General features: G+C 35.0%; 3 protein-coding genes across 8 annotated transcripts in view; 2 read left to right on the top strand and 1 right to left on the bottom strand.

Annotated features, from left to right (window-relative positions):
- Nucleotides 1–1,488, top strand: part of LOC110826166 (tRNA synthetase beta subunit family protein) — a 15,313-nt gene extending 13,825 nt beyond the window's left edge. Inside the window, exons 19-21 of one of the 6 annotated variants that reach the window (XM_088209010.1) lie at nucleotides 656–776; nucleotides 913–993; nucleotides 1,249–1,488. In XM_088209010.1, the coding sequence (XP_088065136.1) occupies nucleotides 656–724 (69 nt within the window). In that variant the 3' untranslated portion in view covers nucleotides 725–776; nucleotides 913–993; nucleotides 1,249–1,488. Of the gene's footprint in view, nucleotides 1–655; nucleotides 777–906; nucleotides 1,174–1,194 lie in introns of those variants that run through there. The other 5 variants (XM_088209009.1, XM_088209007.1, XM_088209006.1 and 2 more) reach the window with 5 other exon arrangements.
- A 12,963-nt stretch (nucleotides 1,489–14,451) lies between these two features.
- LOC110826167 (Major facilitator superfamily protein) lies at nucleotides 14,452–18,437 on the top strand. The gene is made up of 5 exons (XM_022056766.2): nucleotides 14,452–14,647; nucleotides 14,827–15,044; nucleotides 15,754–16,005; nucleotides 16,604–16,851; nucleotides 17,492–18,437. Exons 1-5 carry the CDS (start codon nucleotides 14,497–14,499, stop codon nucleotides 18,363–18,365), a joined length of 1,743 nt encoding a protein of 580 aa, XP_021912458.1. The 5' UTR covers nucleotides 14,452–14,496; the 3' UTR covers nucleotides 18,366–18,437.
- Nucleotides 18,438–20,410: 1,973 nt separating this feature from the next.
- On the bottom strand, nucleotides 20,411–61,423 carry NRPD1B (nuclear RNA polymerase D1B). The gene is made up of 19 exons (XM_088210292.1): nucleotides 61,208–61,423; nucleotides 60,857–60,905; nucleotides 59,399–59,496; nucleotides 58,892–59,018; nucleotides 58,418–58,530; nucleotides 50,492–50,545; nucleotides 49,531–49,698; nucleotides 47,482–47,640; nucleotides 45,509–47,386; nucleotides 45,220–45,395; nucleotides 44,514–44,589; nucleotides 42,347–42,471; nucleotides 34,567–34,724; nucleotides 27,785–28,059; nucleotides 23,710–23,883; nucleotides 23,464–23,604; nucleotides 21,953–23,355; nucleotides 21,622–21,736; nucleotides 20,411–20,798 (listed from the first exon to the last, which is right to left on the bottom strand). The coding sequence occupies exons 3-19, from the start codon at nucleotides 59,477–59,479 to the stop codon at nucleotides 20,577–20,579; spliced, it is 5,445 nt and encodes a 1,814-aa protein (XP_088066418.1). The 5' UTR covers nucleotides 59,480–59,496; nucleotides 60,857–60,905; nucleotides 61,208–61,423; the 3' UTR covers nucleotides 20,411–20,576.
- Nucleotides 61,424–72,089: the final 10,666 nt, after the last annotated feature.

Below are 72,089 nucleotides of genomic sequence, written 5' to 3'. Positions count from 1 at the left end.
TTAAAATCCACGCAATGCACGTTTAAATTAACAGTGTTAATTATCTTACTAGCTTTCCAACCATGAGTACTGAAAATGTTAAAAATAATCCATATGTATTTGAAAAACCCCAAACAGTATGTATCAAAATGTCCTTTGCCCTAATTTTTAAATATCAGGCATGATGGCATGCATCAATTGGGCCTTTATATATGAAGACTGATATCTATTTATTATGTAGTCCTGAAACGATACAAACCTTGATTGTGTTATCTATTGATGAATTTCCCAAGCTTATTTCAAAGAAGAAGAAGGAACTTTGAATTCTATAACTGGACTTCCAAAGTTGGAAAACTTCATTTCTGTTTTTATATTTTTTTTTTGAAAAATCCTTACTGGTAAATGTCAGTTGATGCCATGTGGGGTTTGTTCTTCTTTTTGGGTTAAACTTATACACCCAATGACAATTGTACTTGGACAAGCACTCACTTGGTGCTCTTGCCAATATTTTTATTTTTGGAGTCTGAAGAACTTTACATGCCTTCAATCGATATAAATGGAATAAAGTACTTTTAATAGTAGGGACATGCACTGGCTCATAACATGAACATCTTTGTCAGTTCTGACGTTTTTGTTGTGGAGCACCTTGGTGGTTTACTATTGATCTGGCTTTCAGGTTTTGAATAACTTCGACATACCTGATCCGTGCTCTTTTATGGAAATCGACATCGAGAGTTTCCTGTAGCTATTAATTCCAGGAAATCGACAAGTTTCTTGTAGCTCTTAATTCCAACACAGTGCGTTTTTTTTTTCCTTTTTGATATTTCCTTGTAAATTTTACTTCTTTTGCCCTAGAGGGTCTACATCTTTATGATTGCAGCAATTGTGACTAATTATCATTTGTCCCAACTTGTCTTGGACCTGAAGGTGCAGTTCTATTGGCTATTCATGATGGTGTTTTGAAGTTGGGATTTTGGGAACTGAAAGCCATTGGCCAACTGGAGGAGTGGAAAGGTTTGATTGATATAGCTTCCTTACTTCATCAAAACATTGTTTTGAACTATGTTATTTTAGGTTAACCCTTCAAAATATGCTATGTTCTCAGCATCTTTACTCAGGTCGGAATGCGTCAGGATTTCTGAATCTATGATTTATGATGTTTGCTAATTCAATGACTATTTGATGTTGAAATCATTATAATTATTATGAAATCAGAAATCGAGATACGCGTGTCAATTTTAATTCTCTTTCCATCTGAATGCGAGGAAGATTTCTCGTTCAAAATTGCTGGTTAACACAAGAGACTTAGTCGGTCAACCTTTTTTCCGTCTCCTTGAAACTTCCATATCGGCATGTTCAAAGTAGCTGAACTCTTCTTTCTTTCATTCACTTCTACTTTCTGCAAGTATGGGATTTGAGAATTCTGATGATGTTTTAATGATGCTCGGATGGACTCGAGACCTTGTTGATTATGGAACTTGTAATTATAAGTTTCCATGGCTTTTCAAATATTTCTCTTGGGTTTATTTTCCTTATATTTTCCCAATAACCAAACAGAAATTACTCTCGGTTATTTCTCCCAACTGACTACAAAACGAGCCATTAGTTCTTGCAGTATTAATCTATTGAGGCCAGTAACAAGGATTTGACACCAAACAAAGAAAACTATTCAAAACCAGAACCAGCACCAAACTTAAACTTCAGCAAATGGTAGCAAAGCATGATTCTACCCAAACAATAAAGAAGATAAAAAGAGCAAATTTTCAAAAGAAATAGTAAATTTGTAAGCATATTATTTCATTAAATAAAACTACTTTTATAAGTATACTTCATATTTAGAGAGAAATTAATATATTATACATAATTAATGTATAATATATAAAAAAAATCAACCAATAAAGCAAGTTTATATTATTATTAAATTATATAAATATCATTTTAAAAGTTTATTGGTCAATTTTTTGATTCTAAAATTTCAAATGAAAAATCAATTAGTGATATTATTCATTGTAAGTAAAATATTGGGTTCGAACCAATTAACGAAACTATTTTAAATAGTTGATTTAGTTGGATCGATTCATTCTCAACCTCATATTTTAGCTCGGTTTAAATTCTAATTTTTTTTTTTAAAAAAAAATTTAATAATTATGGCTCAAATTCATTGTTGGATTATGAATAAGACCTTTTGTGATAATCCATTTTCATAATCTTTTCTGTAGAAAAAAGTAGAAATTTTGGTCAAAATGCAAGATCCTGCGGCGCACATTCATAAATTTTGGTTGAGAAATGGAAAGAATATATGAATAATGTAGGGAACACAGCACAATATTATATATATATATATATATATGTATGTGTGTGTGATTGGTGGAATGGAAAATTCAAGAAAGTAAATAAAAAGTTGAAGAAGAAGAAGAAGAATATTGTGGGTGTGGGGGAAGACGATGATAGTGAAAGAGTGAAAAATATATGATGGGTGTAAAAGTTAGTGCAGTCAGTTCAAAACACATTATCAAGAGACACACCACCTGAGATGCTGCAACTTGTGGTCCTTCCCATCACTGTTTCCTCAGATACACAAGTTTCCACTCTACTTTGACTTGTGCTTTCATTTATATATGTATATATATACACACACACACACACATACACTTTACTTTTACCCCAAATTTTAATGACCCATTTCTGGTTTGATGAATTTTCATTATGGGTTTTTTTTATATATACATATAAGTTACTATTTTACTATTAAAATATTAGTCAAAATTAAATAATAACAATAAATAATGTACTAAATTGAAAATATTTATTAACTAATTTAATTAATATTTAAACTACGAGAAAAAGAAACACAAGCTTTTAAATTTAAAATTTTTGTTTTTTTTTTTTTGAATTTGAATTTTTTATTTTTTAATTTTTTATGAAGACTAAGTAGGAGATATGGCTTCTCCACCTTTGAATTTGATTATTCATATTATTCACTGAACTTCTTTTGCCACTACCAATTTCACATGCACCATTTGTGTGTGTGTGTATGTATACATATACATATATTTGCTTTTTTCTTCTTCCTACAATATATTATTATGTAGGTGATGACATAACATGCTATACAAAATTTAAATTTATCTTTATTTGAATGTCTCTCCACTTATTTCTGATTATATAATCTAATTCTCTGGTTCAATTCAATGGACCAACTAAATTAATGATGAATTTTACAAGATTAGACATTATTTAGTTTAATTAATCAAGAATTCTAATTTTATTTTATTAATTTCTTCTAAATCTTAAATGGGTTTTTTTTAGACTAACTAAACCCTAAAAGGGTAATAATTCTTGTGAATTCGGATTATTGAACTCCATTATCAGAGATACCGTCGTGGCTCGATTAGTTCGATTTTTTTTTTAATTTAAAGATAATTAACGTAAATTAATTTAAAAATAATTTTAAAATTTTAAGAAAATATAGAACCGAATAGTACAAATATAATTAGATAATTTAAACTCGAAATAATTTTGTATTCAGACCCGAAATAACTGAACGTAAAAAAAGTTAACCTTATTTGTATATGAAATGTAGAGACAATTCTGATGTCGTTGTGGTTCGAATAGTTCGTTTTTTTTTTTTTAACTTAAAGATAAATAAAATAGATTAATTTGAAAATAATTTTAAAATTTAAAGAAATGTAAACCCGAATAGTTCAAATATCATTAGATAATTAAAACTCGAAATAATCTTATATCCAAACCCGAAACAATTGAACATAAAAACAACTTAAACAGGTTTGGATATGAAATTTAGAGATGATTCTGATGTTCTCCAGCACTTAATTAATCTTAACTAACCTGATAATTCTTCAATGGTTTGTAACAATATCTACATACACATATGTATATATATATATATAGATTATAATTCAAGTATGAATTTAGTTGAAAGAGATGAAAATGAATTTCAGGCAGGCAAAGATGGCGAGTAACTTTAAGGGAGAAAAGTCAAGGCTTTAATGATTTCTTTCTTGGTGATCCTCAAGAGTAAATCCACCATGAGAGCAGGTAGTCCCAAATTTGGGTTCTGGCGGGGATTTTATATTATTTGTTTGTTGACTTGGAAAATTTTATTATTATTACTTTTATGATTATTATTATTTTGAATGGAAATGGTCATTTACATATATATATATATACATTTTTATTTATATATGATGTTAATGGGAATGTCATGTATACATATATATTATATATAATTTAGCTAGTTCTACTAATGGTGATATTTTATACTCACTTCACTAATAATGCATATTCTCAAGAGATATTCTCTTCAATTTGATTATTTAATTTTTTTTAGTAGTATTTTAAATAGAATGAATTAATCTCACTTCTAATTTTGATCAAATCACTTGCCAAGTGTAACGACTCCGGGAATCTTAAAATGAAATGTGTATTAAAAATATCAAATGCGGAAACGAAGTTAAAAATTCGATTAACATCCCTTACACTAAAACCAAAAGCGTGCTCATAAAATATAAAAGATCAAACTACCTAAAGGAGAAACTCGAAAGTAAAAGCTACGAATATGACTATGGAGTCTTTAGGCGTCCCCTTCGTCGTCCTCCTGCGGAACGGGCTCGGGAACAATGTCTTCATGATCTGAAATGGTTAAATAAGGAATGAGCTACACTAACCCAGTAAGGACATCACGATATCTCACCGTCACGGAAGTAAAGGTGGGTAAAAAATACAAAAGACCAATGGAGCATAATTTACAACAAATTCTTTTATCAATAATAAATCATTCACCATCCACTTACCTCGGTGAAATTCATAAAACAGTATACGAAAGCAATAACATTATCATCATCATGAAATCATATATAAACTGTATAACATAATACTTATCACGCCTTTTGTAATTCAATCATTACACAAACATATTTTCCTTATTTATCAGCCCACTAGTATCCATGGGGATCCATAGGGGTCCCGCTACCCGTTAACCCTTAACACTTAAAATCAGATTCCAGGGCCGTCCCCATACCCCGTCCGATATGGGCGCCAAAACCATAAACCCCATTACCCCATCCGGTATGAGGGTGAAATGGGCCGTCACCATACCCCGTCCGGTATGGGCGCCAAAACATATAAGGTCTTCATACCCCGTCCGGTATGAGAGACCACAATCCCGATAGTGTTCCCTACGGACCCGGTCCGTCCACCATCTCCCAGGATATCTAGTCAGGCTGACCACATTATACAATTACCAATTTACATAATCTTTCATTCTCTTTTTCCTCAGTCAGCATCATCAATTCACATACAAACAAGCAAAACAGTAATTTATGCCAAACAGACAACATACAGCATCAATATCCCAGTCATTCAATCCATAATCAATAAAACAGTAAAATATGCACACGAAACTATAAAATGAGAACATCAAACCTCATACTGCATTTAAAACTGTAAAACATGCTAAATAACAGTTAACCGACAAACACACTAGACTCGGGCTCTATTAGCGACCTTAAGCAATTTCACACATTCGTTGATTCAAGAAATACCGTTTTATCAGTATTGAACTTTAATACCGTGATAGGAAATAGGGTGGGGGGTCCTTACTCGTTTCGGGGTCCGAACACGGCTTCACAGTGCGCCTACAGGCTGTCCCTAATTTTCCCTGAATTTTTCTCGGGGAACTGAAACGCACTACTGGTACCTGCACATGTTCCAAAAAATTCCAAATTAGGCCCAGGGCCCCTTTTTGGCCAATATCGCAATTCCGGCACAGCGGCTCCGCCGTGCTCCGGCGACGGCGCCGCCGCTGATTCGCCTCGGCTTGGCTGTTTTCGGCCGTTTCTGGTCGAATTCGGCCACACTTGTATCGGTCCTTGTGATGAAACAACCTTAGGGCCCTCGGGGGGCAAAAAAATTACGAAAAACCGAAGCTTACCGGCAACGGTGCTCTCGGGTACGGCGGCTCTCCGGTGAGGTTCGTGTTTTGGTGATTCGGCTCCGATCAACCTGTAGAGAAAAGAATGGTGATCATGGTGATATAAAAATTGCATCAAACGGAGGCCGGGAAGGGCCTCATCGGAGGGGCGCGGCGGCGCCGCTGGGTTTCGGCCGTGTTTTCCAACCATTTGGCCGGGATTTTGGCTCCGATTTGGCCACAGGAGAAATCAGCGTGGAAAAACGAGTCGGGGGTATGAAATTTACCTCGATCGGCGGTCGGAAATCTCCCCGGTGCGGTAGCGGGTGACGGCGGCCGGCGTCTCCGGCGTCCGGTTCGTCTTCTTCGGCGAGGGCAGGCGGCTAGGGTTTTTGTGGTCAGGTGTGGGGGTTCTATTTATACCCTTTTGCCTTTTGATCTCACCCGTCCATTTTGATTTAATCTGGACCGTCCGTTTTTGATTGAATCTGGGCCGTCCGTGCGATTGCATCTGGGCCATCCGTGCGCACGCTTGATCTGGGCCGTCAGATCGAGCGTACGCGGATCGCCAACGTGGCCCGTCCCCGGTCGACGTGGTTTTGCCACGTGGCAGGTCCTGGTTGGCCAGGACTGCTGACTGGGTCTGCTGACGTGGCTGCTGACGTGGCATTTGTTTTTTGTTTTTTTTTTTAATATTTAAAATAATATAATCAATTTTTTTTTTTATATTTTCTGGGCGTTACACCAAGACATTCTAATTTTTGTTTAAATCAAGGGCCAAAAGCATAAATTAGGAAATAAGTTTTTTTTATAAACTCGAGAGCATATATTATGATACTCGAATTCTTAATTTTTTTAAAACGAGATAAAGAAATATACTACTCGGGTTTAAAAGTCAAGTGTGTGAAAAAATAACACTTTAAAATTGTATAATTAACCCTCAAGCGAAATATATATAGGGTTTTTTTGGCACACTCAAGTTGTGTGTGTATAATATATATTTTTCATGTTTAATAAAAATATACAGTTAAAGCTAATATAACAGGACTCGAGTTTAGGGACCTATGACATATCTCAATAAATCTTGGGTATCTAAGCATTAGTCACTCTCAGTCTTTTTCGAAAGAAAAAAGACTTGCAAAATGATAAAGTCTACATCCTTAATAAATTTTTAAACTCATGATATTTGAACAAACTGAAAAGATCGTAACCACTAGATCATTATGTTGATGATCGTTAATCTCTATTAGATATGAAAATAGTTACTTGATCTAAAATATGCTATTGAAAATAAACATAACATATAAGAGAACACCATTTTAATTTAACGACTAAAAACTGAAGCTTTAAATACCTGTTAGAACAAAAGATTTATAAAATAAGACAAACAAAATATATAGTCTAGCTTTTTGGATACTACATTGAGATTATCTATGAGAACGAGAAAAATAACTATTGACCCAAATATTTGTACTAATCTAAGTAGGGAGTGAATTGTCCAAAATTTTGATTACTTAATGAAAATATAAGTACTCAAGAACAAATTGATTACACAAATAAAAAATTGATACGTAACTTAAAATTTATACAATGTAAAAATATGAGTGAATTGAAATAAGAAAATATAAAAATTGAGTAAAGTAATTAAATTGATTCAAACTAAAACAGTTAAGGAGATGGTTCAATCGAACCATTTAGGAACGAAACACAAAAATCAATTTTCTAACAAGTTCAGTCTCGATTCTAAGTATGTAAGGTAAAATAGATTAATTAACCGATCGATAATTTTTTTACCCTCTTCATGGATATAAATTCACATCTTTAGTAGCCAAATGGGTACCAATGATGAACATATATGCATGTATAAATTATGTAAATTATCTCTAAGTGTGATACTTACATGTATAAATATAGGGCATTAGGTAAAATCTAGAAAATTATTTATTTTTTTTTTGAAGCATAAAGTACTAAAATTATAACCAAAATTACTTAGTGCAAGTGTATGACGTGGAGGATTTTCATACAATAATATTTTATGGTGTTTGTTTGATTTGATGAAATCTTGAGTTGACAAATTAAATGCGGCTTTCAATATATTAACCATTTTCCCAATTGTTGGAGTGGAAAACAATAAATTAATTAATTATTTATTTATTTGAGAAAACTTTTTATTCAAACACTTTCAAAATAAGTGGTATTAACTTAATATAATATATATATATATATATATAACCTAGTGCTTGCATCATAGAATATTAACTAAAATTAATGTAGAATTGATTCCCATGTTGGTATTAGCTTAATTACAATATATATATATATATATGTATGTATGTATATATGTATATTGGTATATATAACATAGTGCTTGCGCCACAGCATATTAACTAAAATTAACGTAAAATAAATTCTCATATTGGTTGTATAAATTCTCATAATTTTTGCTCTAAGTGCCATGCACATTAATACATACTAAACCAATTAACTTCTGCCTTCCCTTACACTAATAAATATATGTAACTTTTTACCTACACCCATTGATCAAAATAATAGTATATAGGAAAAGAATATATATATATATGTGTGTGTGTGTGTGTGAGATAAATGGTATAACTAAGTCGTGAATTCATAAAATAAATGGGTCATGATCAAAATCTTTTTATACATCAATATTCCACAAGGGTGATAGTGGAATGGTACATATCTCATGAAATATGAGGAATATATTATCAAACAGCTAAAATCTTGGAGTCAGAGCAAGTTGATGCCTAGGCAATGTGTATTTGTGTGTTTATAATATATATATATATATATATATGTTTTATATGCCATCTTTCTGTAGACTAGAGGGGAGGCGGGGTCCAACGCTATTTTAGTGCAGTTTTAAGATTCATAGGTAGAGAGATTGATGAGATAGATTATGTGTATTTTTCTTTGTTGATGGTAGATTTGGAGCCACAGCAAATAAGTAGTTCATGTGATTGATAGCAACGAAGAATTTTAGAATGCACTATCAAAAAGAGGAATGGAGCATATATGTATATATACATATGTACATTCATATTCCCGACATTGTAATTATTCTTATATGAAATAGATTTCATGGATCCTAAATCTAGCTCTAATTGAGGAGAAAATCGCTCTCGTTTTATGATAAGTAGAGAGACAAAGTTCTTTTTCTGTTTTATATAAAAGCACTTTTTATATGATGCCATGACATCACTTAATAGGAACCACCAATAATACGTATGTTAATAAGTCTTAATTCAATATAGTACAAGTCAACTTAAAAGGTATACGATATAATTAAAATATTATTAATGAATTACTTGAAATTATTTCTCAAAGTACTTAAAAAATTATTTGATGATAAAGAGCGTGTTAGGAATTCGTATACCAATGACCCTCTATTTAATTGTCTATAATAGTTCTCGAGGTTCCTTGAAAAGGGTAATAAGGAGAAACCTTTTGTAAAATACAACATCTATTACTCTTCGAAACTTCATGATTCATTTAACTTACGACCACACCATACTGATCTATTTACAAAAGTTTAAATTTTAATAGCCACATCAACTCCCATCAAGCTTTTAAATACGAGGTATTCACCTTTATATTTAAGTTCGTATAAATCATCCTTAAATAGCTTTCCCTCGACCTTGTTTAAGCGGGTTTCTATACCAATTGTTACATCTATTCTAACAGACTTTGCTCTCTCTTAAAGGGGATAACAAATTTGTTATCTATCTCTCCATATCTTTATAACTTCTTTATATACCCAAAGATGTTTTTTTAAGCCCTAGGATTTTCAACTGGGGAGTCACTTATTGACTTTTACTATGGATGACATGTTCTTAGTAATCCTTAATTTACTACTATATCTAGAGGTTGTTCCTCTTTTTTCTAAAAGTTTCTCTCTTATTGGTTGAAGAAAGATTACACCAATTTCTTTCAATTTACTAGCTGTTGCAGCATCATTCATTCCTTTAATAACTAAAGTTAGCTTGTCACATTGTTGTTGGGGTATTACATTATGATATATTAGGTCTCTTTAGGACTATTCTTCTATATTAGTGCATACTTCTCTTAGTCATTTGAATGTTCTTTACTTTTTATAAATGATGCCAATTGATGAGGTTGATTTTGAATAGGAGGCTGACTCGGTGAAATAAACTGAGTTTGAAGTTAAAAGAACTCTATGAATTTACTTAAACTTGACCCACGCTTGATTTTAACTAAGTCCTACAAGTTTTGGACTATAATGAGATTGAGTAAGTCTTACGATTAATAAACTTATGCTATAACTATTTATTGATATGAACAAATGGACCCTTATATTTTTTTAGGGGAAAAAACTTTCCTACTTGAATAAATAAAGAGTGAATGGGAAGTAGAACGAAAATAGAAGGTGAGAGACAAAATCTTATAAATTTTATTGATAAAGGCAACATTTATAAGCCGTCATTTTAGGACTAGTTTTTCATTAAGTTATTGCACTAAGTGTGACTAATTAATTACAGTCTAAATTGTACCTAATGAAAAAGAAAAAGTCTCATCTTTTATGTCATTTAGATTATCACAATAATATGTAATTAATGGTAAGAAAAATAATTTCCTCTGTAAATTTCATTGTCTTGACTATTAACTTTACCTTCTTACTTTGTCTATGTAAGTTGTTGCCTTATCATAAGTTCAATTGTTGCCATATATAACCTTTCCAACATTGTAGATATGTTTTAGTTTATCATATGTTTCCTAATTCTTTATTATATTTTGATTTTTTTAACTAAAAACTTGAGATTTTTTAGTTATTATGTCTAATTTGGGGGGACAAATAATACTTCTTAGAAAGAACTTTATCTAAGTCCCTCTAAGAGACTTTACTATTATATGTGTGTGTGTATATATATATATACATATATTTAATAGTGGACCTCGATCTATATGATGGACTTCAAAACCATTTGTCCGCCAAAATGATAGACTACTATACCATAATTCAACTTAAACTGTATGGCTTCATAATCTTGTTTTTTAATGAGCGATTCTTTAAAAAAAAATACCACAATATTTAAAGAAAATTACGACAAAATTTAAAAAACATATCAGAAGCAAGAGCTAGAACACAACCCCAATAAAATTCTCCATAGCCCTTAGGTTTACCATACGCACTATGTCTAGTTGCACAATCTAACAAGCAATTTAAATACTACAAACTCTTTTTCTTTTTACAAAAATTAACCATAATTTTGCTTGGGTACACAAATTAAAAGTTCCATTGTAGCTTTTTATTTGTTTTTTAACACCTTGGTTCTTGAAATTTCTTACTTCACCTTGGTATTTATAAAGGTGAAGAAGGTTCTTGAAAATGGAAAGAGCAAAGGAAAGTCTTAAAAATCTTCACCTCGATGATTTAAACCTTGTTACTAAAACAGAGAATCACGTTGACGTTAGCTTATCATTCATTAGAAAGTTATTACTACTATTAACTGTCTTAAAAATATTGCATGATAGTCCTCAAGCAAATGTTCGAGAGGTTTTCATTGCAAAAGTTTGCAAGAAATTGAGAAAGGGAAAATGATGACAAAAATGAATTTGATTTATCATTTAATATTAATTAAACCATATTATTTCATCTACCAATATTAGCTATTCTGAAATATGTTATAAACATCAACGTTCTAAGGTTTCGACACAGAGAAAGTTTAGATAATTTACTAAATAATTTCACATTATTTATTTAGTTTACCAAATAAAAATTGATTCTTTATTACACACTTTTTAATTCTATTTCGATAATATTTTTTTTATTTATAAAAATTTTTTTAAAAATATTATCTTTACACTCGTAATTACGTTTGTCGTAAGAAGTAACTGAATGATAATTTTTAGAAAGTAAATCATAAACTTTTCAAATATAACGGGTCACAAATAGATTATTTTCGTATAGATTTGTAATGAAAACCAATAATCAACTAATTAAATTGAATTCTTGCATTAACTTTATTTTTTTTTATAATAGAGAAAATTTGAGAATTGCGGCCTTTGTTCTAAAAGAGAAGTATAATGGAATTATGAGTTAACATTTATAAATAATATTGATGACATTGCACCGTGTGTATATATACATATATATATATATATATGTATGTATGTATATACATAGATGAGTTGATAGACACAATTATTCGCCATATATATGTTCTTCATGCTTTTTTCAAAAGTCCAACCTTTTGGTATACCTTAAGTGGATATGTACTCCTTGACTTTAAAGTCCATGGCCTTCTTCTCTTCGCCAAATCGTCAAGGGAAAAAGAATGATTTTGACCCATAAAGAATAAAGAAATTGAAATATATATATGTATATGTATATATATATATATGTATCTAGATATGTACATATTTGTAGTACAGAACTTTCTCAGTTCATCGCAAAATCTATTGAAGATAATGTGGTATAAGTCCAAAAAGAAGAGTTAGAGATTTCTTTACCAACAGAATGAGAAAACTGGCTCACAAGCTTGCTTTTAGGCTGAGTAGTACTCTACTTATTCTCAGAAAATAATTACATATATATATATATGTATGTATGGATCTTATCGAGGATCAAAGGTTTACATATACATATATATATATGTCTAGAATGTATATATATATATATAGATTACAGCATGACTATATATTGGTGAATAGTAAACTAAGTCGTCTTGAAGCTAATTTAATTAAAATTAATACAATCAAATAAGATAACTATAACTAATATTTAGCTATGCTAATATATAATTAAAACATATATATATATATGTCAAGAATATATATATAGATTACAGCATGGCTTATTGTGAAAAATAATTTATTTAAGTATTTTTAAAATAGTAAACAATCAAATATTCTTACGCGAGAAATAATTAATTTTTATTTAGGTAAATAAATCTAGAGATTATTGAATTCTTGATTCTAAAATCTTATTCTGATTGATTCAAGCTCAATACAGATGAGCTTGAACATGGAGATTAGACCTGTTTACTATTAGGGTTATTATTACATATGTCCATTTTAACTGTATGTAGAGGTTCATGTGTATTATTGTCTATCAATGGAGCTATTTGAACTTCAAAGTATGTTAAAATACCTCACCCTTGCTTGGGATATTGACATAAAAAAAACTTATTGTCGAAGTTAATTCACTTTATCTCAAGCATATTCCACACAACATCGGAGGCACGATGAACCTTTTAAAAATATCGATTCGCTTATATAGAAATATAATGATATTCAAATTTTATATATTTACTGGTGATGGTAACTGTTATGTAAATTATTCAACTTATTGTTTCATAGTAAGCCTATGAAATATGTCGAGCTGACTCATTCCTTCGAAGACCTTCAGATCTTTCTCAATTTAGACCAATAGGATATTTGCTGAAACCTGTTAATTGAACATTAGTTTTCTTTGTCATTTCAGTGTTCTCTTTTTTTTTTAACACTCTGTTTGGATCGTAATAAATGATAGGATTTTAATGTATGATATTTCAGTAGTGTGAGAAAATCATGTTTGTTTTAACTTCCAATTATAATAAATGATATCTGACTGGTAAATTTGTAATAAATTTTAAAACCACCGAATCGGTGGTATGTGAATGTCAGGTTATTTTTTTTTTCTTTTAATATACTTAATTTTATTTTTATTCTCATAATTTATTAAATATAAAAATTTAATTTATAATAATTATTTATTTAAATACAAATGTAACTATATTGATAAACAATTTAATTTTTTTTATTATATATTTTTTATATACCACTTACTATTAAATAAAAAGGTAAAAAAAAATTAATAATCTGATTAAAAATACAATCATACCATTATATAATCTAAACAAAAATATATCATTAATATACATCAATATACAATCATCAAAATATAAAAAAAAAATTTGTGATCTCCATCCTATGTCATTATTATTTAATTACTGTCATTACCATACATTAATTAACTATCATCAAAATTTATTCAAACAGAGTATTACAAAAAAAAAAAAAAAAAAGAAAGGGAGGGTTGATTGTTGGGGAAATTTTAGTAGCTTAAGTATATATATATATATATATTCCTTAACTATAGGAAAAAAGAAAAAAAAAATGAGGGTTGATTGTTGGGGAAGTTTTAGGAGCTTTAAGTATACAAATATATATATATATAATTATATATATATTCCTCTACTAATTAAATACACACACACACACAACTATTTCTTGTGTGTTGAAAGTACCAAATGTAAATTCTACTAATTTATATTGATGATTTCATGTTATAATATTATCTACAATTAGATATACCCATGTGTAATGAAAACTAAATCAGCTAGCTGGTTCCTTTCCAGATTGACTCATCTACTCTTATCTGTTAGGAACAAAGTGTAAGTCTTTTTAAAATTATATCACCTTTTTATCTACACTATATTTTCCCCCTTATGAGGATAGCGAAATTACCAAAATACCCTGGTTGAATTCTGCAGGCAGCTCGTGTATAAAAAAGCAGTTGATGTAGAGCATGATGTATCTCTAGTGTTAATCAATAATAAACAATGTCCCGTTTCATGCGCAGAGCTTCCATGACTGATAGCTCATCTGTGGCCGCTGTCATGACGGACAGTGATCATGGAGATCCAGAGAAAGCCATCTCCGCCGATCAAAAACCTTCCAAAGGTGGCTGGAATGCCGCCATTTTCATCATCTGTAAGTCTGAGACTTTCCCTTCGAATTCCTTTTCAATATTTCTGTGTTACTTTCCAGATATTTATGTACATGCGAAAGTTTTGGTTGTTAGTCGGAAATGGGTATTTTCCGATTGATTTAAATATTGGTTCGTCTCTCCTTGCATGAATATAATATATTCATGTGTGTATGGTTTGTAGTTGTGGAGATGGCAGAGAGATTTGCTTTCTACGGGCTGGCGGGCAATCTGATCACATACCTAACAACTGATCTGGGAGAAGGTGTTGCAGAAGCAGCCAAAAATATCAATACCTGGATTGGTCTCTCTGCTCTCTTCCCATTTTTCGGAGGCTTCCTCGCCGACTCTTTTCTGGGTCGATTCAAGACCATCCTCTTCTCCTCCTTCGTATACCTCACAGTAAGTTTACTTTCCTCTTCTGTCTTTTCATAATCCACTAAATTTCTTCAATAGTTTCTAACATAATATGACACCAATATAGTAATTTATTGGTTTACATAAAGAGTCCCAAGTTTTCTATCATCACTTTGTGGGTATAGTAGTATATGTTGGGTAATTGAGTTGTCTACTCCATAATACTTTTGTCTACTAGTTTCCTTATTGAATTCACTAGTTTCCTAATTGAGTTGTGGTTACCAATTTTGCTTTTTGGGGGCAAGATATTACAATTCTAGATTCCTTGTCACATACCCACCACAAATTATTCTTTTCTTCATTAAAAAAATTATTGTGCTTTGTGGGTGTAGTAATATGTGTTGAGTGTATATCTTAATTAACTAATGTATTTGATGAATTCGTAGTTACTAAATTGGGTTTCATCACATTGAAAGTATTACAATTTGGTAGTTAGTCCGTAATGCTTTCATTTACTAGTTTCCTAATTGGGTTGTGGTTATCAGCTCGCCTTTTTCCCAGCAGGATATTACAATTCAAAATTCCATGTCAGATACCCACTATGGATTATTCTCTTCTTCACTACTATAATATAACCTATCCATATGTCTACATACAAAAGAAGAGAGGTTATATATGTATGCATAGATGTGTGTGTGTGTGTGTGTATGTATATATGTAAAGTGTGAAATAAGGAGAGTTGATATTTTGACAGGGAATGGTGATATTGGTGTTGTCTGTATCGACAGTTGGTGAGCAATATAGGAAAGCAGTATTTTTCACAGGACTGTATATATTAGCGGTAGGTGAAGGTGGACACAAGCCATGCGTCCAGACTTTTGCTGCTGACCAATTCGACGAGACCAGCCCTGAGGAAAAAAACGCTAAGAGCTCCTTCTTTAACTGGTGGTATTTGGGGATTGTTTTCGGATCATCTGCAGCCATCCTAGTTGTCATTTATGTCCAGGTATATATATATATATATATGTCTATATGTATATGTGTATGTGCACGTACACATGTGCATGTACAGTTTTAGCAAGAAAGCAAGAAGTGGGTGTATATATATATATACACACTATATTCGGAATTTGTAGCTGCTACGAATATAATTCTTTTAGTTATATATATATATATATAAACATAAATATTATTTTATTTCAATTAAAAAAATAATTTTTAATGAAAATATACAATAGTGAAAGATCTGCATTATGAACAAAGTGTGGGGGGGAGAAAATAAGTAATTGAAAATTTATATACATATATAATTTTAGAATTTGTATTCAAACATATAAATTTCCACTTTCATTTTGTTTGTATATTTAAATAAATAAATACTGTATATTATATTATATATTAAATAAAAAGATACTTATTTTTTATATCGTAACATTAATTTTATTTATCATACATATATTAACTATTAAATAATTTGTAAAAAAATGAAGAATTAAGGTGTATTAATTTACTATTTTAGTTACATATATATATATATATGTATGTATGTATTGGTGATGAAATGACGTTGGAAATACATAAATACATATTGTATAATGTTGTAGGATCGTGTCGGTTGGACGGCAGGATTTAGCGTGCTTGCCGGGGCAGTGGGACTTGCATTGGGATTGTTTCTGGCCGGAGTAAGACGGTACCGGAAGCAAATTCCGGTGGGAAGTCCGGTGACCAAGATGGCGCAGGTGTTCGTCGCCGCCGCGAGGAAGTGGCGCGTCACAGAGACGCGCGGGATTTGTTACCAAGATGAAGAAGATGATGATAAAGGAACTACCCTGGCGCCTACCCATCAGTTCAGGTATATGTACATATATATATACATATATATATATATTTATATATGTATGTATATATGGTGTAATCCACATTCTGAAATATATTATTATAATTGAGTTCGTAGAGTGGAAATTAGGAGTTGAACATCTGTTGACCGGAGATATTTTATTTTACATAAAAAAAAAATATAGGGGAAGAATGCACGAAGAATCTTTAACTGGCAGCTGATTAATTAATTAATTAGAATAAAAACATGAAGTGTTGACATGATTAATCGAGGTTCCTAATTTGTGTGAAATGAGACAAGATCCTATTCCATAGCATCCAACTTCGTGCATATATATATATATATATATATATATATAAACTCATTGATTTTATACAAATCCTCTGTCTTGCATTTCTTCATACAGATATATATATATATATATGTAGGTGTGTCTGGAATAATACATAATTGGGTCTTCTTCTCACATGCTTGAGGGACAACCCTTATAAATGTGATTCTCTAATGTACATATACAAATATACATATATATATATTTATATCATTATTTACTAAGATACTCAGTATGCTTACTTCTCTTATATTATTTTCCATGCACATCTATATACAACTGGGACTGCATACTTTTATTAAAGTTGATTGGATTAAACTGCAGGTTTCTGGACAAGGCAGCGATTATCGATAACACAGACAACTCGAACAAAACCAGAAACCGTTGGCGATTATGCTCGATGAACCAAGTGGAAGAAGTAAAGCTTGTCATTCGTCTTATACCCGTATGGTTATGTTGCCTGATGTTTAGCGCTACACTGGTTCAGCTACACACGTTTTTCACCAAGCAGGGAAGTACAATGGTAAGATCCATTGGGTCGCACTTCACACTTCCCGCAGCTTCTATCCAGTGCCTTATAGGTCTCACCATTCTCGTCTTTGTCCCCATCTACGATCGAATTTTCATCCCTGTCATAAGAAAAATAACCGGACACCCATCAGGATTAACCATCTTGCAGAGAATAGGAGTTGGTTTATTTCTGTCGGTGCTCAACATGGCTGTCTCCGGTCTCGTCGAGGCCAAAAGGGTTAACGTAGCGAGAGACCACGGCCTGACGGACATGCCGAGAGCGATAGTGCCCGTAAGTGTATGGTGGTTACTTCCCCAGTACGTTATCAGCGGAATCGCTGATGTTTTCACCGTGATTGGACTGCAAGAACTGTTTTACGATCAAATGCCTACTGGAATGAGAAGTTTTGGCGCTGCGGCTTATATGGGCGTGATTGGGGTTGGAAGCTTTCTCAACAGTGCAATTATATCCGTCGTGCAATCCGTCACCTCAAAACATGGGGATAAATGGCTGGTTGATAATCTTAATCGAGCTCATCTTGATTACTTTTACTGGGTCTTAGCAGGATTGAATGCTTTGAATCTGTGTGTTTACATATGGATTTCTAAGGGGTTTGTGTACAAAAAAGTGCACTGGGAAGATCAGACAGAAGATGAGGAATTGAGCTCCTCTAATGGAAGCATGTGAACTTTATTGTATAATCAACTTCGCAATTTGCTCGTTACAAAAATTAAACTTTGATTTATGTTAAAATCAAAATTTGTAGTATAAATATTTATGCTGCAAATTTGTCTTTTTTTTTAATAGAATTTATACATAACTTACGAACTACTAACTAGTCGAAATTTATAGAAATCGATTCAAATAGAAATTCTTTGCTTACATGTCTTAAAAACTTAACACAACGGCGAAGAACATCAAATTCGAGAACTTAATTTGACTCTTATACCGTGTGACTACTCTTTCGTAGCTAATTTACTTCGAAAATATTAATACGGTCCGAAAGTTTTCATATTATTTTTATCAGGATAATTATAATATTTTGTTGGAAATATTATGTTAAATTATAATTAAAAAAATAAAAATTGAGAAATATTTTGATACGAGCAAACAAAATCTTAGTTATCAATTTGATTTTGTTTTGATACAAAGTAATGATGGAGGATATTTAGATACAAATAAAGGTGGTTTATATCCTTTTGATAGGGAAAGTTTGATTTATCTTGAAAATGACATTTGCTACGTAAGTCTACTCTCTTATACATGGGTTAGGTGTTGAAATGATATATACATACATATATATACACACACACACATATAAACATCGTGTGTTTATATATATATATAGGTGGGTTAGGCGTGATTTTGAATTAAATTCAAAGATAAGTCTCCTTTGGCAAGGGCTAGGTTGAACTAGCCCTTTGGCATGCCATTTGCTACGTAAGTCTACTCTCTTATACATGGGTTAGGTGTTGAAGTAATATATACATACATATATATATACACACACACACACACATATAAGCACACATATATATATGTGGATTAGGCGTGATTTTGAATTAAATTCAAAGATAAGTCTCCTTTGGCAAGGACTAGTTTGACCCATATGCCGTGCCAAAGGGCTAGGTTGATCTAGCCCTTTGGCATGCCATTCGCTACGTAAGTCTACTCTCTTATACATGGGTTAGGTGTTGAAGTAATATATAAATACATATACACACACACACACACATAAACATACATATATATATATATATATATTTGGGTTGGGCGTGATTTTGAATTAAATTCAAAGATAAGTCTCCTTTGGCAAGGGCTAGTTTGACCCATATGCCGTGCCAAAGGGCTAGGTTGACCTAGCCCTTTGGCATGCCATTTGCTACGTGAGTCTACTCTCTTATACATGGGTTAGGAGTTGAAATAATATATACATACACACACACACACACACATATAAACACGTATACATATATATATATATGTGGGTTAGGCGTGATTTTAAATTAAATTCAAAGATAAGTCTCCTTTGGCAAGGGCTAGTTTGACCTATATGCCATGCCAAAGGGCTAGGTTGACCTACGTGCCCCTAAAGTAAAGTTAGGTCCACATCTTTTGAGATTATGTTGACTTAATATAATGAAGAAAATATAAAACTCCCATAATTTTTGGACTAATTTCCTGAATTACGACTTTGATTATTATAATCATTAGTTTTATTATAAATTGTGTTTATATATGTTATTTTATTATTCCATATAAATTAATATTTTTTGAATATTACCCTGTTAATTTTTTGTAAAGTTTTTATCAATAAATATAATTTGAGGGATAGAAATTTATGTTCAATTTATAAATTTTATGTAAGTAATTAATTATTTTATTATTAAATTGTAATAATCACATAGTTGAATGGAGTAAGTAATGACTTATATGTAGCTACATAATATATATATATATATTTTATTTATTATGTGAGAGTTTTATTTGTATTTAAACTAATAAATTAATGAAAAGACTATTAAAAATAAAGTAAAATATTAATTTCTTAATTTTAAGATTTTAAAATTCATAAACTAATTAGGGGAGGATTTCTTGTAATAAATTAGGGTATATATTTACAACTTATAACTTCATTATAATACCATTTGTAAAGCTAAAACCCATGAATCTAAAGCTAAAACCCAAAATCAAGATGGTCAGAAGAAGGTTTGGGAGACAAAACAAGAAAATAAGAGAAAATTATTAATATATTTCTGCTATTCACAGTGATAAACAAGAGAAATATGAACTGGCTCATAATTGCAAAAAAGGAGCAAGTTCATACAGGAGGCATTTGGTTTTTGTATATAACACCTAAAAGTAGCAGCTTTGTATTTCCTATTCAAATTCTTACTCCTAGCTTACCATGTTCTCTGTTTCCTCTAAAACAGGTTTCTGCTGGTTTCCACTTGAGCGAGGTTTCCTAAAGTACTTTCCGATGAATTGTTCCGCGATGTCCGGATACTTTCCCTTGATGAAGTTATCCAGACATTTGCGGTACGAAAAATCTTGCTTCCGACCATCTGTAGAAACAATGTAGAAGCACCTGCTATCCTGAAAATTGCTGTGCCGACTTACCTGCGTCACATCAGAGCACGCGTTAAAAGGTAAAATAAAATTGCCACAAGAAGCCTTCAGCTACTAAATATGTCCCCTTCACCACAAGTACTGCAAGTAGACCAGGCCTTGTCAAGACATTAAAAGAAATTATATCGTCCCCCGACCAGTACTGCTCTGCTATATATCAAGAAGTACCATAAGAGGTCTAATCATGCATATTCTCTTGCATCACGCCAACAAAAGTCAAATAAATAAACCAGCGGTTCCAGACAAGATCAAATGATCTAGAGGCAGAAGTTCCACGAAAAATAAAATAAATAAACCAGAGGTTCCAGACAAGATCTACTGATCTAGAGGCAGAAGTTCCACGAGAAAGAAACCAATAGCTGGATGTAGGTTTTCCATTAAACTGTGTTAGGATTCCCTATTGAACAAACTAAATCTCATTTTTCATTGTGGACTAACTATCCATGAGATCTCAGGAAAATGAAAAAAGCCATCGGAGCTTGCTAGCCCGATAATATGTCCAATTTCCAATAAAGATTGGTGTTTGTCTATATGATATGGATGTTTCAATCCACTTTTCAAAAAAGTGATGTTGGCTGTGAAACTTTAAAAAAAAAAAAAAAAGTGACCTGAAGCGCAAGAATGTGCAGACAGTAATTTGAAGCAAATTGAATTAGTTCAATCCATAATTGTAAGTTTGAAAAGCATTTTGCAAATCTTAGTTTTCTTCTGCAGTAAAAATCAACTACAGCACAGGTGAAAAGCTTGAGATAAGCACACACATCAAGTATAAATCATTGACAACAAAACTACACCAAAGTATAGTTAAGCTTACAGTTACAAAATCAATGCCAGCGCCCATTTTTACTGCTCTATCAGGATGATACATGAAGACTTTGTCTATTACAAATGACTGGTCATCAACGGATAGTGGATCCCCATCATTGTACCTTCACAAAGGAATTTTCTTTCAGAAGTTCTGTAAGCTGTAAATGCGGTATAACAGCAGATAAAGATAAAGCAGGCACACAAGAATATAAAACAGTACTTGAAATTATGCATAAAATTTTCTCTCATCACACTCTAATCTCAGACAGGTTAATCTGTGAGGATATTACCAGTAAATAATTTTAAAGAACAAAGAATGCATATTCATTTAAACTTACCCAGACTGATGCATTATTCGTCTGATTGACTGCATAAGTGGCTCAACATCTGACAGAACATCCTGCTCCTCAGAAGTGAACATATCTAACCGTTGCCTCGTATGAGTATACAGCCTGCCTGCACCAAAATCATCTTTCACATTTCCAGCTAACTTACCAGGCAGGTTTTTCTTGCCTTTCCAATCTCCAGAATTTGAAGACCAACCCCGTGAACCTTCATTTCTTTTTTTCTTGGAGAACTCCCAGGTACGTCTTCCCTGACTCTCATTTTGAGTAATATCTTCATTGTTTGGTAAACCCCAACCATGACAACCAGCAGGCTCAGTGGACTCCGACAGCACACCCCAACCATCGGAAGTTCCTGTTGGTGTTTGTTCCCAGGAACCATCTCCAACAGTCCCAGCATCCAATCCATTAGACTTTGATGAATCCCCTTCCGGCAGGACGCTTCCATTGATAGAATCATCTCTTGCCCAGCTAGACCACCCTTTTTCTTTTCCTGTATCGTTATCATTATTTTCCAACATTGTAGCATACGCATCTTGGTTATCACCCTTATTGCTGTTCCATTTAGACCAAGTACTTTGCTCCTTGAGATTAGTCTCACATCTGCTAAATTTATTACTTCCCCAACCCCCAAAATCAGAAGATTCCTCTTGTGCCTTCTGGGGATGAGTACCTTGGCTATTACCTTTATTAGTCTTCCAATTGGACCAAGGACTTCCTTCACCAACATTGCTCTCACCATTACCAGATTTTTTACTACCCCAACCACCTGCTTTTGAAGATTCCTCCCACGTTTTTGTTGCAGTGAAATCTTGGCTACCACCTTTTACTGCTGTCCAATTTGACCAATTGTGTTCTCCCTTAGCATTAGTCTCGCCACTGCCACATTTATCAGCAACCCAACCACAAGATTTGGGAGAGTCCTCACTGGCTTTTGTGGGATAGCTGCCTTTGGTGTTCCAATTAGCCCAGGTATTCTGACTATCTAGGTTGGTCTTATCGCTGCCAATTACACCAGTCCCCCCAGCAGAGTTTAAGCATTCCTCCAGGGTTTTAGTGGAGCAGACATCTTGGCTATGAGCTCTATCAGTGCTCCAACTAGACCAGGAGCTCTGTTTCTGAAGGTCAGCCCTACCATTGTTACGATGTTCCCAACTTGGTTTGGTAGGCTGAGTCTCTAAGTTTTCAAAAATATCTTCACCATCCTCAAAGACAGGCTTACCACTAGTTGAATAATGCTCTGGAGATGGACTCCAGTCAAAAGTTTCTTCATCTGGCACAAGATCATCAATTTCTTCACCTAGACAGGCTGTACTCAAATCCTCTCCATGGGAACTACTTCTCACCATATGAAGAAATGTATAAACATCAAGTTTACCCCCTTCATTGAATCTCGCCTGGAAGGGGAAAGAAACATGAAATTGACATGATTATGTAGGATACTGTTGAAACCCAATAGGACAACCTGAATCTAGGAAACTTTAAAGCTTCAAAATGAAATGCACCTCTTTTGTGTCCCAGAGAACATCAAATCTAGAACCTGTACCAACTGCCACATTCTTTCCCCAGGAACAGGATCCAACTACGCTTGACAAAGAATCAGTATGACACTTCTCAGCAGCTCTCTCGAAACATTTCCTTGGTGTCTATGCAACCATATATAAGTAGAATTTGGTTTCAAGGGACTGCAAATAATCTAACATGAAAATATGACAAACCAAGAAGATATCAGACCCAAATTAATAACTTACAAATAAAGTTGCTTCCATGAATGGTGCTTGGATATTCAATGAACGAGATATTGCTTTATAACCACCGGGATTGAATCCAACCAAATTTCCAGCACATGTCATACTGTTTGCTAATAGAATGAGATGCTCCCTCAAAACACCTTTAGCTACCATCGCCACCGATGTTGACAGGCGCTGAAACATAAACCATAAAACTGAATGTTCAAAGAGGAAGTAGACATTTGAAAATTGCATAAACAATTTCCTTTGTTGATCTGACCAACAGAATATATAAATAAAACCAATGGAAATGGATGATAAATAAAATGGAATGTCTTTGGTAGTACTAAACATCCTTCTAATTTATCATGATTTTGTTAGTATTTTTAAATTATTTCAAACTTCAGAACATATTAGCTAGATTTAAATTGAGTACGGCGTAGAATATTGAGAAACTAAATTCTTTTTTTTTTGCAGGACGAAAAATGTTTTTATTTTATTTTTATTGTTTTAGTTTTCTAATTTGATTGCTAGTACTATGTATTGGTATCAACATAAAGATTAAATTAGTTTATCAACTGGTACTTTTAGATTGTTCTTTTATTAACGTTGGACAAGTAGCAGTTAAAACCTACCTACTGCACAGATAATTTAGAAATAGAGAAATATGGGTGAACATAGTCGGCCAAAAGAAATTAGGGATCAAGGTGAAAAAATATAGAGAAAAATATAATGAGCATGATAGATACGTAGAGTAACATCTAGAAGAACAGATACAATGAGAGATAATAGAGAATAAAATTCTAACAAAGAAATTCTTAACCCATCATATTATCTATTCTCTTTGTTGGTAGCTACTAGTCTTTATGTAAGCATTAGTTTCAAGTAAAAAGGAAAATTATAAAAGAGGAAAGATATAAAATTATAATAATTCCTATAATATAAAATATATCGAGAGGAAACCTAAACTATTATAATGCCTCAACTCATTAAAAAAATTATTAAAAAAAAATATAACAAAATTCTAAAATCTTATAATATTTAGGAGTAAACAACCAATTTAGTCTTCCAACTTTGACCAATGTAACAATTTAGCCCTAGAAGTACTTTTCATTACATTTTAATCACCAAACCTTTAAGCTTGTTCAAAAGCACAGACACTGTCCAAAACCAATTTCTCATTTTGCTCTCAATCTCAATCGCTCATGGTATCCAAAACACCAATTTTTTCCATCCCCTCTTCCTTGATTCTTCATCATCTCCACTAACCCTCAATTAGTAGGCTGGTTCTAGGACTTTGATCAACAGGAAAGAGCAACCATTGATGATGATGACTAAGTGAAGAGAACGTTAAGACACATAAGTCGTGAAGCAGGAGAATGAAGCCAAATAACAAGATGGAGGTGGTCACAACAGAAACGATCTTTAATCAGGAGAATGGAGCTGGCATGTCTAGGTGTTTCCGAGGGCGCAGAAAGAATAAGGGGAGAGAAGAGACCTGTGGATGGCGACAGCAAAATTGTGTGATGAACCAAACACTAAAGGTTAAAAATTGGGAACTGAAAGGGTTTCAAGTGGTGGTCTAAGGTTTCACATAAAGGGAGCTTCAGGTTTCTTCATTCTTCTTCTAGGTCAAGAGAAAGGAGAGAGCCTACTCGATTTTGAGGGAAATAAGGAAAGAATCAAAGGAATACGGAGAGTGGTTAAGATTTTTAAATCGGGATTCCTTTCTTCTTCTTCGGGTATGGTGTGCGGCACAGGGAGTGAAGGAGAAGAAATTGAAAGGAGATAGAGGTGGTTTTGGAAGTAACTTGGGCAAAGACTTGAATTGAAAAAGCTAGGGATTGGATGATTACTTAAGAGAGATTTTCTGGGTTTTCTTTTCTTTTTCTTTGTTTATTTTCGGGTATTAAATTGAGGGTGAAAGCAAAGAGAGTCTTGATAGAAGTTGTCTAAGGTGTAATTTTGTTACGGGCCCTACATATACATCTTGTTATGGGAGATAAAAATTGAAATCAGTAAGAGATTTCAGTGTTACCTATCTTGGTCTAAGTATGGGCATTAAGAGAGGACCCAAAGTCTCTTGAGTAAGAAAGTACTTAATATACTTGATAAAGTTTTCTTCCATCATAAATCTATCCAAAAGACGGCAATAGTGTTTTATTACAAGAGGAGAGAGTAGTTATTTTGAAATATAAAGTATCAAGTATATATTGATATTGGCAACAAGGGGGTGCTAGCACATGTACAAAAAATTACAAGTCAATCAAAGTATCAATAAAGTCCATTAAATTCTTCATTGAATGAAGAGGATGACCCAATAAAAAAAAAAACCGAGAGTCTAGAACCATTTACTATTAAGTCAAATCCATTTACATCGCTTATCTCATCAAAAGTCTTTTTATTCCTCTCATTCCATACTACCAAAAGATGGTGTTGATTACCATATTTTATTATTTAATTATTTTATTAATTTATTATTTGATATTATGTAATTATAACTTTATGAGAATAATAATCTCATATAATTAAAATGCTACTAGAATAGGAATTTCTCTATCTGTAGGTTATGTAACTAATTTATGTTTCCTTTTATTACCCTAAGAATGTGTATATATAGGGCCCTCTAATTCAATAATACATACAGCACTCATTCTTCCACAAGTTTAAAGAACCAATCCTTCTTAAAGATAAGAACCAGAATCACAAGTTGAATATGAGACTTCATACAAGAATATCAAAACGAGCACTACTTTTTATTTAAAAAAAAAAGAATATCAAAACAAGCACAAGGCTTTAGAAAATGCTTCTTCTTCGTCAAAAGAATCGAAGATTGGAGAGGCATTACAAACATCAGTGAAAGCATTTTTAACTGTTAGGTATGGTCTGTAGGCAGGGGCAGTAAAATTTATTTTTGGACTGACTGATGGTGTGGCTCCTCCAATCTCCAGAACCGATTCCCACTAATTTATGCGATCTCCAGAGACAAGAATATGCTGGTAGAAAAAGCTTTTGATGTTGAACATGGAAGTGGATGGAACATTGCAGTTAATAGGAATTTGCAACACTGGGAGGTTGAAGAATATCAAAATCCGTTATCAATCCTAGCCAAGTTTCAACCCACCAATAAAGAATATCGATAAGCTTCACTGATATCTTGGTAACAATGGCAAACTTTTGGTCAAAACATTCTACTATTATCTGGCTGGCCAAAATGGGGTAAGGAATTCTGATTTTCCAGCAAAAATTATTTGGAAGACCAATGCCCGCCCCCCCATTTCCTTTTTTGCTTGGGAGTCAGCAAGAGAATGGATCCTTACCATCGACAATCTTATGAAAAGAAGTTTAACTTTAACCAATAGATGCTTCCTTTGCAAAGAAAATGCAGAATCTTGTATTCATCTCCTTCTCTAAACTTTCACTCAAAATTTATGGACCATGGTCTATGAGCTCCTTGGTATTAAATGGGTTATTGCAGCTCTATAAAAGAAGAATTGAAGGCTTGGGAATTCTCTGCAAAGGAAACTTATTCCTCTCTATGCCAAGCACCAGACGGCATGTTTAGTTTTGTAAAAGCATCCTTCAGCAAAATCTCAAGTAATAGAGAGAAAAATAGAAGAGGAAGGACCCTACAAGAAAGATATAAAACAAGCAAAGGCCATTTTCACTTAGCAGAAAAGGAGAGAATATTTATTACTTTATGACTCGGCAAAAGGAATACAGTGAACATACTAAACTCATAAATAAGAAAAATATCAACTGAGATATCTGAATCGATTTGCTACCAGAGTTTCGGCATAACAAACTTTTGATACAGGCTATTATAGGAAACAAATAATGGTGACAAACACAACCTAAATGTCATCATAGCAGTTAACACCACCCCAAAGAAATCACATGAGAAAAGTATATTCAGTACAGCACATCAATAAAGAGGTTATACATGCTTCTGCAATGATATTTTAAAGAGTACATTCCCAGAAAGCTACCTAAAGAATTTTCCATTTTATCTGACAGCTTCATGCAATAGGAAGAGTAGGTTGATGTAGGAAAAGAAAAGACTGAAGCAGGAGAAAGGAAGAGAAGGTCCTGATACCTGGACTGCCTGATCAAATGCGCATGAAATTCCAAGGAGTTCCTGAACCTGCTTGGTTGAGTACGGTATTGAGCGCCTAGAATCAATTAAGTGGAATACTGGAAGACAGGAATCCATCACGATCCTCCATGCATCTCCACTTCGCTTTACCATTGATTTCTCGACAACAACATCCAACACCCATTCCCCTTTGCGGGTTCTGCTGGGTTTCCTTATCCATGTCATCGTATCAGGACTAGCCCAAATTATGTTTGCCGAGCAAATCCGAGGATCACCTATTAATTAAAGTGGCAGAAAGAATCAGAACATATATGACTAGCTGAAGAACATGAAATGTCCAGTATCAGACAACTTGGGCAAGAGTTCATTGTATATTAAGGGGAATCTAGGAAGTAAGCCTGGGTAAAACTTTGGTATTTCTAAGGAAAATCTAACAAGTAGTCCAACAGAATGTGTCTTTAACCCACAACCTCAAGCCCCAGAGAAATGCAGCCAGCATATTGACATGGGCCAGTATCAAAAGAATAATATCAATATGGGAAACCATAGAAATACAACCTCAGATGAAGAAGGGAAAAGAAAAGGAAACGGAAATGAAAATGAAAAGATGGAGGTACGAAGAAGGAAGACCAAGGTTTAAAAAGAAAAGTAAAACCCAAAACACAAAAACACGACTTTTTTGTGCACCACCAGTTACTATGGGAATGACAAGGAAGCTCTCTTTCAGGAGCAACATTATATTGATCTTCTGCAGCGTTGAATATCTAAAAATTATGAATAAAAGGAATTATCCATCAGACATCAGAATATTAGAGAAATATTTACAAACAGATTGCTGAATGAGAGAACGAGAGGGAAGCCTACAAAACAAGGAATTGGAGGCAGATATCAAATATAAAATTGTTTCCCAATTACTTTGCACAATTGATAAAGATAACCGAAAAAGAAGGAAAACCATGCTTCTTTTTCTCGTAACAAATATCATTAGAAAGTGAAAAAAGCTGTTAAAAACAAGATTGAGAAAATAAGGTATCATCTAATTACAACAAGAAAGTACAAGGAGATACAAGTACGAAATTAAGACAAAATAGCCATGCAATTGCTTGCAAAGTGAATAAGACCTCCTCCAAAGGAATGGTGAATACTAGCCCAAAGAAAATAAAAGAAAAAAGACAAATATTCCCTACTCATGTGCAACAGCTGAAATCATCGCTTTAGATCCTAAAATTGCTTTTCAACCATATGATCCATAACCCCATAAGAATATCACCCCCAAGCAGCAATCTGCACTCCTTAGTCCTCCCAAGACTATGGAAATCAGTAAGGGACGGTAAGCAATCGGGCGTTTTCACGTGTATGAGAGCCGCATGGCAGAAACTCCATGGATATGTTCAGTTCAAATGGGGTTTGGACCATTCAGTGAGGTATTGGAAGGACATTTGCAGCGGCCCTACACCCTTATGTAATCCATTCCCTGATATATTCAGCATTCCTAACCATAAGGATGTTATTGCGAATGAGTGTTACGGACATGTACCTAATCAAGTAGTCTGGGACAAAAATCTGGCTCTAGAACACTAATGAAGGGAACTTGAAAGCTCAACCACTCTCCTTCAGTGTTAGCCCTCCTCAGTTGTTGATCTAGATTCCTGATGATCAATCAGTTTAGAAACTGAACATGTATAGATGATTATCTGCCAAATCTGTTTATAACTATCTTTTAGGAAGAGGCTGTGAACAGGTTGCGTATCCTTGGAATCAGAACTGGAAAAAAGAAAATCACTCTTAGAATTTCCTTTCTCACTTAGGAGGCTGCATGGCACAAAATTCTTATGATAGACAACTTCAGTGAGATAAGGACAATCTTTGTGGATGTGTGTTATTTGTGACTAGATGCAGCAAAATCTGATCATTTGCTTTTATAAGTGCCCTTTGGCCTATTTGTTGGCGAACACCAGGCTTCAGTTCCTAAACATTAAGTGGTTGATAAAGAATTCAGTTGCTAATGAATTGTGGGCCTGGAAAGCCATGAAAGCTAGAAAAAACCATGAGAAGACTATTGCACTAATCCCTTTGTCTGCCCACAGGTTATGGGGGAGGAGAGAAACAGAAGCGCGTTGATAGAATGTGTTCTAGTCTTGCTAGGATCAAAGATCATTGGCTCCATACCTTGATCTTTTGTGGTCATCCCCTCTCTTTGAAATCTTGTAGTCTTTGTTGATACTTTTACTAACCTGTAACTCATTCGTTTGTAATTGGGTGCCACCCACTAGGTGCCTTGTAATATACTTTTTCTATGATGAAAAAGTGTATAAACATATATATCTAGGGAACAATGGGGCTGCAACCCAAAAGACGAGAGAATTTACAATCTAGTGAAAATTTCTAATCAAATTCTCCGCCGCACAATGCCAATGACCTTAAGCAAAAAAATAGAGTTTGTAAGGAAAGATCTCCAACTTTTTCATACAAATAACATACATCCTTGAAAATCTCCTCTCTCGTTTATAAATAACCCAAATGGTAGCCAAGGGGATGGGAGAGATAAACTCGTCTCTTACTGTCGTCATCCTGAATGCCATGCAAAGCCCAACGCTCAGCCATCAAAGAACCAACCATCATTCAAGGTTTTTTGAGGAAGTCAAATACCATTCACCAAAATAGTTAAGTTAAAAGGATGCCCCAACAAATATGGTCCAAGATTCCCACAGCTAGACTGCAAAAATAACACTCATTCAAAAGAATCTTCCTGGATACACTTGTTCCACACACCACCACGTTAATAAGTGGTAAGTTAGTGCAAATAGCGGTCAGGAAGTGTGAAATCCAAGCGGTTGCCCGGCTACAAACATAGATTTGACACGATAGGTCCAAGGTTCAAAGAGATACGAGAAGTGTATGAGTTATCATGCTTCCATATCCACCATTTAAGTCTCTGATAATCACCTACAATAATTACATATCTCATTTGTCCTACGAATGGATATGCAACCGTAGCTCTCATGCTTGTTTGAGCAATAGCAATTATCCAATATCATGTTAGAATAGTAGGATTTGCAGAAGATATCATTTCTTGGATGAGAAACAAAAAGGAAAATTAAAAATTCGAATTACTAAAGTTGAAGCAACTACTTTCAAAGTAATAAAACGAAAAGTTTCCCCTTTTAAAATGCCTAATCTTTAAAAAATAATGAAAGACCAATGAAATCTTCCATGTCATGGAACAGCCATAAGTACCTCTAAATATGGAAAAAAAAATGTGAAGGCCAAAAACTTCCCACACTGCATGAAAATGATAAAAAAAAAAAGTGGTTAATCCTCTCTAAACTTCAAAAGCACATCAAAGAGATATTAGAGGATAAGGCTTTCTAAGGTCTCCGGACCTGGAACAAAAATTCATATTAATCTCCAAGGGTGTGATCCAAAGCCTCTCTAACCAGTGGGATAAAGCAATAATTTGGAAACAGATTGATGATGTCAAAGTCCAAAAAAGGATTTACAACTAAAAGAACTTGAAAGATTAAAAGCAAGAGTCGAATATCAATTACTAAAATATATTCTTTTATAAAAAATCAATTACTAAAATATAAAGCTTGAAAGGTTTCCAAACATTCGAGTGTTTCCAGGGTCCTTGAGATTCATGAAGAAGAGATTGAAAGACAATTGGCCATCCATATGAGTCATGAAAGAAGAACTAGGAGAAAAATATCTAAAGAAGCCCATAGAGAGACTCCTCCATCCAAAGATCCTCTCAAAAAGGAAACTGAATCATCCCCAACCCAACATATTAAAAAGAACAAAAATGAACTGTAAATCTGAAAAATCAATTTAACATTCTGTAAGCAGCATTTGACCTACATTTAGTATCTCAACTGCTTCATTGCAGTCTACTCTTTCCACACCTCTGGATATCTAGTCCCACCACAAAGAATAAAGTTATGAAGGTAAGTGCCATGACTTTATTTCAAAAAAGAAAAGGGCGCAATGACCATTTAGTCAAAACAGCAAGCTGTTTTGGAGACAGGATTCCCAATACCAAAGTCTACCATCCTTCTTAAACTTATACCATTTATACCAGCTAACCAAATGCTTTCTAAAAACCTCTCATACCACAGACAAAGCAAATCCCTTGCAAGGAGAAATCAACTGGACGAGATAGGTTAGACAGAATAATAATAAGAAAAATGGATACAAGGAATAAGATTGCAACAAAGAAATTTTTAATTTATCATCGTCTACTCTATTTGTTGATAGTTACTAACCTTTGTATAGATATTAGTTACAACTAATAAGGAAAAGTATAAAACAGAAAATTCAAATGATTCTAATCCCTATGATATTTAAATATGTACTATAATATTTAAGTTTCTCTAATATTTAAATTTACCTAAAAGAAAACTAAAATACTACAATGTCTAACAAAATCTAAATAGCTTTAAAATATAAAATAATAATAATTATAAAAAAACAAAAAATTTCATTCCAAAAGTAAGATCTTATTCTGCATCATTCTATCACTTGGTGAAAACTCAACCTAAGTTTTGAAGTTGCAAAGAATCAAGATAGGAAAGGCACGACCATGCTCTTCACAATCTTCAAGAAGTCAAGGCTTTTGATAAGCTCCATAGAAAATTTGAAAGTCAACAAAAATTATAGATCCTTGGGACCATAAAACCAACAAGGTAAAACCAAACCATACCAAGAAATTTTCTTAATATAACCATCATCAACAAGAACCACTTCAATAAGAGCACGAGGTGGAAAAAGATTAAAGGAATGAGTTGCTCAACATCATAAGCATGAATATAAATGACTTCAATAAGAGCAAATACTTCATTGAGTTGAAACTGGCGGTTTGAAACGAACCTCAAGTTTTTCATTTTTCAACATAAGGGAAATATTAATACTAGAACCAGGCACAATATTTAATTCTTGCAAAAACATCGCATGCTTTCCTAACTTCTGAAATAGTTTTGTTTCATATACAATATCTAATTCAGAACAACTCCTGAGAGAATTTGTAGCATGACAGCATCTTCAAAACATTGATATTAAATATGAATTAACTGTGGATTATATGATGAACTTTAAAAAAATTGTAACCAAAATACCCAGGAAAATGAGGGGAACACACTATACAATCTTAGGAACTAGTCTGAACTAGTCAAAAACAAGCCTACAAGAATCTGAAATATAGTAGTCAATCAAACTGGACAATCTGTGTGAACCAGTCAACGACAAAATTCCTATCACAGGGTGCAAGCAGAAGGTACAAGTGTCCTTCGTTGTTCACCAACAAGGATCAGTTTTTCCACTTAAAGTTTGTCTCATCAGGGTGGTTCTATCTCATTGATTGGTTTCACCTATGATAAATGGGGAGACAGAGATCCAGGAAGTAGAAGTCCTTCTCCCTTCCACCAGCAAGTGAGAGGTTTTCCAACAGAGTCAACAGTTAAAATTTGCTAAGAGACTGCTAGGAACTATCTACTCATGACTATAGTGCAATGTTGTCCACTCAGCGGTTGCCAACAATATGTGCTGAGGCTGATGGTAGGTTGTTGGTCTGCCTCTTCTAACTTTTGGATTTTAGTTTTTCTTTGTAAGGAAAGGAAGGAACAAAATTAGGATTTCGTTTAAAAATGGATTTTTTGGTAAAACAAGAGGACACAATATGAAAATTTAGGTTCTTTTCTTCAAGACAATTATTTTTGGTTGGATGTGGCAGGAAAATCTGTGTGTGTATATATATTAAGTAATGTATGAATAGTGGAAGGTGAAGATAGTTTGGACTCTTATACTAATTGAAAGAAGACAAGTAGCGGTTAAACTACCTCTACGAAAAATTTACGGACCTTATTGACTTTGATAAATATGTAAATATTTTGTGCTACAGGATGGCATCCCCTTGGTACTGTCATTAATAATCTTTTTGTTTTGTTTTTTTTTTTAAAAAAATTAACTTATCCTGCAAATATTTTAGAAATAGAGAAAATTCATGTGAAAACATAAGAATAAAGTATGTTAGAGGAAATTGGAGATCAAGATTAAGAAATATAAGAAGAAATTGGCTAAACAAGATAGGATAAACAGAAACAAGTCATGCCAAATATACTTGACGAGGACATATGAATTTAACACCTTTCTGACCTCTAAACCAAGTTTTAGCTGCCCATTGTTAATGGCTAAAATCTAGCAAAAGGATAAAAACTGGATTCACCTTCCTCATCTCTCACATTATCTCTCCCTATCCATAAACTTATCCAAAAACCATTAATGAACCCTGTCATAGTGAGGCTTAAAGAAGAAACCGTTCATTGTAAAACCCAATTTTGATCAGATAGACCCTCCAATTAGGCTCAATTCATATTTCAAGACTCGATGGATTAGATATATCATCGTGCAAGAACATTAAAAAAGAAGCCAACAATTTCTCACCCTTCACAGTACTACACATGAACCTAATGCAGCAACATGAGACTAAGAGAGCAAAACGAGCAAGCTGATATATGAAGCCATTTAACTAGCAAAGGCCCAACCTTCAATTTTTATTGATAGATAAACATACAAGTCATTATATTGACAACCAAGAGAATCAAACAGGTCCGTCCCAAAAAAAAAAGGAAAAACATAATCAAACAGGAACTTTAAAAGACAGATTGCGCACTTCAATCTGACATTGACCATGAATGTAGTCAGCACTAGAATCCAACTCGGGCAATAGAAAAATTCATGCAAGCTAGAAGCTAGCAATCCAATATGCGAAACAGCAGACATGGAAGTACCTTTGATGACTGTTTCCAACAAAACAGGGTAAATCATGTTGGCAAGGACATAAGAAGTCCTTTCCAAGTGAATGTCACTTGTATCATGCCAACAGAATATAAGGCACGGCAGATCAGAGCTATTTTCTTCACATGACTGCTGGAAACTGCAACATTTACTGCCAAAAGAGAAACACCAAAGAACCATGGCAATGATAAGCATCTTTAAGCAGAGTATCATCATAAGCTAGTTGCAAGTGAGAATAACTGCTACAGATATCTAAAGAAATAATCATGACAGATATTCTTCAAGAACATATGGATATAAATTTTTCCTAAAAGCTGAAGAAGTGAGTGATATCACATGCTTCTATTCTGATAAACAGTAGTATGATATCTACCAATAAGCAGGAAGAATTGCACCAAGGAACTATCTGAGCCATTAAGTGTGGGAGTAATCATTAACAAACATCATGCAATTTAATCTTACGTCTCTTGGAGATCCGCAGATGGGCAAAACAAAATCTTGGGACATCCTTGGGCTATGTTCAGCAGTATGTATGTTACTCATTTTGGGTAGAATAAAGTTGAGTAAGGTAGTATAAATTATGTAACTTGCTCATGCTATCTTATCTATTGTTTGGGAAATAATGAGTAGGAAAGTGAGAAATGTTTTGAACAGAATAGTATATGTAGAGAAATAACCATAGGCCCCTTGAATTAATATGTTTAACAATAGATAATATTAACATTTTCTCCGAGCTAATATTATTACTTAATAAATGTAGTAACTAAACTAAAATTTAAAAAGTATAAAATGAGTAATTTTATTAGAATTTTAATGTATTAAATAAATTATCATTAATAATATCAGTAATAATTTTTTTTTGAAATAAAAAAGATAAGTATTATTTACATGCACCAAAGGGATGTAACCCATGTACATAAGTATTTACAATTCTATTAGCACATCAATTAGTTCCCCAAGATTTTCCCTATAATACATGGGTTGGTTCAAAATCAAAACACTAAAGGTTTGAGACCATCTCTTTTTATTTTTATCAAGCCCCTCCTCCACTTCCTCGAAGACCTTCCTATTTCCCTCCTTCCATACAACCCAAAAAAAGGTCAATGGAATAAGCTCCAATTGTTTCTTCCTACTAGTAATATCCTTCCAAGCCCACACCTCTTCCTTAATAGAGCCAGCCAAAACTCAACCATACCCCAAGATCCCAAAAGCCATAGACCATAGCCTGTATCAATGGGGCATCGAAGCAGAATATGGTCATAAGTCTCCCCCAAACTCTTGCACAGACAACACCATTTAACCTAAGCCCTTGGAGGGGCTAGAGTTAATATGCACCTGCAAGCAGCTTCCCAAGTGAAGAAAGCTATCTTTGGAAGGGCATTCACCTTCCAAATTTGCTTGAAATATTCCTTGGAGGGGCTAGAGTTAATATGCACCTGCAAGCAGCTTCCCAAGTGAAGAAAGCTATCTTTGGAAGGGCATTCACCTTCCAAATTTGCTTGAAATATTATGAATAAGGCTTTTTTTTGTTGGCTAAAAGTTGGTAAATTTTCTTATCTTTAAGCATTCTAAAATATATGTTGACTGTTATTTTAACCAAAATGTGTTTTGAGCACATTACATTAAAACTAAGCCAACCAAAACACCGTCAATAGAGAAAAAGGGTTGGATAGGGCAGAGTTCAAGTTTACATTACATGTTGACTATTAGTTTAACCAAAATGTGTTTTGAGCACATTACATTAAAACTAAGCCAACCAAAACACGGTCAATATAGAAAAAGGGTTGGATAGGGTAGAGTTCAAGTTTACCAAGAGAAGGAAGAGCAAGTGATCATTTATTAAGAGAGGGAGATGGAAGAAAGGTGGAAGTGAATGGAATCCTAGAGAAATTTTATCTTTAAACATCATCTTCACTTATCCTAGGCACGTGAAACTATTTACTTGAGAATATTACAAAGGTTCATGGTATATTACCAATTTGCTATTTAACTTAATGAAGCTCTAATTTGCACTTCTTAACGCTCCTCCTCAAGATGATGAATAGATATTATTCACTCCCAACTCAGCAATAATTATCTGAAATACAGGATTACTCAATCTTATATTCAAAACAAGAGCAAGTTGTGAAGTGGTCGGCAAAGATGCAGTACAAATCAATCCACTATCCAACTTTTCCTTGATGAAGTGCCTATTTACTTCAAGGTGCTTAGTTCTATCATTTTATATATATTGTTGTGGTAGAGTCTCATACGTCCATCTTATTGAATTTTCAAATCTTCTAAAATCATCTTCAATTATAAGAGCTCACACACCCCTTGGATCATATCTCTAAGCTCTTATTCTATACTAGACCAGGCTACCACATTTTGTTTCTTATTTCTCCAATTCACTAAATTCCATCAAAGAAGGTACAATATCTAGAAGTAGATCTCCTATACTTGAAGAAGCAACTTATTATTTCTTTTGAACATAATTCCATTTCCCAGAATACCTTTCAAGTAATGGAATATTTTGCAAACTGCTTGTAGGTGCACTTCTTTATACTTGTGCATGAACTAACTTACTACACTAATTGCATAAGCAATGTTTGGACTGGTATTTGACGAGTAATATAGGTTGTTTCTGATTTCAAGTACTGGTAATTGCATAAGCAATGTTTGGTCATTGCATAATTCCATTTCCTTTGAAGGTTGTTTCCGATTTAAAAATTAATTTTGATAACTCTAAAATTGTCAAGATTGGTAGGAATGGGGATGCAAATCTGCTTACTAGGGTGTTACGATGTAAAGCGATCAAGTTCCCCGTAAAGTACTTGGGAATCCCTTTGGGTGCTAAGTATAAAAACATTGCCTCCTGGGAACCGATACTAAATTATTTGAAAAGAGACTCGTTGGGTGGAAGTGTAACTTCCTTTTAAAAGGTGATAGATATATCTTAATCAAAAGCACAATGGCCAATTTTCCCATATATTATCTTTCTCCTACTTTTCTTTCTCTATCAATTTTTTTCATGGTATCAAAGCTATAGGACTCGATCATAAATTACAAAACAGCCATAACTGTAAATGGGAATTCACAGTTAAATACAACTCGGATGGATCTTTAGAGAGGTACAAAGCTCGTCTCGTAGCAAAAGGTTTAACCAAACATTTGGAGTAGACTACTAAGAGACATTCTCTCCACTGGCAAAGTTAAACACAGTGAGAGTACTTTTATTTATGGCTGCAAACTTTGATTGGCTTCTGAGTCAACTTGATGTAAAAAATGCATTCTTAAATGGAGGCTTGGAAGAGAAAGTTTACATGGAACCTCCACCTAGATTCACAGAAAGCTTTGGAACCAAGGTATGTAAACTGAAGAAGACTCTTTATGGCCTCAAACAATCACCTAGAGCTTGGTTTGAGAGATTCACAAGTTTTGTTAAAGGTTAAGGTTATACACAAGGACAATTTGATCACACCTTTTTCACAAGACAATCCGTAGAAGGCAAAATTGCTTATCTTAATAGTTTATGTAGATGACATGATTTTAACTGGGGATGACTTGGATGAGATTATAAGACTTAAGAACAACCTGGCCAAAGGATTTGAAATTAAAGACTTGGGTCAGCTTAGATATTTTCTTGAAATGGAGGTAGCTTGATCAAAGAGAGGAATAATGGTGTCACAACGAAAATATATTCTGGACCTTCTAAAAGAGACTGGAATGAGATGGTGCAAACCGGCACAAACACTATTAGAAGCGAGTAACAAGCTCGATGATATTAGAGGTGTTCCTGTGGATAAAGGGAGGTACCAAAGGTTGGTTGGAAAATTTATTTACTTATCTCATACTCGCCCTAATATTGCTTTTGCTGTGAGTTTAGTGAATCAGTTTATGCATTCTCCTTGTGAAGAACATTTAAAAGCAATGTATCGTATTTTAAGGTATTTGAAAAGTACACCTGGAAATGGACTTTTTTAAAAGAAAAATGAAAAAAGAGAGATTGAAGTACATACAAATACTGACTGGACTAGCTCAACTGTTGATAGAAGGTCAAGCTCAGCATATTGTACGTTTGTGTTGGGTAATTTGGTTACTTGGAGGAGTAAAAACAAAATGTTGCAGCAAGGAGTAGCGCTAAGGCAGAGTTCAGATCAATGGCTCAAGGTATATGTGAAGTCTTGTGACTGAAACGGGTTCTAAAAGAAATTGAAAAACTTGCAAGTTTGTCTATGAAGTTGTACTGTGACAATAAGGCAGCGATCAATATTGCATATAATCCAATCTTACATGATCGAACTAAGCATGTCGAAATTGATGGACACTTTATAAAGGAAAAACTTGAAAAAGTGATATTATGTACTCCTTTTGTACCTACTACACAACAGATTGTAGACATTAACCAAGTGACTTTTGAGTCAACCATTCGAAGATAAAGTGAGCAAGTTGGACATGATAAACATCTTTGCACCAACTTGAGAAAGAGTGTCGATAGAGATAACTTGGCAAAGTTATGATTTGTTTACAAGAAATAAAAATTTGAAATAAATCCCAGACTTCATGAAATTTGAATAAATTCAATAAAGTTTGAAATAAATTCCAAATTTTATCGGATTTGAATAAATTCCATAAAATCTTAAATAAATCCCAGATTCTATGGGATTTATTATTAGTCTAATTTTATGTTTTCTTTTTCCCTATATATATGTAATATATCATAATCAGAAATTAAGAGAAACAGTTTTCTCTTACTTTTTTTTCTCTATCAATTGTTTTCAGCCTTTACTCAAAATATAAACTGGTTAAAGATAATAAGATCAAATTTTGGACTAATGAGTAGTTGAAGGAGGTAGCCTCAAAAATTGTTTTCCGAGAATTTTCATTATCGCTCAACTCAGGAATAGGCTTATTGAAGAAGCTTACCAACGTTCGAATGGCAACATAAATTAGTTCATAAATGTAGTAAGAAACTTAAATGACTAGGAAATTAGTGATTATGCGGAAATTCTTAAAATTTTATCATCACAACAAATCTCACTAACTACCGAAAAATTTGTTTGGAAATTAGAAAAGTCTGAGAGATTTTCAGTTAGATTTTACTACAATTTCTTAACAACGGATTCTATTGTGGTTTGTCGGAATTTTCCTTATAAGCAAATCTAGAAAACTAAGGTCCCTCCGAGAGTCGCTTTTTTCACTTGGAAAGCCTGTTGGGAGAAGATTCGTACAATTGATAAACTTATATCTAGAGGACAGATTCTCGTGAACGGGTGGTTTGTCGGAATTTTCCTTATAAGCAAATCTAGAAAACTAAGGTCCTTACGAGAGTCGCTTTTTTCACTTGGAAAGCTTGTTGGGAGAAGATTCGTACAATTGATAAACTTATATATAGAGGACAGATTCTCGTGAACGGGTGTTACATGTGTCCGAAGGCTAAGGAGTCCTGCAATCATCTGTTGTTTCGATTTCCTATGACTCATGATCTTTGGTGCATGATTTATGACTTGTTGGGGATCTTGGGCCATGGTGGGCTCAATCTGCAAGGAAATTTGAGCTTGGGATGGGTTATCTGTAAAAAGAAACATTATAAACATTATCTCATTAACTATTTTCTAGGTTTTTTGGAAAGACCGGAATTCAAGAGCTTTTGAGCGTAAAGTTAGTAGTTCTTATAGTATTAGAGATAGATGGATGCATTCTTTTGAAACCATCTTGTTAGATAATGACATTATCAGTGATGTAAAATTTGAAAATATCATAAATACTTTTAACTCTTTTGTAAATCTTTTGTACATGAGTGGTACCTCTGTTATGGTACCCTGTTAATACAATATTACACACTTTTTATTTTTAAAAAAAAGCTAATGAACTTCATCATTTTCTGTTCCAAACTAAATAGTATAGCTCAAAGGTATGTTAAGTGATACTCAAGACATTATGCAATGCTATCAAGCATTCATCAGTTGAATGAGAATTTTGTAAGAATATAATCAATGTCCATAAGCCATCATTCAAGTCCTTTGTTGAAGGACGCTATAATATTACCAACATTACATTCATTCTCTCTTCCATCAAGACAATTAGAAGGCTTAACATATACTAAGATCAAATATCTTTTATCAAAACCAAGAATAAACACTTAAATCAAGTAAATTTTATTGAAAGCAAGAATAAGAATTTAAGTCAAATTTTGTTCAAAACGTTAGTATGGAGCGGAAATATTACCATAATGACCTCAAAATATGGGGGAAAAAAAGGTTAAAAACTTAAGGACAGACAAGAACTGGTCTAGAGGCCGTGCAGCAAAGCAGTCACACAAGAAAGGTTAAATTTTTGTAAATTGGTAGAATTGAACAACCTCATTAAGAGGTCATGAACTTAATGTTCTATGCAGTGGTCTCCCAAAATAATTTGAGGTCGGGATTCAGGAAACAGCTTCATTCCGCGATGTCGGTTTTGGATCTGGTGTTAGATATTGTCGAAGTGTTTGTAATGTGGAGTTCTGCACAAGGCAGATGCGTTTCAGGAGTTTGGCGTCAAGTGCTGTTGATTCCTGTGGTATTTGGAGCTGTAGATTGGTAAGGAAAGTAGCCTACACCCTCTAATGAAAACAACATTGGCAATATCAACCAATACTGGGAGTGGCTGATCTTCTGGACAAAGCCAATGGTTTCTTGGTATTTTTGTGTTTTCCCACTTAAAACTATGTTCTTTGGCTTCATAATGTCAACTGATTACAGGTTCTTTGATTACGATCATACTTTGCCAACTATTTTCCTAATTATATATTCTTTTTTTGACAGAAAAAGAAGTATTATTGAATAAGAGGGAAAAGAATACAAATATTGAGAATAAGTAATCCTCCACAAAGAATTATGAACAAGACATCATTTATAGTAGAACACGAACCCAAAACCATCTAGGGGTGCAAAAGAATTGTGTCCCAATTCCAATGAACCTCAGTAATTGCAAGATTGGAATACTTCTCTTGAGCTTTCGCTGATAAGGAGACCACGAATGTTACCCTCTCCCACAACTCCTAAAATGATGTGTAACGGTCCTCAACTATCCTTCAGTGTCTCTCTAGAAATATCCACCACAAAACCACAAAGAAGGTCCCCTTCCACAAGGATCTCTCCTTCCTAAATCCTTCCCCTATACATCCCATAATAGAACTCTAAACATAATAGAATGGTTAGACACATCAATACTCTATTGTTGGACAGAGCTATTCTAATTGATTGAATACATAAATTACCTTGTGATTGAAGTTTTGACAACCTTATTGACTCTGTGTTTTTCATCCCTATGATTGCAGATCTCTAGTTCCTGTGATTGTGGATTAAAATTTTTATATTCTCTTCATCATATCTTTTTGTGCTATATCAAGTTTATTCAAAGAAAGCATTATCCACTACTTTATTGATATATTTCATTGTATGTGAATTTAAGCTTCCCTCTATGTGTATGGCACAATAAACTTTAAGCAACTTTGTATACTACATCACTTTGGCATTAATTTTGTATCGTAATATTCAATCATTAAATAATATTGGCTCCTTTATGACATTGTTGGTGGGATTGGGAAAAGAAGATATGTGAATTTCAATCCTTTCAAGCCTAGTTGGCATTTCATCTAAATGGTAACTTCTGGAAAAAGAAGCTATTGATGATAATACTCGAATAAAAAAAAATTTAAAAAATAAATGCTCGTACAAAATATACTTCTATATCACAAAAGAAGTAGTTGATAACACTTATTTCAAAAAAAAGTAGTTGAAAAACACTAACCTGACTGACAGTATTATTTTCTTAAAACAATGCCCCACTTTTTTCTTCTTTCGAAATAAACTAATTCTCTCTCGACATTGCTGGAGAATCTCTTGCATGTCAATATTCAAGACCTGCAATAAAGTCTGTCCAACAAACAGTCAGTTAGAAACGAAAGCAAGATATATGTAAGGAAACAATGTGATGTAATGAGAAAAGGGGTAATTTGGGGACAGAATTTAGGACCCAAAAGAGTCCAAGCAGCTGGATTAAAAAATCTAGGCTTTACCCAAAAATTAGAGAGAGCGTCTCTTGAGTCTGTTGAATGTTAATATGATATGTTTATCTACAAGTACAAGATATTTATAGTGTATAATAATGCTACTCCTAGTATATCTAGGAAAGGACTAGGTAATTTTAAAATTCTCCTAATTAGAAAAGTAAAACAAATCTTAATAAAAAAATGAACTTAAAATAAACTGCAGATAAAGTAAAAAGGACTTCTAACCAATTTTGAAAATCACGTAACAGTTACACTAATGACTAAATGAGCTCTGACCGTAATTTAACAAATTAGAGCTCTTTGCCCCAGCATTATTCTCCTGGAGACATTCGTCCTCCAATTTAGCTCTCCTTTCCCATTATCCATTCAAATACCAAAAAATCCTCCCATCCTGTGTTTGCTCTACCTTTCTTAAAGATCAAAAAATCACTAAGTTGTAAATACAAACATTTCCTACTTGACCATCTAAAAACCTATGTATGAAAAACAGCCAAAACATTTTAGTAAAGTTGGTTCTTTGTGTTAACTCTTTTGCTTTTCTTCTCTTGCTCTGAAACTTCCCATTCTCAATCAAATCTTGTAACTTCTACCACAGAAGTTGGCCTCACTTCTTAGGGAATTTCATAAATTGCTTGAGAGATCTCATGTTTTCCTTGACTCTTAAGAAGTTGCATTAATAGAATCCATCTTATTGCCAGGAGATTGCTGGTAGGCTCCGATCTCCATAACTTTGACCAAAACCATTTTCATCCCTAACATCCCCTTTCGGTAGGTTCAAGGAACCACAATTTCAGGAATCTCCATTCAGACATCCAGATGATCTCTATTCCTAACCGAGCCACTCTCTTGTGCTTAGTTCATCCTAGGAACTGTCTCCTAACTGCCATAGCAATTACTGGCCCTCCTTCGGCTTTGATACCAAATTGTTGTTGAGAGAAAATGCAGAATTTTGGGAATAGACTTTAGGATAAAAAATCGAAGTAGCTAGATTAGAGATTCCAGTTTACCCAGAAACAAGAGGGTCTCTTCAGTCTGATTTATGTATTACCCTGATGTGTTTATTTACAAATAGAAGATATACATTTTTTTTGAAATAGATATATATATCGTATCTTAATACTTCCTTCAAAAAAGAAAAAGACAAAAGTGGATACCAACATTTTCTTTTCTTTAAAGAAAAAGTGTAGTATTAACCAGTACTAAAGGCACACAACTCATAAACGAAATCATTTACATATCTGACAAATATCAATCAAGTCCTCTAAGTTCTCACAAATATAAAAGGGATGACCCTTAATCAAAAAACCTAGTGTTTGGAACCAAATATCTTTAATTATATCAAAAGTCAATTCTATACCCTCAAAAACTCTCCTACTTCTTTATGTTTATTTGACTAAAAGGAATAAAGTCCAAGTGCTTATTTTAATGTTTATCCCTTTGGATTCCTCTCCATGTGCATATCTCCTCTTTGACCGAGCCAGCCATGACCCACTTCGACCCCAATAGACTATCCAAGGGCCAAAGGACAATATAGGAGGACATGCTTGATAGCATCTGCAGCTCTCTTACATTGATAGCATCGATTCACAATGATCTCCCTCCTTTTAATCAGATTATCCTGTTATAACTAAGAAACTAATAGTAACTCTAAAGACACTCTTCACTAGAAAATTATAATAAACCCAGATCCAAAATAAACTTAGAGCCTAAAACAAAACTGCCAGCAAAGATAAAAAGACTCTGACTAAATCTGGAAAGCCGGTGATAATTATACTAATTATCAAATTAACCATAGACCTTATTTTCATTTAAATTATTTTTTTATTTAGCTCTTTATTTCTGCATCCCAATGCCACAACTACATATATTACGAAAGTTACAATGGTACTGCAGAGATGTGATAACCTTGTTAAGATGCACGTGACCAGCAAGGCCTGCATCAATTTCAAGACCTTCTGATACAGTTCGATGATTTTTATACCTGCATGCAGAAATGCAGCTCTTAAAGTTTGAATCTCCCTTAGAAAATATCCCACCATTAATGAAGAAACCAAACTATCAGAATCAACAAACAGATGCTAAAGCTACGGACAATTCCATATGCATAACAAATAAAAAAGGAGAAAACTGAAGGAACACCAAAAATTCCCTAATCTGTTTGTGCCCCTATGTAATGAAGATAAGAGGTTCTGCAGCATTTTGAGCCCAACCAACTACAGAATGTAGACAAGGTCAGAAATTTTCTTAGGACAAAATATGTTGTATAAACATGATCATACAGAGCGTCAAAATCATGCATACAAACCACATACTAGTATATCCATATGTGTCCTTCATGCAAAGTTGGACTAACTGATAGCATTGACCTTCATAACTATGCCAGCCACAGAATTTAAAGAACCAAAGGGGCATGAATCATATATATATTCTGCAGCATGATGCACTTGCCAAGGTTATGTCTTTTAACCTACTCAAGTCCAAACCATTGGGACCCATAGAGGTTCTGACCAAGAAGCATACAGATCAAAAAAATGCATTAACTATTTTCCACAACCATGAATAGCTCATGTCTGCATATTGTATGGAAATATAAATAGAAAACCGAACTTACTCAACCAAGAACTGCACTGCAGCATCTTTAAGAGTGACTTTATTCAGTTGATTCCTGACTAAGCATGCAGCTTTTTCTTGGCAATGCCTCCTTGCGCAATTACAGTCATTTAAATACAAAATTACACGTCGATCATTGAGATCATTCTTGAAACTGATTTTGGACAGTAGTATTTCCTAAAAGAGATCAGAATAATTATAAGCAACTGTATATAGCATGATTGGAAAAAGGAGAAACTTAAGCTTTACGCATGAAACAATCTGATATTCAGTAGAAATGAAATCATTACCTTCATCAATTCCCAGGAAGAGTTGCTGCTCGGGGTAGAATCAAGAACTGCCTTATATGCCGGATTTGACATGGCAGTTGCTGCTAATACACCAACAGGTTCACCCGCAGGGAATAATCTCAGTGGCTCATTGTCAGCCTTCAAGCCGTATTTAAATTGGATGACTGAATTGCTACATATGTTTCTCACGGTTCCATCATAACAAACAATAATATCCCGGAGAACTGCCATCATATTCTTGAATAAGGTCCCAGGTTCAGTCAATCCTCTCGATGAACGAACTATAACCTCTCGAGTGGAGATTGAATGAGCCATCTCTTCATAAGGGTCTAAACCATGTATGAAACAGCTCTTGATTAGTCCAAAATTTGCAGAAGGGTAATGACCTGCTCCAGGATGTTTGCTCCGAAAGAGAAAGGCCACATCCTCCACCAGATTCTTGGAGTAGAATTTTCCTTTATCTGAAAGTTGCAGGCCTAAGAACCCAATTTGTTGGACAACCTTATTCACAGCTGAATCACTCCTGAAGTCAATTAAATTACGCAATGATGACTTTATTATAAAGTTTTCAGCAGTTTCTTTCAAACATCGTATGCGATTTTCCAACTGCAACTCCTCATTGTAAGTTGATCCTAAGCAAGAAAGAAAAAGAGAAGTATCGTGAATTAACTTTTGAATAGCTTGCATGTCTGACTTGGGCATGGAGAAATCTTTTAGTCCAACACTAAAGCCTTCAACAAATAGATTTTCCATCAGCAAAGGCTGCAGGGAAGCAAAGAATTCAAGAACTTCCTTGGGACCCTTCTCATAGAAAATAGAGTTCACTACTTCACCAACTACTGACTGGACACTATCCTTATTAAAATCAATATTCAATATTTCACTTTTCCTGATTAAGTACCTGTCCTCATTACAGTCAAAACAAGCAGGCAAAGCTGTCTGTATTATCTGCGAGGCAGTCCAAAAGGAGCCTGAAGAGTGAGACTTGAATAATGCAGGCCACAACAAAGAAAGAGAACCAAACATGGCTAACTGCTGAGCAGCTGTTTTCCCCAGAAAGAACTTCTCAAACATCACTTTAAGAGACAACAATGAATCAGCAGCTAGCTGCAAATTTAGGTTGCCACTGTGAGAGCTAAGCAATTGTTTCTCCACAGAGAAAAGCTCTAAAACTTCAGCTCTTGCTGCAGGAGACTGGGGATAGAACAGATGAACACAATCACCATCAAAGTCAGCACTTAATGGCCCACAAATTAGTGGGTTTATCTTCACTGTGTGGTCATCATGAATGTACACAGAAAGAGCTTGTAATGAATGCTTGTGTGTGGTTGGTGGTCTGTTGATGAAAACGGTGTCACCGTCCATGATTCGCCGATGTACCACTTGGCCAGGTCTTAGAAAAGTATGTCCCTTGGAACCCTCCCTTAGTGAATATGTGGAACCACCATCTCTATAGGTTAAGCAGAGCTTTTTATCCACAAGCTCTTGTAGATATTTCATGTTATGCAAGTTAACCCTCTCTTCAAATGTGATCCGCTGAGCAATTTCAAACGGGATACCAATTTCATTAACCTTCTTATAAGGATCCCCAGTAATCACACTTCGGGAAGAGAATCCTGAACCCTTTCTAATAAACAATGTTCTCATTTTCTCAAGCCATGCTTTTGTTGAACAATCGTTAGAATTTTTGCTGACCCCATATCTTGTGTCTTCTCGAGATGCTTTAGCAGTCCCCCTAGCCTGAAGATATTTATTAACTGCTGACTGCAACTCGTTTGCTTCCACTGAATGAGATTCAAAATTAGGTTCCCCGCATCTAGAACTTTTTATGTTTTCTACTTTTTCAAGAACTTTCTTTAGCAATGGTGTTGAAGGGTCCTGAAAACATGAAGTAAATACAAATCCTTAATAATAATAAATATTAAATTGTGTTACAGTACAATAATGTCAATTTATCAACTAGACCAGCTTACCGAAGACATAGTGCTAACACCATCAGAGATGTCGGGCACAGATAAACAGTTCGGAGGAACAGGTAAAACCTGCAAGATATATCCGTCTTGAGGGAAATACCCTTTTCCTGCAAGCTTTCTTCTCGTATCTTCTGGAATACTTCTGATCATTTTCATCACCTAATATACGCAGCAGGTAATCCCCACTCCAACATCCGAGGGAAGAAAAAGCATCAATAAGAAATTTCAGATTTGAAAATGCATATAAACAAACAAATACTAGATTCAATGGAATGAGAGCAAAACTTTGAGCTTTTTGTAAAACCAAAATGACTTAAAATATGAGATCTTTATTCTAAAATCTGTCGCCCAAGGGTTTCAAAGCCAAAAACAGAACCACTAGTAACTACTTTCACTCATTTACTTGCATGCTCTGGACAAATGAAGAGGAGTCCAACAGACAAAGTATCGTCATTATGTAACTTAATTAATAATAAGTATCTTAATTATGTAAAATAATTAATAATAGTTAAAGTCAGAAATAATTCATAGGTCAAGAATAAGAGAAAAAGGGCAGTTAACAGATTGGGTTAAGGTAGGAATAAGTTTTTTTTTCTATTGAAACAACCTAGAAATAAGTAATAGGTTAAGAATAAGAGAAGAAGAGTCTTGTTATTCGCATTTCTTTTTCTCTCTAGTTCTAATAAAGCTTCTTTTCTTTCAAAATAAGTAAATAAATAAGAGAAGAATGGTAGTTAATAGATTGCAATCAGGCCGTTGCTAGGTTTTGGATAAGTTAAACTTTCAAAATAACTAGCTTTTGTCTTGCAATTAAATCATATAAATGTCCTTTGTTGCATAAAAAGAATCTTTTTGACATTTTCTTAGAAGGTAGAGGTCCAAGATATTCTAAGGATTACAAAGAATGGGATTAGGCTTACCTACTCCTTTTAACTTTTTGGCCTCAAGATTAGGTGGCTGTTCGGAGCACTACATGAATTTTTTGAGTCCAAAGACAATTCCTAGACCCATCTTCTTACAGGTGATGACTACAAGGTGTCAACCTAGTAAGACAGAAACAAAGGCAGCAATTGTCTAGAGCTAAAGAAGAGAACCAAGGAGGAACAAGAAAGGCTACTGATCCCTGAAGATACCAAAGCCAACAGATGGTGGAGGGTCCCACTAGGCGCTCACTAGGATGGTGATTTGAGTGTGGTGAAAGGGAAAAAGGAAGCTCTTGTTGAGCCTTGCTGGTTGGAGGATGAGGAACCATCAGCACATATTCTCAAGCCTTTGGAAGCTCAATACCAGGTGGAGTTGAAGGGGCTTCCTTCTGTTGCCTAACTTCCCCATACCCGAGACTTAAGGGCAAAATCAACAACTATACTAGAAATCAAAGTTACCTCCAGAACCTGTCTCCCTCGGACAAAAACATATTCTCTCCCCAACCACCTGGCCGATAACCTTACTTATCTCTTTGCAGGATCCTTCACATAAGCTTGTAAACGCTACCCAAAAGGCTAAGAGGCCCAAAACCTTTAACGTCAATGCACTGATTTGGGAACCAAGACCACAAAGGCTAAATTTAAAAAGGCCATACATTTACACCTATGGCCTATACAACGAAGAAAACAAGATACATGCATGGTCAAGCAATAATGATTCTAGAGGGCAAACAAAGCCACTGTTTTGATTCTAGTTGTCTTTGCTTTCAGTAGTGTAGAATGAAAATAATAGAAGCACTTTTGATGGGTGGAAGCTCCCCTTGCAATGTTTTTAAGTCAAATGGCTCCATTTCAATTTTATTTTTAATGGTGATACATTTTGTGCAAGAAGGTATTCGTACACTTTTAGGGATTCTACATGCACCCAATAAAAGATTAAAAAAGAAAATTTTCTTCTTTTATAGCACTTAATTGGTACCACGTTTTTATCCTTGCAAAAACTCAAGATAAAAAAGAAGTAATCCAAAGAAAATTAAGACTTTTAATTAATGACAACAACCAAATATCATAACTTAAGACACGATCAAACTTGAAACACCCAAACATAGGGAAATAGAAGCTGAACCTCACAAGGAAGCAAAGTTCGAGTATAGCCATAACCGTAGCGAAAACCATATTTCTCCAAAAAAATCCAGAAACCTTCTCGCGGTCTGGACCTAGATGGTAGCTTCAACTGCAAGTAACAAGCATCATCTGGTGTCTTACCCTCTTTAATTGAAACTTGTGAGACTTCCTACAAAATTAGAAGTTAAAATAATGGATGAGATTTTCTTATCCTAAATGCAACTAACGAATATTTAAATAAAATTCTAAATCATTTCAGAATACATGCAGAAACAGTCCACTACTTCACAATTATTATGGAGAAACCATTTGCTATTACTCATACAAGGAGACACAATCCAACTCTTCATATTATAAGTAAAAACCACTGAACTAGATACCACAAGGGAAAAATTTTATCAATTATCAGCACGAACTTAATCAATTACTTTATGTATCTCTCGTGCCTGCCCAATAAAACAACCACTCAGTTGAATACATATTTTTAAATAAATAAAAATTTAATAACACAAAATAATTATGTTACTGTATGACCTCTAACAACAAATTTGGATAAAGGAAAGTCGAAAATAGAAATGGAGGTATTGAATGCTGAAGTGGGTTTCCCTTCAGGCCTGTCACAATCTACAAGCCAAAAAGTGGGATAATATTTCAGTGGTAATTATTGGTCAACAGAAACTTATCTTATTGTTCTTCTTTTGTTTTACTTGTCTTTCCTCCCCCTCAAGCAAACAAACAGGGAAAAAGGGCAGAATGGACACCGTTACCTTTTTGCCTTTGCCACAATACCATATAGAGAAAGAAGACAGGAGGGAGAGGGAGGACAGAGAGTTCTAGCTGCCGAACAATTTAAACATACGAACTGCATCATGCACACACTAAGCTAGAATAGAAGTGTTTAACAAACTGTCCCAGTTGGTGAGTATAAAATTATTTCTTCAAAAGAGTATAAAATGACTCACCTCACAACATAAAGAGAATAATCTTTCAGCAACCCCAGCATTCTTGACTTTAGACTGTAAGAAGAATACTCAAAAATATCAACTACATAATACAGAAACACTGCACCCAAACGAGCTCATTAGAAAGTGAATAATAGGTAATTTATGAAGTTCAGTGTCTATCACTTACTCTCCCATATACAATTACAAAATAGAGTTCATCATTAACCAAGGAATTGAATATCTAGAACACTAGAAAAGTATATTGTAACACCATATATGTCACAGCTTTCACTTCCCAAAAGAATAACAAGACAGCTTTTTCAAAATACTACAAGCAATAGGCATAAAACATAGATGATCTTATTTCATAATTTTTTTTAACACGGGTTCAAACAGAAGAACATGGAAAAACATAGAAACAACTGTCCTAGATATTTATGATAGTTTATGTCTTACAACTATTCCTTAAATGCTTAAAGATGGGTCTAGAAATTATCCCCATATAACTAGTGATGTGGGATAAAGAGAATCCGAGCAGAATATTTAGAGAAAAATTATTGAGAACCAAAATAAGAGATCTCGAACCTAAATAATTAAATCAATAACTTAATAGTTTTTAATTATCATAAAATAGTCCACCAAGTATCTAAGCTACTATACTCTTTCACAGGTATCAAAATATAATTAATAAGGGAATTCTTAAAACTTTTTTTTGAGGTAAAAAAGTGTGTATGTTATGTATATGATACCAAGGGGGTATCACCCACATATAAAAATATTTACAGATCAGTTAGTACATCAATAACTTGCCTAAAATCATCCCATCCATAAAGATCATGACCAAGTATTACAGCTCCAAAAGTATGTATCCACCTATTTCTAATTTTGTACAAATCCCCCACATACCCATCAAATGCTCTATTGTTCTTTTCTTTCTATACAACCCAAAAAATGGTTAAGAGGTATAAACTTTACAAGCTTTGATTTCTTACATATCCCACCTCAAGCCCCAAGTTCCTCCCTAACCGTCCCCGCCATTATCCAGTTAATGCCAAGAAGACTATAGACCATTGTTCAAATATTATATGCCACCGGACATAGGCACAAATGGTTGCAGGATTCAGCATTCTCCATGCACATATAGCAAGCATTAGCCATGATATTGCCCCTTCTCATCAGCATATCGATAGTTAAAATACATTCTGACTCGCTTCCCAAGCAAAAAAAAAAAAAACCATTTTTGGAGGAGTGCTCGTTTTCCATATGTGTTGAGCGGGAAGATAACATTCTCTCCAGTATCCTTGACAAGGTGGTTATAATAGGAGTTGACCGTGAACATTCCATTGTTCTTTAGCTTCCAAACCAACTTACCACGTGTATCATTCAAATGCATGCTAGACAAAAGATGAAGAAGCGCCACAAACTCATCAATCTCCCAATCATTAAGATATCTTTGTCAGGAACAAATTCAATCCACCCCTACCTTCCCTCTCTCTAAAGACCTCCTCCACCACCACATTCTTCCTTTGTGCAATGGCATAAACTCTTGAAAATAGGTCCTTGAGACTCCTCTCCCCAAGCCACACATCCTCCCAAAAATGAATTCTATCTCCCCTACCAATCTCCTATTTAACACACTCTAAGAAATGTTGTCTCCCAGCTCCAATTCTCCTCCATAAGCCCCTCCCATACGGTCTCACCACCTCCCTGTAATCCCTTCTCTCCATCTCATTCCCCCATCTAGTCTCGACAACCCTACTCCAAAGCCTCCTCTCCTCCATAAGGTACCTCCACGACCATTTCCCCTACAATGCCCTACTCACCTCAACCAAGATCTACTCCCCAATCCCCCCTTATTCACAAGCTTTTTTACATCTTTCCATTTCACCAGATGATATTTTCTATTACTCTCATTTTTTTTCACCAACTGATATTTTCTATTAATCTCATTATCTCCCCAAAGTAAATGGCACTGAATATTCCCCAATTTCTTTGCCACCTTCACGAGAATAGGCACAGCGGATAAAAAATAAATAGGAAGGTTGGTAAGGATACTTTTTATTAGTGTTAACCTCCCACCTTTAGATAAGAAATCTATCTTCCACCTTGCAAGTCTCTTCTCAAACATCTCAATCACCGGGTTCCAAGTTTTTACATCTTTATATCTAGCTCCCAAAGGAAGCCCAAGGTACTTAATCCGTAATTGTACTATGTAGAAAAATAAAACTTATCTAGGAATTCTGCAAAATAGAAAAATAAGCTAATTAATTGATAGGAAATACTAACTTCATACCACTAATAAATCAATAGTTACTAGTTCCTAAATAGTTAAGTACCTTAATGATACACGAACATAATAATTACATAAATATCTCTTAGTTTTGTTTTTTGTACCATAAGAGAAAAGCAATTCTCAGGTGTTTTCCATACTTGCTTCTGAAGAAACAATCTTAAATCTAACCAGAATCATCCAAGTGAAAGTTACAAGTCTTAACAAAGAAACACTCATCTTTAAAGAGCTTCTCATTGGGGCATCCAGAGAATCACAATCCAGTGATGTAGTGCTATAATTAAACCATGCATATTTTTCTGCCTTTTGAGATCATTGTACAATTGCCACGCAAAGTTCTTTAAAGACTCCGAAGGACTTAAGTAAGAGGATCCCCTCTCCATCTTCTCTTTATAAATGGTACGGAGGTCCTAAACAAGTTGGTTGCTAGAACCAAGAAGTTGAGATTGATTCATGGGTTGCTTGTGAGCGTTAGATAGGAGGTTGTGGAGGTGATTTGTCTACTTCTTGTTGATGACTCTTTTATTCTTTTCTAGGCAAGACAAGGATGTCCTTATATACGTTAGCTGCATTCTCTTTCAATTCCAAGTTGTGTTGGACTACGAAGATCAATTTGGCAAAGTTAGAGATGATGCCCCTAGGGAAAAGGTTTGATTTTGACGTGTTAGCTAGTGTTTTGGGGTCTAGTGGCGTAATCTCAAGTTACCTCTGGAGGCTAAATATGAAAACAACTCAAGTTGGGATAAGAGTTGTCTAAATTCGATAAAGATCTTGAAGGGGGAAACGGAACTTTCATTTAAGGGGGATAATATCATTTTCATCAAATGTCAACTACCTCAATTGCCCATCTCGTTTTTGCATTTGGTCCCAATTCTTGCTATAGCGAAAATAAACCTAAGACTAGCCTTAGTTCTTGTGGTCGACTCCAAAGAGCAAACCAAAATCCATTTGGTGGCTTGGTAAACTCTGATGCAACCTTCTTTAGGAAGGTTGCATCAGATTCCATTTAATTAATGCATGATAGGGAAGCCTTCCACAAAGGGCAATCAAGGGCAAGTATGGGCAAAATGATAGGGATTAAAGGACAAACAATCAAGAGACCCACATGTGGTGGATTTATGGAAGAGAATTAATACAATATGGGATAAGTTCTGTCGTTTCTTCTAGTTGTGGGTTGCCTCGTGTAGAAAGGTGAATTTCAAACAGACAAGTCATGTGATGGTAGAACCCTAAAATGATCTCTTTGATGTCATGTTTTCTTTGGCTACAAGAAAGAGGCAACATTGGATGAACCTGTTAAAGCCTTGTTAAGTCAAGTGGTATCAGAAATTGACCTTGTTAGGGCCCGTAACAATTAAGAAGAAGATGAATACGTTAGGCTTTTTCGATTTCTCTCCTAGTGCAATGTTCCACTCAATGGGGCTAATGAGCCAATTTGAGAACTAGCCACGAGTGGCTCCTTTTCTAAGAAATCAATATTATAGAAGAAGTGCCATAGAGAAAGAAAAAAAATCCAATTTCATTAAATCTTTCAACATGCACCTTGCCCATCTCCCCTTTGTTGTTTAGGACATTATCCTTTTGAAAATTATTTGGAAGCCGAATGCGTACTTGAGAACTGATTTCTTCTAGGTGGCAACAAGGTCAAAAATCCTTACCAAAGATCATATAATAGAGAAGAAAGATTGTGGGAGATGGGTATTATTTGTGCAAGAGGGAATTGAAACTCCTCATCACTTTTTTTTGGAGTGACTCTTCTCCTTTCATCTTTGATGAATTACTCTTAAGTTCCTGAGCTAAGGTGGGAAATTGATGGCTTCATCACTTGATGTTTGGCCCTTACCAAGGTACCTAGAGTGATGACAAAAGGAAAATGTTATTTATATTATCCCTTTGCCTCCCTCGTGGGTTATATGGAAAGAGATTAATAGGATTTTTTTAAGATGTAACCTTACTCTTGACTAGACATATATGGTTCCGAATCTAGTACTTTTCGTTTAAGGTAGCATTCTTAATTCTCATCTGAGGAGATCCCTTTGACATTTTGGTATTCTAAATTCCCCTACTTCTGCACTTGGGTGATACCTTCTTGTCATCTTGTCTTGATACTATATCTGCTCTTTTTCTTCTGTTAGAATATCACAAAATATATTATAAAATATTTTTATATAATTATTAGTTGATTTCCTAGTATTAATAGGGTGATTTATGTTTCCATATATAAATCTCTTTTCTATGTATATATACCCCTAACTCTATGCAATGAAAGTAAGTAAATATTCACAATTCCTTTCCCTAAATCATACATGGTATCAGAGTGGTTAGGATTAGAGTTTTAAAAGTCAAATTACATCATATTAAAAAAATGGTTGAACAACCCATTTCCGGAGCTGGATGAAGACAACTACCGACTCCGGTCAGTTCAGAGTGCGGCCAGTACGGTGGTGTACGCAGGAAAAGTCGAAGAAGCAGTCCGCGCGGCAATTTGAGGTTGCGTGCGGCAGGATTGTCGGAGGAGAGCATCCACGAGGGTCTTGGGTTCCCGTTTGAGGAAAGAAGGCACAGAGGAGCTCGGTCAACCGGCTACACGAAACTAGAAGGCCGAAGAAGAGAAAGCTGCGGCGGAGAAGATCGCACAACAGTAAGTGATTCTCCGCTTTCTATCGCGATTTAGGGCATTTCGGCGAGTGTCATTCCAGATCAGGGTGCGCATTAGTGTTCTGTGGTGATTTCCGACCAAAAGGAGGAATTTTTGTGTTTTCCAGCGGCGGCGCGTGAACTTCGGTGATAGCACGTGTGGTGGCGCGTGAGCTCCTGTAGTGGCAGTGTAGCTCTCTTGGGTTTCTGTGTGTGAGAAGGTACTCTATTTTCTCAAAATTTCTGCCTTATTTGCAGTGTTTTTTGGGTATCTTTGATTGTTGCGTTTTGGGTATTATGAGTGGCATATTTCTTATAATTTCTGAATTGAAACGAATATTGTCTGCTACTACTATCGTGAACAAGGGCATATAAAACGGTATTGTAAAAAATTACAGAATCGCAAGATACAGACTGCTAGCATTGTTGCTGCTACTGTTAGTTCATCTTATGAAAGAACTGTTATGATTTCATATGACAAATATGTTAAATTCACTCAGTATCATGAATTTTTGAATAAATTTTCTACTTTTGTTGAATCAAAGAAAACATGTCTCATCTCTTCAAACATATGGGTGATTGATTCTGGTGCTACAAATCACATGACAGATAATCTTAATATATTTTCTAGTTTTCAACCACACAAAACATATTTTCCTGTAACTATTGTTGATAGGTCAACTTATAACATTGTGGGGTTCGGGACTACAAAACCAACTTTATCTATTATCATATCATCTGTATTAAATTTACCTAAACTTACTTTCAATCTAATTTCTGTAAGTTAACTAAAAATTTAAATTGTTGTATTACATTCTTTCCTAATCACTGTATTTTTTAAAAGCTTACAACAAAACAGATTATTGGTAAAAAAAATATATCAAATGATCTTAACATTCTTAATACATGGATGTCTCGATCGGTTGCATGCTCTAGTGTTATATTTCCATTTGAAGCACATTGTCAATAAGGGCATTCCTCTCTACATGTGTTGAAAAAATTATGTTCTCAGTTTCATGATATACCTTCGTTGGATTGCGAGTCATGTCGGTTTTAAAATATCATCGTAACCCGTCAGGTTCAAGAGTCAATAGACAAGCTAAGTCCATTTTTAGGTTGGTTCATTATAATATTTGAGGCCCTTGTCCTGTTACATCTAAAGCAAGTATTTTTTGTGCTGAAATCAAGACACAATTCAATGTTTCTGTAAATGTATTGAGAAGAGATAATGCCAAAAAATATATATTAGACTCATTTTATAACTATATGTCTTAACACAAGATCCTTCACCAATTCTCATGTGCTGATACACTATCTCAAAATGGAGTCGTTGAAAGAAAGAACAGACATTCAAAAGCTCCCAATGTACGAAATTTTTCACTATTGACGAACTTTGTTTTTATAATAAAAGTTTTACTTATAAAAAGGAAGGACAAAAGTAAGGACAAATACCTATAGTTACAAGAATATTCCCATAGTAAAAGAAGGCCTAGGTTAAAGAGTAAGAAAGTATGAGTCACAACACCATCATCAACCAAAAAATGGTAGAATGTTAGCAAGAGCATGGAAAAGATTTTTACCTATGTAATACATGACATATTTTCAAAAGCAAACATCTGACAAAAGAGACACATAATAGAGATTACTTATGAAGCATTATAAATTTTTTTTCTGAAGTAAAAGAGAAGTATGTTATTATAGACAAAGGTACCAAAGGGGTACCGCCCGTATACAAAATAATTGCATATCAATCAAGTAGCCAACAACCACCCTAATCTCTTCCAAATCTCTCATGGTATCACCCAACAAAATAAAATCAAAAGTCTTAATCCATCTATCTCTAATTTTTACGAAGTCATTTTCAATACTCTCAAAAACTCTCACATTTCTTTTCTTCCACACTACCCAAAAAATGGTAAGTGGAACTAAAAATAAACATTTTTTTCTTTTACATATACCCCACCAAGCCTACAACTCCTTGCTAACTATGTCCAAGATAACCCAATTATCTTTGTAATTTCACATCTTAAGACAAATTTAATTATTCAGGAACATATTTTGAGTCCTCAATACTTGATTGCATTTGATAGATTTGGTTTATTATTGGATCACTCCTAAAGTTGCATGTCTCAAGGGTATTGGCATCCAGGGAGAGGGAGTCTAGACGGTGGCGTAACCCCTTTTGCAAGGGGCCCTTTTTGCAGGAGTTTGGATCTTATGACCTTAACAAAATTGGAGGATTTTTCATCATTGTTGTACCGGTATCAAGAGTTATGGGAAAGGTTGACAAGTTTGCCTACATTATGGGCCCTCACAGGATGATCCTTCTCATAATATATGTACTACTTTTGTTTGCGTTTTGGATTTTTTTTTTTTTTTGGGTGTTTTGAGGAGGATGTCTTATTCTCCATAATTGTATTCTTCTCATTTTATTCCTAATAATACTGCTTTTTCTATTAAAAAAGAAAAAATAAAAAGGAGAAGGAGATTCAAAGCAAATACCTAAGCCATTTAGTTAATAAATACAGGACTTTAGAGAAAACATTCCTAATACCTAGGTCATCATCCTCTCTTAGAAGACAAAAACACATCACAAAGAACCTCTCCAGATCTCCCATACTGTAGACCATAAAAAATTTCCCCATGATCCTCTCTAACTTAGCAATTATCCCTTTGGTATTCTACACAAATATTGCATACAATGCACTTAGTAAGTGATCTTTTCTCCTAACTGAAATGAGCATTCCTTAGTTTAGGATGATATAAACTTTTGAAGAAATTCCATGGGCAAGTAGAACCAAAATGTTGCCTATCCAACTGTTAAAACCTATGCTTCAGGGGAAAAGAAATTGTTTGTTTGCTTATAGACGGCATCCTTACAGCGCAGTTTGAAGAATACATTAATTTCTACCAAAAAATAATGTAGGTCATGCATTTTGCACAAACATTCCAACAGAAGAGAGAGAAAGAGTGAGAGAGTTTATACTACATAAACAGAATACATAGACGAGCTGTACCTTGTTTCTCATTCTTAAGCACCTCAAGCAGAGTAAGCTCAGCATTTGTCTCAATTCACTAACATGACTAGGATGATATATAGGTATTGGTAATTGAATATATCCAAAATGACCTGTAAGGATAAAACAAAACGAACTTTCAACATAACCAATTGAAACCTATCGGTACAACCATGACCATAAATTCCTGTTATGTACTTCTTATTTTTACATTTGTCAATTTTATGTATGAAAAAAGCCATTAATTGGCATTGATACTTCAATATATCCAAAATGACCTGAAAGGAGCATAATAAACAGAACTGTAAACATAGCCTACTGAAGCTTCTTTGGTAGACCCATGACCATATATTCCAAATATGAGTACCTTATACATACGTACATATATATATACTCTCGTAATATGTACTTATTTTTTGAACTTTTGGTCATTTTAATGTATAAACATACAGCCACAAATGAAGAATCACGCACCTTCGCATTTACCAGGTTCAGATGTGCCACAAGATTCACATTTACCAAACTCAAGAGGCAAACCAAGGAAGGGATTAGTAAGCTGACTAGCATGAGTAACAGGACAACCACTAACAGATGCCTTGTGCTACAAAAGAAAAAGAGAAAAGAAAGTTAAAGACAATTATCCGTTTACAATTAGTTGGTCTTATACAAACAAGAACACCGAAAGCTTCAAATCTAGTTCGTATTAATCTACTCTAGCTTCAGAAAGAATATATATATATGGCAAGAACCCTACACCAAAGTTATCACTTAAATTTATCCTTGTATACAGAGTATTTGGCACTGGTGATGGCTTTCTTGTAGGCAAAGCAAACAAAACGGCTAATGGGTCATCAAAAGGAATCAATATGTTCTTTTCCTAATCATTTAAAATAATAGCCAGATGCAACTAAAGGACAAAGGTTCCTCTTGCATCAGTGAATTATAGAACAAACAACTCAACAAAGAGAGATATCAACTTACAATTTCTTCATAGGTCGTCAAACCAAATCGAATTCCAACTATTTCTCCATCTAAAACAGCCAAAGATGAATTCTCCTCCATCTCTAACTTTAGAAATACTGCCAAGGAGTTAGCAACAAAAATTGTTAACAAAAACTAACCTTTTAGGATAACCTTTAAAAGAATTTATATATGCAAGAGTGTTTCGAGAGTGAGAGATCCTCTCTGTTCCATGTCTTTGTTGGTTCATATGATTAGTACTAAACCATGATACTATAGTGACCAAGAGATTCCTGATAGCAGAAAGAAAATCTTTTGCCGTGATCTTGAAGGGGGAAGTGACTAGGATTGTTCGTTAGTCTAATAGGAGCATTGTCCAATATCAGACTAGATCAAATCAGACCGTCTGAACCTGGAATATTTTTTTAATTGTTGGGACCAGATACTGGACCCAGTAAAGACACAACCAGACCAGACCAGTCCTATTCAGGCCCAGGCTTTTTCCACTTTCTGAAACCTCAATTCAATTATCCATAATCAGTTCTCAAATCATAATATGTTGCATTTGCAAAGGAGTTAAGATGTTTCAGTTGAGGCAATCTAGACTAGAATGAGAAGAAAAAAAAATAAAGATTGGATTAATGTGGAGAAAAGCGGTTGACAATTTCTTTCTTTAAACAGTCAAAGAGATTGCAAAAATGTTTACACTTAAAGAAATCCGATGAAAATATATGACCTTAACCACCTCAAACTAGGATTAAAGTAAATAAAAACTAGCACATATAAACAAAGCAACCACCTTCTTATCGAGACAAACTTAATTACCACATCGAGGGCAAGAAGAAGAGACCCAACCAAGAGGTTAACAGACCAGAAGACTAAAAGGTGGAGACTAAGGCATTCTACAACTTGCCTAAACAAAGTGAGAGCAGTGACTTTGCAGTATCGCCGAGACTGCATAAGTGGCCGAGGCGGTCCCTGGGTGGACTGGTGGCATTAGTCGCGCTGCTCTGCAACTGACTATGGACCAGAGATCCTGGTTCCTGGAGTGAGGTTGAGTGAGAGATGATGAAAAGAGACTGAACAGAGAGAAAGAACTGACAGGTGAGAATAAAACAAGAGTGAGAAATACTAGAGGGTAACATTCTGACAGAAAAATAAGTAATACACAAAAAGCAACATATTAATTCTCCTTAGAAAGCAGAAGAGAAGACTACGAACATCGACTGAGTTATTTCCCGAGTAAAATCCCACATGCAAATATAGAAAAGCCGCCTGATGGACTGTAACAATGAATTGAAAAGACACACAGAGAAGGCGGAACAGAACCAAGAAGACAAACCAGCAGGGCTTAGCTTGTTTACATGACGAAATGAAGGAACAGACTCGGCGAATAAACCTTCCAATAAGTTTATTTTCTTTTTCCTGATTTCGCCCTTCATTTTCATTAACAAAAGCAAAAGGAAGAACCAAATTTACCTGAAAATATCTGCTCGTCTCTGCTTCAGCTGCTATAGGAACTGTTAACCTAAAAGGAAAACCCAAGTTAAACCCCAAAAAACAGGTGTAGGGAAAATGGGTATGGAATCGAATAAAGAGAAAGCTAAACCGTACCTCGTTTCCCGAGAAAATGAAGCAAGAGAAAGAAAATAACTCCATAAGAAAAACAGAAAAAAAAAATGCCCATGGAAAAATGTAGCCTCCCTATTCAAAAAATTTTCTCAACACAATGCCGCTAAGTTTCCACGCTTTTTTCCCGTTCCTTCAACTTTCTCGGCATGATCCAACCAAAAAAGGAAAAAATGAGAAAGAAAAGTAGCAAGAAAATACCCAAATTGCTAGCCTTCTCAGCAGTATTGACTCATTGAGAGCGGAAGCAGCGAGCCCTAAATTGGCTGGAGAAAAAAGGAACAACAGAAGCAGAAAAGGCCGACTTACTATAGACCAACCGAAGTGTCCGTTTAGCTCTAGTTTTCCCTCTCCTTCTCGCAGGAGAAAGAAAATTAACGACTGCGTCCCTGGTTGAGAGAGAGAGAGAAGGAAGTGAAGAGAAATGTAAAGTAGAATTTTACTTCTAAAATAAATTTATAAGGAATGTAAAAAATAAGGATTAAAAAATTAATTCTATAAAAACTGTTTAAAATTTCATTTTAAGTATTTTTTTCAAAATAAAAAATGATTCCTAAACTTTTAAAAAGTGATGCACTTTATCTTAAATTTTTACATCATATTCGAATAAATTTTAATAATAATTAATTAATGTATAATTATAATAATATTTAGTTAATAGTATATTAATATATATTAATTATATATTTTTATTTAGATTATATATAATATATTTATATTTTTAATTAAATTATTTATTATTTATAATAATAAATTATATATAAAAAATATATAATGAAAAAATAAATAATTATTATATATAATTAAATTAAATTTTTATATTTAATAAAATAAATAATTATTATTTATATTATCATATTGATTTAATTTTAATAAAAATAAAATTATTTGTATATTAAAAATAAATTATTGTAATTAGATATTATTATATTAAATTTAAAATTATTTCAACAAATAAAAAATTAAAATGTGTTTAAAATAATCACATACCATAAGTTAATTTATTAATTAATATTGTTTAAAAAATTTATCATCAATAAAATTCTATTTGTGCAATCATATATCTTTTATTAGTTTTAAACTTTTAAATTTATTTTTTAAACAAAAAATATACAATATATATAAGTATGTAGATATTTTATATTCATATTCAATGATAGGAAAATATATAATTATATTTGCATTTAAATAAATTATTATTATACATAATCAAATTAAATTTTTATATTTAATGAAATAAATAATTATTATTTATATTATCACATTAATTTAATTTTAACAAAAATAAAATTATATATAATTGAAACAAATAGTTAAAATTATATATTATTATATTAAATCTAAAATTATTTTAATAAATAAAAAATTAATCATCAATAAAATTTTATATGTGCAATCATTTCTTTTTATTAGTTTCAAACTTCTAAATTCATTTTTTAACAAAAATGTAGAGTATACATATACATATGTAAATATTTCGTATTCATATTCAATAATAAAAAATAATTATATTTTTTTATTAAATAACTTTATAATTAAACAAACACCACAATAAACCAAAAACGCTTCAAAAATGTAATTAGTAAAAAATATTGTCCATAAACAAGCAAATAAAGATATAAGAAATTAGTTCATTTAACATAAATTAATCAATCTAAAACAATAAATTAGCCTATCAAAATAATAAGATTCATCCATTAAACATCCAACATCAGTTTGACAAAGATTCCTAAAATCATAATAATAGTTTTTCATTTTGGCAACATCAACCTCCGTTTTCAATTATCTGAAAATTCGAAGAAAGCAAAAAATCAAAACCAATAAAATAACAAATAAAAAATAATTAAACTTGAGATGTAATATTAGTTATTACATGGTAAAAAAGCAAATTGATCATGAAAAAACTACACCAATAAGAAGGACAAATCATTAAAACTTTAGCCATATTTGGTCTATTCATAAGCATCATAAAAAGCTTTTGTTTCTATAAGGGGATCTAATCTCAAACGAGAAACCTCTTCATATAGCTCTTCTGCTGAAACAGACACTTTTCGAATTTGTTAATATTTCCTTCACTAAATTTCAAATAGTTAGAATTTTAGTAAGATATTCTTCTTAATAGACCGTTGTCAAACGTCTCGCTTTTTTCCGCATTAAAGACTCTTGCACCTCATATTCAGATTCTGAAGTAGGAGTTTCGAGTGTTGAAGCCTCACATGAACTATCCAGACTATGAAAATTAAAATTACCACTTATGTAACAGTCTGAAACTTAAAAGAAAATAAAGCTTTTAATTAAATACGAAAGCGAAATAATAAAATTTAATATTTATATTCCTTACGCAATAATTTAGAATGTAAAATACGGCTACGGGAATGTCCATTTTAAGAGAAATTACAAAAATCAATGAAATAAATAAAAAGTTAATAAATTCTAGGATGACCTTTACTAGCTTCTAAAGGGAGTCCGGGTGGTGAACTATTCATAACCCTCTTATCGATGGGGATCTATGTAGCACCCAACATTTATTTTTTTTATAAATATAATTATTTATTAATTGAATTTATTTTATTTTGAATTGATTTAATAAAAATAATAATAACAACAATAATAAAAAGGGTGAAAAATTAGTTAAGGATTTAATTGAAAATAATTTTAGAAACAATGGGTAAATTTTTGGGTTCTAGAGGTATTTTTGAAAGAAAAATCAGAAATCGGTGGTCAAAATGTAATTTAAAAAAATTACACTACGTCAGATGCCCGATCAGCAGCCCTGACCAACCAGGACGCGCCAAGTGGTAGAGGCGCTGACGCGGGAGGCCACGGGGGGGAGCCGCGTGGGCGATCGGCGTGCGCGCGATTTAACGGCTGAGATTCGTTACTACACGCACGGACGACCCAGATTGAATCGCGATGAACGGTTCAGATTCACTCCCTATTTAATCGCGATTGAACAGTTCAGATTAAAAGCGATAAACGGCCCAAATCGAAAGCGGATGGGTATAAATAACCTCATCCACACTCAAACCCTAACCCTAGCCGCCAGAGCCCCTCGCTGGAGAAGACAACTCAGCCGCCGGGAAGTCGACCGCTGCCGCACCGGAGTAATTTTTGACCGCCAAACGAGGTAAAAATTTCTCCTCTTACACGAACTTCAATTTCAAACCCATCTATGGCCAAATCGGAGTGAAAGAATCGGCCAATTAGCCGAAAAACGCCATGGGGTGTTTTGAAAAATGCCTCTGATGAGGCCCTTCTCGATTCCCATTCGATGTGATTTTTTCACCGTTGTGATCACCGTCTCCTTCTCTACAGGTTGATCGAAGTAAAACACCAAACCGCAACGTGAGCTAGAGGAGCCGCCGCACCAGAGCGCCCCACCGCCGGTGAGTTTGGTTTTTTACGTTTTTTTTGTCCACCAAGGACCTTAAGTGTGTTTTCTCGCAGAAACCGATGCAAGTTTGGCTGAATTCGGCCGAAAACGACCAAAAATAACCAACCCGATGAGGGTTGTCGTCGTCGGAGCACGGCAGGGCCGCCGTCGCCGGAGCACGGCAGGGCCGTCGTGCCGGATTTCTGAAATTGGCCGAGTAGACCTTGAAACTGATTTTTAGGTTTATTTGAGACATTTGTAGGTACCATAAGCGCGTTCCAGTTCCTAAAGAAAAATTCAGGGAACCTAGGGACCGCCCGTAGGCGCAGTAACCATTTAATTTTCAACGTCAAATCAGGTAAGGACCCATCGCCCTATTTTTTATCATAGATGTGAAGTTTGAATAAATAATAATAAGATTTTTTGTATAAGTTAGATAAATATACATAATTAATTACGGTTTGCTATTGGAGCCCGAAATCGGACATTGTTCTCTGTTGATTTATTTTACAGTTTAAATGCATGATGATATCTAGTTTAGAGTTTTAAATGGATGTATTACTGTCTTACTTGACCACTGTATAATTTTGAAATTTAAGATATGATTGTATTACCGGATGCATGTTCATTGTTTATGTGATTGTATTTAATTTGGTAACAGAGATTAAGGAGAAATAAAAAAGGGATGTGATCTAATAAACAGATAAGATAACAGCCTCACTAGATATCCTGAGAGATAGTGGACGGACCGGGTTCATAAAGAACTCTACCGTAAACGTTGTCCCTTACCGGACGGGGTATAAAGACTTGGTCATTTGGCGCTCATACTGGACGGGGTATGGGGACGGCCCTGGAATTAAGATTGTTAAGGAAAATGGTTCACATGTAGTTGAGACACCCCTATAAATCCCCATGGATACTAGTAGGCTGGTGAAATAAGAAACGGTGATGATTAGTTATTGTTAATGAATATGAATTTATGATATGTTCTATATTACTGATTGTGCATAAAGTTATGATCTGTATGATGTTATTTTCTTTATAGGTTATTTTCACAGATTCCACAATGGTAAGAAAAATGGTAAATGATTTTACTTTTAACGAATGTATTGGTTTAAATTTAGTGCTCCATTAGTTGTTTTTGGTTTTCTACCAACCTTTTCTTCTGTGCCGGCGATATAGTGTGATGTCCTTACTAGGTTAGTGTAGCTCACCCCTTATTTAACCATTTCATATCAGAAGGACCTGGTTCCCGAGCCCGATCCGCAAGAAAGCTGTGAGTAGATGCTAGATGCTTTATAGTTTCATTTATTTTTTTCATTTCTCATATTTCTTTCAGATAATTTATTCTGTGATGTTTGTTTAGTACTTTTAAGTTATCGTGTAAAGGATGTTAACCTTAACCTTTATTTCGCTTCCGCACTCAAATTATTATATGCATTTCCTTTTAAATTTCTGGGGTCGTTACAATCTAGGTCTTGATTCTCTTGATATAAAATATTTAATGAAAGGGTGAGTTACACTAGTCTATTAAGAATATCATACTACTCACCGATACAGAAACTAAAGGTTGGTAAAAATTATAAAAACAACCAATTGAACTCTTGATTTAAGTAAATTCATTTATCATAAAAAAAATCATTTATTGCATATATTTACCGTTACGATATTTTCAAAATCGACCTATAGACACAATAATTCAAATAACATTTCAACATCATATTCAAGTGAGAAAAAATAATAAATTTCTATTTTTATTTATCTACTGGTATCCCTGAATGTAGCGCCCGGACCGAGGAGAGAAAAAAAAAAAAAAGCCACGTCGGCAACCACGTCAGCAGGCCCGGTCAGCAGTCCCGGCCAACCGGGGCCTGCCACGTGGCAAGACCACGTCGCTCCTGAACGGGCCACGTTGGCGATCCGCGTGGGCGCGATCGGACGGCCCAGATCAATCGCGCGATCAGACGGCCCAGATTTAATCGCACGGACGGCCCAGATTTAATCAAAAACGGACGGCCCAGATTAAAACAAAATGGACGGCTGAGATCAAAGGGCAAGGGGTTATAAATAGAACCCCCACACCAGACCACAAACCCTAGCCGCCTGCCGCTCGCCGGAGAAGACGAACCAGAGGCCGACCGCCGCCACCCGCCGCCGCACCGGGAAAATTTCCGACGGCTGATCGAGGTAAATTTCATACCCCCTACTCGTTTTTCCACGCTGATTCCTCCTATGGCCAAATCGAAGCCAAAATCATGGCCAAACGGTCGGAATACGCGGCCGAAGACCAGCGGCGCCGCCGCGCCCCCTCTCGGTTTTTGCCTCCGACGAGGCCCTTCCCGGCCTCCGTTTGATGCAATTTTTATATCACCGTGATCACCATTCTTTTCTCTACAGGTTGACCGGAGCCGAATCACCAAAACACGAACGTCGCCGGAGAGCCGCCTCACCCGAGAGCGCCGCCACCGGTAAGTTCCGTTTTTCCGTGATTTTTTGGCCCCCCGAGGGCCTTAGGGTTGTTTTCTCACAGGGACCGATGCGAGTGTGGCCGAATTCGGCCAAAAACGGCCGAAAACAGCCAACCCGAGGCGACTCGCCGCCGCCAGCAGCGGCGCCGTCGCCGGAGCACGGCGGAGCCGCCGTGCCGGAGTTGCGATTTGGGCCGAAAGAGGCCCTGGGCCTAATTTGGGTTTTTTTTGGAACACGTGCAGATACCGTTAGTGTGTTTCAGTTCCCCGGAAAAAATTTAGGAAAAATTAGGGACGGCCTGTAGGCGCACTGTGAATCGTATTCGGATCCCGAAAATAAGTAAGGACCCCTCACCCTATTTCCTATCACGGTATTAAAGTTCAAAATGATAAAACGGTATTTCTTGAATTAACGCATGTGTGAAATTGCTTAAGGTTGCTAATGGAGCCCGAGTCTAGTGTGATTGATGATTTACTGTTATTTGGCCTGTTTTACAGCTCTAAATGCATTATGAGGTTTGATGTGTTCATTTTATAGTTTCGAGTGCATATATTACTGTTTTATTAATTATGGGTTGAAAGATTGAAGAACTGATACTGTGTGTTGTCTGTTTGGCATGAATTACGATTTGCTTTTTTTTAAATGTGAATTGATGATGCTTATTGAGGAAAAGGAAAATGAAAGATTGTGTAGACTGATAATTGTATGATGGGGTTAGCCTGACTAGATATCCTGGGAGATGGTGGACGGACCGGGTCCGTAGGGAACCCTACCGGGATTGTGGTCTCACATGCCGGACGGGGTATGGAGATCTTATGGTTTTGGCGCCCATACCGGACGGGGTATGGGGACGACCCGTTTCACCCTCATACCGGACGGGGTATTGAGGTTTATGGTTTTGGCGCCCATATCGGACGGGGTATGGGGACGGCCCGTTTCACCCTCATACCGGACGGGGTATTGAGGTTTATGGTTTTGGCGCCCATACCGGACGGGGTATGGGGACGGCCCTGGAAACTGATTATGAATGTTAAAGGTTAACGGGTAGCGGGACCCCTATGGACCCCCATGGATACTAGTAGGCTGGTAAATGAGAAAAGGATATGTTGTATAATGATTGAATTACAAAATGCGTGATAAGTGCTATGTTTTACAGCTTATATTATTCTATGATTGTGATAATGTTATTGTTTTCTTATATTGTTTCATGAATTCCACCGAGGTAAGTGGATGGTAAAGGTTTTATCATAAATAAAAAGGATTTGTTATAAATCATGCTCCATTGGTCTTTTGTGTTTTTCTACCCACCTTTACCTCCGTGACGGTGAGATATCGTGATGTTCTTACTGGGCTAGTGTAGCTCACTCCTTATTTAACCATTTCAGATCAGGAAGACATGGTTCCCGAGCCCGTTCCGCAGGAGGACGACGAAGGGGATGCCTAGAGACTCTATAGTCATACTCATAGTTTTATTTTCGAGTTTCTCTCTTAGTTAGTTTAATCTTTTATATTTTAAGTACGTTTTTGGTTTTCGTGTAAGGGATGTTAACCGAAATTTTGATCTCGCTTCCGCATTTAATATTTATAATATAATTTCCATTTTGAATTACCGGGGCTGCTATACTGAAGGCCCATAAAAGTGTCTCACTACGCATGAACCCATATCCAACATTGTTGTAGCGCCCGGGGAAATTTAAGAAGAAAAAAAAAAAACACGTGTGCCACGTCAGCAGTCCTGGCCAACCAGGACCTGCCACGTGGCAAAACCACGTCGACCGGGGACGGGCCACGTTGGCGATCCGCGTGCGCGTGATCGGACGGCCCAGATCAATCGCGCGCACGGACGGCCCAGATTTAATCAAAAACGGACGGTCCATATTAAATCAAAATGGACGGTTGAGATCAAAAGAAAAAAGAGTATAAATAAGACCCCCACACCAGACCCCAAACCCTAGCTGCCTGCCCTCGCCGGAGAAGACGAACCAGAAGCCGGCCGCCGCCACCCGCCGCCGCACCGGAGGGATTTTCGACCGCCGATCGAGGTAAATTTCATACCCCTGACTCGTTTTTCCATGCTGATTTCCCCAGTGGCCAAATCGGAGCTAAAATCCTGGCCAAACGGTCGGAAAACACGGCCGAAAGCCAGCGGCGCCGCCGCGCCCCTCCTCGGTTTTTGCCTCCGATGAGGCCCTTCCCGGCCTCCGTTTAATGCAATTTTTATACCACCGTGATCACCATTCTTTTCTCTACAGGTTGATCGGAGCCAAATCACCAAAACACGAACTTCACCGGAGAGCTGCCGCACCTGAAAACACCGCCGCCGATAAGCTTCGGTTTTCTGTAAATTTTCGGCCCCCCGAGGGCCGTAGGGTTATTTTATCGCAGGAACCAATGCGAGTGTAGCCGAAAACGGCCAACCCGAGGCGAACCGCCGCCGCTTGCGGCGGCGTCATCGCCGGAACACGGCGGAGCCGCCGTGCCGGAGTTGCAATATTGGCCGAAAGGGGCCCTAGGCCTAATTTGGGATTTTTTGGAACACGTGCAGATACCTGTAGTGCGTTTCAGTTCCCCAGAAAAAATTCAGGGAAAATTAGGGACAACCTGCAAGCGCACTGTGAAACCGTGTTCGAACCCTGAAACGAGTAAGGACCCCTCACCCTATTTCCTATCACGATTTTAAAGTTCAATAAATGATAAAACGGTATTTCATGAATCAACGAATGTGTGAAATTGCTTAAGGTCGCTAATGGAGCCCGAGTCTAGTGTGTTTGTCGGTTAACTGTTATTTGACCTGTTTTACAGTTTTAAATGCAGCATGAGGTTCAATGTTTTCATTTTATAGTTTCGTGTGCATATTTTACTGTTTTATTGATTATGGATTGAACGACCGTGATATTGATGCTGTATGTTGTCTGTTTGGCATAAATTACTGTTTCGCTTGTTTGTATGTGGATTGATAATGCTAACTGAGGGAAAGGAGAATGAAAGATTATGTAAATGGGTAAATTGTATAATGTGGTCAGCCTGACTAGATATCCTGGGAGATGGTGGACGGACCGGGTCCGTAGGGAACCCTACCGGGATTGTGGTCTCCCATACCGGACGGGGTATGGAGATCTTATGTGTTTTGGCGCCCATACCGGACGGGGTATGGGGACGGCTCGTTTCACTCTCATACCGGACGGGGTAATGAGGTTTATAGTTTTGGCACCCATACCGGACGGTGTATGGGGACGGCCCTGGAAAAATGATTTCAAGTGTTAAGGGTTAACGGGTAGCGAGACCCCTATGGATCCCCATGGATGCTAGTGGGCTGGTAAATGAGGAAAATATGTTGTGTAACGATTGAATTACGAAAAGCTTGATATGTATTATGTTATACAGTTTATATATATGGTTTCATGATGATGATGATGTTATTGCTTTCGTATATTGTTTTATGAATTTCACCGAGGTAAGTGAATGGTAAAAGTTTTATTATTAATAAAAGAATTTGTTGTAAATTATGCTCCATTGGTCTTTTTGTGTTTTCTACCCACCTTTACCTCCGTGACGGTGAGATATCGTGTTGTCTTTACTGGGCTAGTGTAGCTCATTTCTTATTTAATCATTTCATATCAAGAGGACATCGTTCCCGAGCCGGTTCCGCAGGAGGACGACGAAGGGGACGCCTAAAGACTCCATAGTCATATTCGTAGCTTTTACTTTCAAGTTTCTCCTTTAGGTAGTTTGATCTTTTATATTTTGTGAGCACGTTTTTGGTTTTAGTGTAAGGGATGTTATTCAAATTTTGACTTCGCTTCTGCATTTGATATTTTTAATATACATTTCATTATGAATTTCTGGGGTTGTTACAGTTGGTATAAGAGCCAGGTTCCCTCGGACCCATCCCTTACACAATAGTGCCTTAGAGAAATACTCACCGATATATCGTTACTCAATCATTCCTTGTGAATGCAGGTACACGGGAATGAGGAGAGGAAGGCCCCCACTAAACCGAGCGGCCCCAGATAATTCACTTCGGAAGGATTTAGATAGACTATTCGAGATGGTGGAGGCTCTCGCAGCTGCCCAGCGAAGGCAAGAGGAGAGAAGGGAGTTACCAGGACCTCCTCCGCTAGCGCAGGTTGAGCCCCCGCTACAGCAGGCTGATCCCGAGCCACCCCGGTAGGAGCCTATTCCTCCACGGTACCACCCGGCACCACAGCCGCGGTACGACCCGGTACCACAGCCACAGTACCAACAGGTGCCGCCACAACACATTCCAGTGCCCCCACCACATCAGCAGGCGCCACCACAGGGTCCCCCAGTTCATCCTCAGCCAGCCCCAGTCCCTCTACCTCGGGACCCCGCTCCCTCCTTGATCGACCCCGGCTTCATAGAGAGGTACAGAAGACTGAACCCTTCTACTTTTTCAGGGGGATCCTCTTTCGAAGAGGCCCAATACTGGCTGGCAGAGACTGAGAGAGCATATTAATTACCAATTTTACAAATCAACCGTAAATTACGCAAGACAAGTAATATATATATCAAGGAAGTACAATTAAATCATTTAACCATTCTAGTATATCATCATGTATTTAAAGCTGTAAATTCAACAATCAGTTAAACATGATAACAAATAAATAACTAACCGATTTTCGACTCCATTAGTAACCTGTAATTATTATTAAAAAATTTTAAATTACACAAAATACCATTTTATCGATTATAAAGCTTCAATTTCATAATAGAGAATAAGGTGAGGAATTCTCACCCAAATTGGTGTCTGAAACATCGAACTTTCTATTGCGCCTACTAGCGATCCTCGGGTTTCTTGATTTTTTCTATGGAGATTAAAACACGCTTCACGTACTTAAAAATACCCCAAAAAATCAAAAATTGGTGTTAAAAACTTTTTCTTGCCAATTTCAAAATTCCAATAACATAGCCGCCCCCGGCGAAGATTTGCCTCGATCTGATCGTTCTCGGCCGATTTTATACCCATTCGTGCTAGAAAACACATTAGGAGGCCTTAGTTGGCAAAAAAAAATCAAAAAACAAAAATCTACCGGCTGTAAAATTTTCTAGTGCGGCAGCTCCACCGGCTCACCTACGTAGCTGAGCATTTTTCTTTGGTCAATCTGTAGAAAAAAAAACGGTGAACACAATAGTGAAAAAATTGCACGAAATAGAAAATAGGAAGGGGCTTATCAGATGAAGTTTTGGGTTTTACCCATAACGGCGCCGACGGGATTTACT

This window comes from Carica papaya, chromosome 8 (genome assembly GCF_054855325.1).
Source record: "Carica papaya isolate Zhongbai chromosome 8, ASM5485532v1, whole genome shotgun sequence".
Classification (NCBI taxonomy): Eukaryota; Viridiplantae; Streptophyta; class Magnoliopsida; order Brassicales; family Caricaceae; genus Carica; species Carica papaya.
The sequence above is the reverse complement of the archived record's forward strand: the minus strand, read 5'-3'. Positions and strand labels throughout refer to the sequence as shown.

Bases quoted from the DNA above. Each gene is read 5' to 3' on its own strand.
- LOC110826167 (XM_022056766.2), top strand. From the start codon at position 14,497: ATGTCCCGTTTCATGCGCAGAGCTTCCATGACTGATAGCTCATCTGTG. The intron at 15,045-15,753 runs GTAAGTTTACTT...ATATTTTGACAG, and splicing joins CCTCCTTCGTATACCTCACA to GGAATGGTGATATTGGTGTT. The intron at 16,006-16,603 runs GTATATATATAT...ATAATGTTGTAG, and splicing joins TAGTTGTCATTTATGTCCAG to GATCGTGTCGGTTGGACGGC.
- NRPD1B (XM_088210292.1), bottom strand. From the start codon at position 59,479: ATGGAGGAGAATTCATCTTTGGCTGTTTTAGATGGAGAAATAGTTGGA. The intron at 58,531-58,891 runs GTGCGTGATTCT...TTATCCTTACAG, and splicing joins TGAACCTGGTAAATGCGAAG to GTCATTTTGGATATATTCAA. The intron at 49,699-50,491 runs GTGAGTCATTTT...CTAATTTTGTAG, and splicing joins TATTCTCTTTATGTTGTGAG to GAAGTCTCACAAGTTTCAAT.